Source organism: Populus nigra, chromosome 9 (genome assembly GCF_951802175.1).
Source record: "Populus nigra chromosome 9, ddPopNigr1.1, whole genome shotgun sequence".
NCBI classification, from domain to species: Eukaryota; Viridiplantae; Streptophyta; class Magnoliopsida; order Malpighiales; family Salicaceae; genus Populus; species Populus nigra.
The window spans coordinates 13,240,129-13,307,580 of NC_084860.1; the positions used below are offsets into that span (position 1 = coordinate 13,240,129).

General features: G+C 31.7%; 4 protein-coding genes across 11 annotated transcripts; 1 reads left to right on the forward strand and 3 right to left on the reverse strand.

Annotated features, from left to right (window-relative positions):
- Window positions 1–596: 596 nt before the first annotated feature.
- LOC133703146 (3'-5' exonuclease-like) lies at window positions 597–1,703 on the reverse strand. Its single transcript, XM_062127586.1, has one exon. The coding sequence runs from the start codon at window positions 1,322–1,324 to the stop codon at window positions 725–727; it is 600 nt and encodes a 199-aa protein (XP_061983570.1). The 5' UTR covers window positions 1,325–1,703; the 3' UTR covers window positions 597–724.
- Window positions 1,704–1,845: 142 nt separating this feature from the next.
- Window positions 1,846–6,630, reverse strand: LOC133703145 (uncharacterized). 2 transcript variants are annotated; one of them, XM_062127584.1, is made up of 7 exons: window positions 6,261–6,629; window positions 5,988–6,071; window positions 5,243–5,383; window positions 4,255–4,320; window positions 3,744–3,911; window positions 2,673–2,999; window positions 1,846–2,369 (listed from the first exon to the last, which is right to left on the reverse strand). In XM_062127584.1, the coding sequence occupies exons 1-7, from the start codon at window positions 6,534–6,536 to the stop codon at window positions 2,271–2,273; spliced, it is 1,161 nt and encodes a 386-aa protein (XP_061983568.1). In that variant the 5' UTR covers window positions 6,537–6,629; the 3' UTR covers window positions 1,846–2,270. The 2 variants fall into 2 exon arrangements, with proteins under 2 accessions (XP_061983568.1, XP_061983569.1); XM_062127585.1 differs by lacking the exon at window positions 5,988–6,071 and having other exon boundaries at window positions 6,261–6,630.
- A 1,567-nt stretch (window positions 6,631–8,197) lies between these two features.
- On the forward strand, window positions 8,198–10,687 carry LOC133703231 (PRA1 family protein H-like). Of its 2 annotated transcripts, XM_062127689.1 has the most exons (5): window positions 8,198–8,738; window positions 9,370–9,506; window positions 10,053–10,124; window positions 10,234–10,343; window positions 10,445–10,687. In XM_062127689.1, exons 1-4 carry the CDS (start codon window positions 8,320–8,322, stop codon window positions 10,296–10,298), a joined length of 693 nt encoding a protein of 230 aa, XP_061983673.1. In that variant the 5' UTR covers window positions 8,198–8,319; the 3' UTR covers window positions 10,299–10,343; window positions 10,445–10,687. The 2 variants fall into 2 exon arrangements, with proteins under 2 accessions (XP_061983673.1, XP_061983672.1); XM_062127688.1 differs by having other exon boundaries at window positions 10,234–10,687.
- A 5,145-nt stretch (window positions 10,688–15,832) lies between these two features.
- LOC133703723 (uncharacterized) lies at window positions 15,833–26,854 on the reverse strand. Of its 6 annotated transcripts, XM_062128341.1 has the most exons (22): window positions 26,567–26,852; window positions 26,003–26,186; window positions 24,950–25,006; window positions 24,217–24,244; window positions 24,017–24,139; window positions 23,716–23,827; window positions 23,561–23,598; window positions 23,353–23,406; window positions 22,539–22,607; window positions 22,293–22,409; window positions 22,113–22,181; window positions 19,736–19,815; window positions 19,287–19,412; window positions 19,115–19,211; window positions 18,935–19,012; window positions 18,440–18,532; window positions 18,171–18,338; window positions 17,563–17,693; window positions 17,336–17,468; window positions 16,536–16,660; window positions 16,240–16,422; window positions 15,833–16,155 (listed from the first exon to the last, which is right to left on the reverse strand). In XM_062128341.1, the coding sequence occupies exons 2-22, from the start codon at window positions 26,095–26,097 to the stop codon at window positions 16,134–16,136; spliced, it is 1,998 nt and encodes a 665-aa protein (XP_061984325.1). In that variant the 5' UTR covers window positions 26,098–26,186; window positions 26,567–26,852; the 3' UTR covers window positions 15,833–16,133. The 6 variants fall into 6 exon arrangements, with proteins under 6 accessions (XP_061984325.1, XP_061984324.1, XP_061984321.1 ...); XM_062128340.1 differs by having other exon boundaries at window positions 17,336–17,465; window positions 18,935–19,211; window positions 26,567–26,854; XM_062128337.1 differs by having other exon boundaries at window positions 18,935–19,211; window positions 26,567–26,853.
- Window positions 26,855–67,452: the final 40,598 nt, after the last annotated feature.

A 67,452-nucleotide genomic window follows, 5' to 3' on the forward strand; every position in this document is an offset into this window, starting at 1 on the left:
TTGAGAATCCAATTCATTATATTTGAAAACTTCTATTTCTATCCTTCTTATCCTATTTAAGAAGTCTTTTAAATCTAGGCTTGGCTCTAAGATTTTTTATTACTTGGTGCTTTTAAATATGGACCAATATGTTTTTTTTTTCATCTAAAGCATTGATTCTTGTAATTTCTAAAAAATTATCAGAAACCCAAATCTATTTTATAAAGAAGTAGTATGTTCATTAGGTTAGTGCTAAATCACCATGCACCCTTATTTTCACTTGATGGTGATTTTTTTTTTATTTCTTATCAAATAAAATTTAAATCAAGTTTGCTTTCAAGGAAACATTGTAGCAGTTAAAAAGTTAGAATTTTTACTGGGCGGTCACACGCTCAAACCTTTAGGGAAGTGGGCCGGGGTCATTGAACAGGCTAAAACTCATTAGACCTCCCCTGATGATAAAATAACCTTTTTCAATGATATTTAATTAATTCATGACACTTGGACTAAAAAATAATAAAATCTTCATTCGGGAAAAGAAAAGAAAAGAAAAGAAAAGAAAACTATTCTTTTAATTATTTGAGTACGTATCGATCGTTAATAACAACAGAATGGCATAAAATCAAGAACTCCTTCAAGTTTTATTATAATAGATTGTAATACTTCAGCTGTCAAAACAACAAAGTCCCATAATTTTTTTTACCGCATAACAGAGTACTTTAGGTTTCCTTCTGAAAGTCAAGACTTAGTCTTTGCTAAGAAGTTCTCCAAGTTTAAAGGAGACAAAAGCATCAAGACAAGCATACTTTATTTGTTGATAGTCCAGCTTCTTACTGTCCCATCGGCTTAATGTAATTTTAAGGGGTTTCTCCAGCTCTTTCTTCAAAAATCTAAGCACCAAACGCTTTAATCCAAACTTCCTGAAATCTTCCTCGCCGCCATGTTTTGATGCAGCCCAATACGCAACATCCCTGCAATGGCCTACATTCAGTCCATAATCATTCATGAGTTTATGCGCATCATTCCTCACCTCTTTGCCAACAAAAGTATATTTCTCGTTGCCAAGAAAATCAATCAGTGATTGAGGAAAATAGTCTGCATGACAAAGTTGGAAAATAAGACATCTTCGACCGACACAAAGCTGTAAGATGGCAATCTTTTGGTAATCGCCGGGATAAGCAGGCAGGAACCACTCGGTGTCAAGGCCAATAATAAGCTTACTCAATTTGCTTTGATACACATACATTATCTGGTCGATCCATCTATCCACAACAGAGGCTGATTTTGTGACAGTCGTGAAAATATGATCACCATAGTATTCAACATCACATCGAGAGCACGCCATAGCTAGAATAAGCTTATGATAAGTATTAAAAGACTCAAAAATCCAGAAGAGTTTTTACTATCATAAGAGAGCTGACAGCTGAGAGAGAAATAGAGCTTCAGAGACTTTGATTATTATTTGATAAGATGCATGCGTATATATAGAGAGGCCTACGCCATGTAAAGTCCAATACGTAAGGGTTCCTTTTCCTCCAAGGATTAGGATTTGTTTTGTTTTTTGTTTTGTATAGGAAAGTTCTTAAAATCCTAATCACGGGTGGAGTTTAATGGAAATAAAGGAGTAAAAAACCTGCTGCTCCAAGATTAATCAATTATCAATTCTTCAAGAAAGAGCTGGATACATGTTATGCGCTCCACCCAAACCATCGTTGCGCTATTGCCAGTACCATTCGTTAATTAAAATATTGTGATAAAAAAGATGCATCTTACAGCGCCTATGGAAAATACTTCCCCAGCAAATCTTTTAATTGATCCACGAAATTATATTTGAGCAATTCAACAAAATAAGGTGGCAGTGAGAAATTAGAAAAGGGGTCCGAAAGCCTTGATGATGAAATGGACAATTTAATCTCAGCTATCTGTACAGTTAACCTTCTTCAGAACTATGCTAGTTGAAAAGCTTTTGCAGGCAGATTTGCAATTCTTTGAGACCCACCCAGATCAATTAATGAGACAATAATGTTTTTCAAAGACTAAACGCAAGGTGAGAAATATCACCTCCGAAAAACTGCAACCCTTTCTCAGGTTTGATGCACCACAAGAGAGTTTCACAATATTCCACGCCCCAGGTTGGAATGATGTTAGCAACAAGGCTTTCAGAATTCCACCGGACCTACATGACTTGAGAGTGATCGCAGCTATCGACAAATGAATCTCAAATTCAGCCCGTGGTGTATATATGCTCATAGTTTTAGGAGTGTCTAGGATCTTCTTCAACTTCTATTAAACTAAATTTTCTTCCTTCCACTTACACAGGCCCAACCATCCATCTCTGACACTGATATGTCTTCCAAGAGCATTGAATACCGATCCACAATACATGAGCACTGCATAGAAGACACAATCAAACTAAATCAGGTCACACACATCTCTGACTAACATGCAATTAAATAGTCAACCACCTGAAGATCCCCTATACATGGGATACATCGATGTCAATTCCTGTTATCTCATCAAGGGATCTCACTTATCTGCAAATGGGAAGAATGGCTATGCCAGCTTCCACCAATATGATCTTTTACTTTGCGTTTATAGGAGAGGTGAAGACAAGTTTTAGTTACTGGTGTATTTTTAAGCTTAGGATTACCATGAGACTGAAATCGACTGTATCTAGCCACTCCGAATCATACCTGCTCGGATATAATACCAGAAATGCCAACAACTGCCTGAGATTTAGCATAAGAAACAATATGATCTGCCAAATCCAAGAGTGGATTCAAGAGAATATTAGCAATGACCACATCATATTTCTCTGTTCCAGAGATGACTCCAGTTCCGTAACAGCTCTGCTCTTTCACCATTTCATCTTCTCTTCCATCCAAGGAGGAGCAGGTTTTGCCAGGAACTAAGTGCAATTCCATTGTCTCAGGTCCTATACTGTTCAGAGTGGCATTATGACGTGCAGACATGATTGCTTGAGGATCTATATCAAATCCAACTGATAAAGCAGCACCAAACTGCATTCCCAGTCATAATGACAAATCAGAAATAAAGAATCAGTTGGTATCGGAAATGATTTGTAACTAGAAAGTCATGTTAGAATGTTTACAGTAAAAAAAAGAAGATAAAAATCATAATGTCAAATTTTCATATCCAACATAATAATTAAAAAAAAAAATTTCAAGAAACAGGGAATGCATGTTAAGAAATAGGAAAGTGTTCTCATACGTGTGGTGATGGCACCGCACCACTCATGACTGATCCATGCATTTGTATCAAACAAAAGAAATTTAAACAAATTATTCAGGATATAGTTTGAGAGATGACTGCTCCACATATAAGCATAAGAAACTTAAGGTCGAACAACCTTTTGCAATTAGAAGTTCGTTTGCTAGTTGTTATTTCAGTTGCATGGATACTTCCGCCAATTAGATGCATGGAAGGAACCTCACAAATTTAATTGAAAGAATTTTTTCCCCTTCAATCAGATATATGCTGATCCTTTGAGAACACCACTTTGGTGGGACCAAAGCTGGTTATGACCTTTTTCTCTTTTAACTTGCAAGAGAGACACTATATGAGGCTACCCTACTGAAAATCTGCCATAGCTTTGTGATCTAATTGGTTGCACTTATGCTTGATACAGCCTAATATTCTTAAGACCAGACCTGGTATCTCGAATCTCTCATTGGTGTCTTTAATAGACGAGGTTCCAATTTATTTCATAATCAAGGGTTAAAATATAAAATGAATTTTATTACCTTCAGTGCTGCAATTGCAAGAACTCCAGAACCTGTGCCATAATCCAAGAAAAGTTCTTCGCCCTTTATTAACTTCTTTAGTAGCAACAGACATAGCTTAGTAGTAGGGTGCTCCCCGGTTCCAAAAGCTAATCCAGGATTCAGGATTATATTTGTTGCTTCAACATCCTGTTGGGAGAAAGCAAACATTTTATATCCATTCCATTACTACCAATACAACTTTCTCTTTTTGCATAGTGAAAATCAGATTTGCAGGATGGGTAAACATGGAGGAAATTATTTGTGCAGTAACTTGAACTTTAATATGTAGCCATCTGACGAGTCTCCTAAAATGGCAGCACAAATTTCAAGTAGAACGCAACTAAATACTCAACACTTGAAGATTGAGTGCGTGGCACACACATGAATCTTATTTTAGGTTTCATAGAAGCTTGGGTAAATGAGATGCCTATATATGGCAAGTAATGACTCAAGTAAAACCCGCAAAGAAGATAATTTGGGATAATCATACAGGGGGAGATCTCCACTCGGGCACAATCCAAAGTCCTTCAGTTATTTCAACTGGATGAAATGATTCCTGTAACAGATAAAAAATGATTTATTTATTATATTGCCACTGAAATACAGCAAACAGTTCAGAGTTTATCAGCACGGCTCAATATCTTTGCTTCATTGGGAACAATAAAAGCAATACATGCAATATTTTAACATAAATCCTGAAAAGTTCCATGTGATTAACTGATTGTGAGAAGTTCAGCATAAATCATGTTTCGTCAGGGGGGCGTGAAGGTAAGGTATGCTCTAGCAAAATATAAAGCCATTGACAAAAGCTGCAGGCACACATGCAGAGAGAGTAAAAATATATTGCCAGAAACATTATAGGTCCTCGAATAGGAACAGGGACTTTCCTTTTAGTCACCCAAAAAAAAGGCATCTTTTATTCTGCACCATCCACAAAGATTGGGTTGGTGAAGATTAAATATAGAAAATTCTTTTCTAACCTAAGAAAGTAGGCGATGGAGAACTATATAGATACCAATCACTTGTTAAGTTTGTTTTTCTTTATTGCACTTGCAAGTTGAGGCAAATCAGGAAAGGTTGAATTCAATCGAGTTATTTTGCTTATGATCTCAAGGAAGCTAAAAAAGGCTGCTCTGTTCCATCAAGAGCCATTTGTGTCTTTTGGTCCTTGTAGCTACTGACTTGGGAGAAGAGATATAAATGTTGCTAACTCATTTCTTAGACAGAGTGCTTGCACGATAAGAATCTTCATTGATTCAGTGCAAGTGCAGGGCTGTCATCCTAAATTCAATCAGAAAACTTCTTAGTTGGAAAAAAACAATCAAGAAACAGATAAGCTTTCACATTAACCATTTACTTTAGAATTCCAAAAAAGAGAAAGAAGACAAAGAAGCAACATCAGAAATGCCAATTGAATGATCTAGAAAAACAAGAACTATATACAGCTGGGAGACAGAAGAGAAGAAAAGAAAATCAACCTGAGTTTTCCGAACCCATTCATATTGATCCCCAAGATTAACCTCATAAGGGGGTGTCTCTTTCAAGCCAATGGAATTGGCTGCTTGTGAAAGGCACATGTCCACATCTTCAAATTCAGGAAATATGGAATCAATGCAGACCTACATGATAAAAGAATAATTTATAAGGCAAGATTTTGAGTTTCTTTATGCCATTCTCGTCCTTCTCTAATAACATTTTGTAGACAGTGGACCAATAATCATTTGCACTTGAATTGAAGAATAAGGAATGGGAAAAAGTCAACCAAATACGCAATACATTATCATAAGGCTCAAGAACGTATCTCCAAGGAAGCATGTCTATACCAGGAAATTAAGATTAAGCTTTATCGTCACCAAAAGGTCAATCTACTTCCTTGAATATCGTGTTATTATCAGATTGGATTGGACATAAAATGGGGAGATATAAATCAAATCATTTCCCTTGATTTAACCCAGATCTTTTTACAAACTCTTATTCTTTTATCCTCTCTATATCACTGCAATCGCCCTTGCCCATGCAGCATTTAAAGGTTTAAATGGCACATATCCAAGCCATATTAAATAAATAACCCTTTCACAACTAGTGCTGTTCATTCTTATTTTATTGGTGTACAAGTAGAGCATAAAAGGGAAAAGGTGAAACTTTCAAGAAAAAAAAGATGATATATTCGCAGCAATAGCATCACATTAAGGAATAAATTTATCATAAACTTAAAAGGCTCGCCTCATTAGAACCATCAAAGTCATCATCTTCATCCATACTTGTAGAACTGGCACCAAAACATAAAAGAGCCTCTGAAAGGCTATCCTGATGGCATGGAAAATAACCATCTTAAATAAGTATTCAAATCTAAATCTTAAAACTAAAATGTCATTCGAAGTTTCTTAACGTGCACAGATAACAACATTTCGTAAATGTAAAGAAGTAGTAACTAAGTTATGAAACAAAAGAACCCATGATAGAAAATCAAAGAAATAATCGAGGGATCATGCTTACAGCGACATGTTTGGGGCATCGAATGAGAACAGAAAGGTAAGCATAGGATTCACTTGTTGTTGTTGTTGTTGAGGGCGAGGCAGTGACTGAAGAAGAAGAGAAGAGTGATGAAGAAGAAGAAGAAGAAATGGGAGATTTTGAGAAGAGTGAGGAAGAGCTGGGTTTCTTCCATCGATGTGGAAATTTGTAAACCGAGAGTGGAGGAGAAAGATATGATGGGCAGTGGTGGTGAACGAGAGTGTACGATAGGTGTTTGAAGAAATGACTCCTTGACATTTCTTGTCGTTGCTGTTAAACCAGGTTCGGTAAAGACTAGAAAGCGAAAGTTGTTGGATGGTTGGCGCGGAGAGTTTTAAATCCTTATTTAATATTTTTGCTCTCGAATAAATTCATCTTTTCCCCTTTTGTTTTATAACTTTTATCATTTTGACTATTTTTTTCTTCATTTCACATTTACTTGTCATTTTAATTAAAATATTACGAATATCATCAACTCTAAATATTCAAAAGTTGGATTTTTTTTTCATTTTTCTCAATAAATTCAATTAAAAAAATAAGCCAGGGATAAAATTTTAAAAATATTTAAAAATATAAAAAGATTATTTGTGCTTAATAAAATAAATTAAAATATGAATCATTAAATCAAAAAAGAGTTTTTAATACTGGTTGGGTTTCTATTCTTATTGCTTGGAAAATAAACAATAAAAAGGTGAAATAAAAGTATTCTTACGGATACTACATTTGAACAAAGTATTTTAATGAAAACACAAACTTTTTAATCAACAAACCTACTGCTTGGAATTTAATATATAATTTACATTACCACAACTAATTATATAATCACAGCACAAACCCCACGTAGAAAATATTTCCCGCCAGCACTATACGCAATTAAAGATTAATTAATGCTCAATTTATCCTACATGTTCGCACAAATTAAGCTTTTTAGGTATCATGAATTTTCTGGTTGAAAAAGATTGGTTCCGTGGAGAGCATGTAGCAACAAGGCCACCTTCACCGGTATAAATAAAGATTATTATTGCACTTGAGGTCTAGCTGGTGTAGTCAATTGTGTGACTTGTTCCGTTCTCGTTCCGGGTTCGACCCTCTATGTGCACGTCTGTCACCCCCGCGGTGCCTTACTTGCTCCTGGGCTTGCAGGATGTCCAGTGGGCCGTGGGAAATAGTCGTGGTGCGCGCAAGCTGACCCGGACACCCCACGTAAATAAAAAAAAAAGATTATTATTATTATTATTTATTTTTTTAATATTAAATGATGTAACTTAACTGATCAGTCTCTAGATTTGCTCTTTAGAAATTACTAATTCGAGTCTTACAAATCTCAAAATCACTAGAAGCTTACATTGTCATTAACTTCAACGCTCGTGAGATTAGTTGAAGTGCGCGTCCACGTTAATTAAAAAAATTATTTTTTTTAATTGGATAGTTTAATTAATCAAATTTTAGATTTACTTCTTAATTGTCATGAATTCAAGTCCTTTCAGACCACTGGAAGCTTACATGATCGTTAACTTCAAGGCTTGTAAGATTAGTTGAGATGCACACAAGCTGGCCCGAACACCTACATTAAAAAAATAATTATTGACTATATTGTTTTTACGGTTAATTTTTTAATTTTTTTAATATATTAATATTAAAAATAAATTTTAAAAAATAAAAAAATATATTTAAATATTTTTTCATGTACAAAAATATTTTAAAAAAACAACAACTACTATAATACCAAATACTATCTAAATTACAAGACAATTTATTATCAAAAGAAGTGCATAATGGATGTTTCTTTCTCTTTCTTTTTTTTTATCAAATTTGAATTGTAAGAAAAATTTGCTTTGCAACCTTAAAGAAAGAAAGAAAAATGAAAAATCTTCTGAAAAACACAAGAAAAGTATATATATTCCTTTCTGAGGTATAAAAATTCATTATTATTTTACCAAAAGTGGAGAAATGGTTGAATCCTTTTTAAACAAGAGAAGGGAAACAAAATCCCAAAACCCAACAAAACAACAGCAATCTTCTTCTTTGGCTTCACCAGATTATGGTTTTCTCTTCTAATCCTTTATCTCTAAGCGTTCCCGACCCCACCTTCGACACATGGCTACGCGACTCCGGCTACCTCGAAATTCTCGACCAACACTCCTCCTCCGCCGCCGCCGCTCCCTCCACCACCACCACCTCGACAACCACCACCACAACAACAGCCATTGGCCTTTTCATTTCATTCTTTTCCCATGCTCTAACACTCCTTTCTCTCTTCACTCTCAATCCCTTTTCTAAACTCACCACTGATGACTTCTCGGGTCCAACCCCTTCTTGGACCCGGTCGTTTTTCGCGGACCACGGATCCTACTCGTTTCCGTCCGGGTTTGGACAGGCTAGGCTCCGGGTTAATGAGAATGTTAAACGTTATGCAAGAAACTATGCCTCTCTTTTCGTTCTCTTCTTCGTTTGTACTTTGTAAGTGTTTCCTGTGTTTCTTTACATGTGTTGTATGTTTTCGTTTTGGGTTGTTTTCTCTGGTTTTGTTTCTGAAAAGATCAGAAAGATTGACTCTTTTTTTTGTGTGGGTGCGTTTGGTTGCTGGGAAATTTCGAGGGAAGTGAAAAGAAACGGGGAAATAGTGATTTTTTTGGTTGTGATTTTTATGTCAGTGTTTTGTGTTTCAAGTATGTAAATTGTGTTGCTTGTAGACTACTATAGCATTGCTTAAGGTTTAAATTATATGTTTTTTTGGCTTATATTAGGACTATAGGCAGATGATAATTATCTAAATTCGCCCTAATGATAGTTTGATATTTTAACAATGTTTTTGAGTTTAAGTTTTTGTTTGATGTTCCTATGGACGTCTAGTGATTTATTGAGTTGCTATAGAAATTCGAATGCTTTAGAAATCGTTCTTCAGTAGGTATGGAAGACAAACATTGAACCTGCATCATCCACGATCCGACCTTAATGTGGTTGTGTTTTCCAAAGGATAATGAGAGGGATTGTTATGACATAAGCAATATTCTTACTATTGTTATTTAGGGTTTCTTTTTTTAATTTTCTCATCTGGTAATTAACTCTTTATATGTCTTTGGGGTTGCAGGTATCAAATGCCACTTGCTCTGATTGGAATGATATCAAGTTTGGCACTTTGGGATATTTTCAAGTTCTGTAGTGATAGGTGGGGATGGGATCGATATCCGGTGATTCGGCAAGTTATGGTCCGTGCAGCTCAATGTGGTAAGTGATCGAGTCTTTTCCTTTAGTTATCATTTATCATTTTCTCTTGTGGAAAACAGGCCTTCCCTGTAGCTAAAAGACATGGTTGGTGCTTTCAAGAATATTAGGGATATAGCAGACTGTTCTGAGAAAATCATGGCCACTAGGATTCAGTTTCTTTTGCCTCTTTCTTAAGCATTTGGTTTCAACTAAGAATGAACAAGGTCCTGCATTTAAGGTAGAATTGGGGCCAATGCTGTCTTAACTGAATGATAGTGAAGCTAATTGGAAATAGAGTGCTTTTTCATTTCAATCCCTTGTTTGTACCTCAAAAACAACTGGTAGATTTGGACAGGTTCAAATCCTTTAAACATTATGTTTTCTTAGTACTTCACCTTTTTTTAACCTCTCATATGCCCATTATTCCTATTTGACCATTCATTTCTTTTGTTTTTTTAATTTTCTTCCGTAACAATTCTAAGCACACAAACGAGTATAGCTAGGAAAAATTGATGGATAATGAAAATTATTTTCTGCACCTGACCTCATCTTATCTTGTTGTTGCAGTTGCTGCAGTTATTCTGATATGTTTAAACGTTCAAATGGCTCTGTTTTGTGCACTTGGTGTTAGTTATACAGGTAAAAATTAGATGTTATTTTTCTCCTTTTTTCAGTCGTTTTTCTTCTTGTTGTTGTGTGATGAGGGAAATCCTACCTTCTCATTCAGTAATTTTCCTCATCCTATCAGTTATGATCATGCATGCTGCATTTCGAAAGCTGACTCCTGCAAGGCAACCTACGCGCAGTAGATGAAGTAGAAAAGAGGCATCAATTTTGATATCTTCTGATTGGTTTTTGGTATGAAAAACCTGCTCATCTACAAGATAGTCTGGGGCAAGACTTTTGTTCATTGAAACATGAAACATGAAGCATGATGTGATTATCCTGTTATTTTGCAGTCCCACTCGTCATGTGAAGCAAGAAATGCCCAATTGCTGATATTTTGGATTCAGTTTTGATCTTAGACACACAGCTCTGTAAATTACGTAGCTTAATAAGTTTTCAGGTGAAAAAATAGTCATCAAAGATCTCAAGCTCCATCATCATGAGAGCTCTAGTAAAAAAAAATTTGTAGCCCTCTTTTTTTTGTTTTTTTCAAATGAGATATTCAACTGTGGAGATTTAAGCACAAGAATTATGTTCCGGAAGATCTCATTTTTACTGAAGTTTTGCTTATTAGGTCATCGTGTCTCTATTGCCGAAATGAATTTTAATTTGCCAAACACAATAAAACTAGTTCACAAGGGCTTTCAAAGCTTTGCTTAGACACTCCTCGGAAAGGCCTGTAAGCTCATCTTTCATAGGTGCTCGTCAGTTTTTTAACGATTAAATGACTGCTATTTCATTCTTCTATACTTTATATACTGAGAAGAGAAACGATAAAAGTGCTAAAAAGAAAAATCAATTTTAAAAAGAAAGCTTATAACATGTGAAATTTTAGAATCGGTTTAATTTTTATTTAATTTAATATTGAATGATAAAATTCAAAATCAATATTAATTTAAAAAAATTCAAAATAAAAAAATAATAATTAAAAGAATGAATATAATGAATTAAAAAAAACTTAAAATAATATATCGGATCCAATCCAACCTCTTAGAAAACCTCTAGTTCCAGAAATGTACAGGAAACCATTTGCATCCATTGCATCGTCTAGTTGCTCAACTTACAAGTGCATTGCATGTAATGATAGATGCCATTACCACGCGAACAGCTCAAGAGTTATCATAATCAGAGATAGCATGGTCCAAACAACAAAAGGAAAGAAAAAGGCAGCCAAAGTTCTTTTAATCATCCATTTGAAATGCAAAGATCACTTTCAGAGTAGACGTTATCATCAATCTCTTAAGCCACAGAATCTTACGTGCATGGGAGGGCCATAGATAAGCCTTCATGAAAGACTGGACATCACCCACCCACTAATGGAGTGTGTACAGAGAGATCTATTCCAACTTGAGATTTGAGAATCCAAAGATCAGTGTCTATCAGGAAGACTGGACTTGGTTAAAGAAGATAGCATCTCCACGAAGATGGTGAAGATAGCTTGTGTTCATGCACAAACATGGAATTTTCCTTTACCATCAGAACATTGAAGTGTAGAAGAGGTTACTACATGCAAGGTACATACGATGCGAGAGAAACAATTTGACAGAACATAGATGGATGTGGAAATAAATTGCTCTGTTTTATCCCCAGACAGATGGAGCTATCCAAGTACAATATTGACAGGCGAATGGCATGATTTCTGCAATTTTTCATTTGCTAAAAAAGGAGATTTGACGATCTTCCACAGCTAGCCAGAATAGGTTCAAACAATGAAATTGAACATTAAACGTGTAAATTTGAGAGAGCCAATTCAGTTATTTAGGATTACCAAGCAGAAAGGGAGAAAATTATAGATGAACTGAGCTTGTTTGTCACATATCGTCTTCTTCCACTCTGTTGCCATCATGGAGATATCATATTGGATGCAACTTCTGTTACCTTAAAAAGGACCAATTATAAACACAAATAGTGATCTTGAGTTCGCAAATGGTGCAAGATTTTGCAACCAGTAACCTAGTGTGAGCCACGACAAAATAGTTTCTAACAATTGCATGTTACCGAACAATGAAGTAACAAATAATAAAAAGGACAGCCTGCTGCAAACTCAACGTCGATCAGTAAAATACATGAATGAATGAATGAATTTGGCATAAAACAAAAAAATTTATCAGGATGAAACTTCTGTATCATCTTTAAGGTAATGATCACACCAGTAGCGAGATTCTGTACGTTGATTTCTTAAAGTTACAAAACAACGAGTTCTCTTGCGGCTTAGAATAAAGTCGAACCTGGTTTATCGTTCCAACCAAGAATTTAGCACCTAAATTCTTAAATACAGGCACTTGATTCCTTAGCGAGCATGTTCTGTCCACGGGACTTCGTCTTGCAATAAATTCTCACCTGCCTGCAGGGAAAATTTAGTTACAGCTGAAATTGATTGCACGCACTATTGATATCAAATGATGCCTACATTCGTTCTTGACATAAGAAAGGTCAACTCATTGGCAAAGCATGTTCATCATGTTTTCCCACAGGAATGATAGAGCTTACCTTGATCATCTAATTTTATAAATGAGAAATTTCATTATCAAGAGAAAACTATGACAGGAGCTCACCCTGTCCACAAAACCTTTGTACTTTGAAGTAGGAAAAACATTAGAATCCAAGGGATCTGAATAACAGAGATTTTAGTAAAGAATATCAAAATCAAAGTTGCATAACTGGCATATCATGGAATATTGAGAATTCGAAATTGCTTCATGGATAAACCTCTAGTCATGAAGTCTATACTGGACTGATTGAACAATTGACTGACAACAGCACTTTCAGTGGATTTATTTGCCCCATGTATCCATCCTGCCTTTTCACTCCATCAATATAAAATACACATGGCAACACCAAGCCATCTTTAGCAACATAGAAGGAAAGGATCTTTATGTTGGAAACTGTTCAGCCCATTGAACTTCAAAGTTGCAGTCTCCTACTTGTCTGTTGATCTTGTACAGTTGCACAATGTTCAGCCAAATCGCTTTTGACAAGGAGCAAGTGGATAAAACACGGTGTCTATCTTCATCTACTTGACTGCACAATTCGCAATCAGGTTTGATATTTCTCTGCCTTCTGATCTGCTTGGATTTGGTGGAGTACAATCTATCTAGAATGGCTAGCAACACCACGAAGCCATGTGCTGGTGAGTGTACACAGATAGTTTGAACCAATCCCACTCTGTTACTTCAACTCAATAATTCCCACGTAGACTGAGCTTCCAAATTAGAGTTGCATTTACCAGACCGAACCATCCCATCATCTCCTAAATCCAACCCAACCCACTTCTAAAATGAAGCTTCTTTTCCTTTTCTACTCACACCCACATGCACTGCAACTGCATGCGGCGTGTGCTTCTAGTACGGCATCGTACCATGTTGACAACAACTTTGACTCCCTTGCCACGTCAGCAACATATTCATTAAAAGGAAGGAAGCCCCACCACCCAATCCAACCCGGGCACCCCCAGCCCACCAACTTCAGCTGAGCCTCCTCCTCGTATTTGTTGCTGTTTGTAGACTAGCGCTGACAGGAACCACCAGAGGTGTGTTCGACTCCCTGGCGATCAACCATATTCTGCCACGTCACCAAATGTAATAAATCAAAACAAAAGAAGAAGTATGTTCTGTTCGGGTAGGTTAGTTATAGCTTTCGAAATTTTCAGTGACCGTTGGAAGCGCGAATCCCTCTAGAAAACAGAAACAAACCCTAATATTTAGAGAGAAAGATGGGTATAGAATAAATATCACACGCTTTGTTTTTATTCAGCAAGCCTGTTTCTTTCGTCTTCTTCATTTTTTTGAAGGGTTTCCAAGCTGAGAGTCTCTTCTTCTCTCTTATAATAATACAAGGAAAGGAAGGAAGTCTCTCTCCCCATCTCTGTTTGTCCATTTACTGCAGTGCTTAAATTGATCTTCAAGAATAAGTCTTTCTTGTTTGTTGATTCTTGCTTTCCTCTCAATTATTCCTCTTTCTGGAGTGTTACAAGTCTGAATTTGATAGGCTTACTGCTAGTTATACACCTGTAATATTGACAAGAGTAATTTTATTTTCGTATTCCTAGTTACAATTTTGCATGTCGCATTTCAGAAGCTTAATCTTGCAAGGGCAACCTTCTCGCTGCAGACTGAAGTAGAGAACCTTGCTAAGTAGGCAGTAAAACAATAGGTATTGATACGGAGTGCAAGACTGCTAATATCATCTCCTATTTTGACAAAGCATCCAAGTGGGAACTGAGAAGACTTCTTTTTTGATATTTTTGTTTTCGGGAGGAGCCCCACTGGACTTTGAACTTGCTTTCGACAAGTAAGAAAACTGTTTATTGAAAGGAATGCGCCTTTCAACACTTTTTATCTGCATTGATGCTCAGATTCTACCCCGTGGATATATATATATATATATATATATATATATATATATATATATATATATATATATATATATATATATATATATATATATGCATGCATGCAATATAAGTTAATTATCCTTTGCTTTGCCGTAGGTTAAATTATTATTTTTTAACATTGTTATTAAATCTGGTAAAGTTAGTGAAACTTAAAATCTTCCAATTTAATTCTATGACTAACTTGAGTTTCAGTTAAACCGCATAAAACCTCAAATCAATTTTATGAGTTCAAATGCAATATTGATGACTAATAAAAATATAATTTAGCTTTTAAAAAAACTTTAAGATAATAATTTTTTAAAAAATATTGAGACAATAACAAATTGAATCTATCTCGGTTCCCTCATGATCTGAGTCATAAACTTTATTAGGTTTAATAATATTTTTTACAAAATATTTTTATTTAATTATATAATAAAAATAGATATTAACCAAAATTTAGCACTAACCTAAAATTGAACATTTATTTAAGACATTGATCAAGCCATTAAGAGCAACAACAAAAAAACATCATGCATTATATTTCTCAATCAATACAATATTAAAGAATAAAATCAAAAAATAATAAATTAAAAACAATTAAATAACAAAAATAAAACATGTTTTTTTTTATGAGTAAACTTGTCAAACTTGTCCACCCTCCAAGCTCTTCCTTTTCAAATTTTCAAGAACTTTGTCCTTGCCATCTCTGCATATGAGTCCTTGCCATCTCTGCATATGAAAAAAGGTTCATCCACCACTTGTGAATCGGATAATCAATGCTAGCACACCAAACCTACAAATCAGATTATAAACACCAAACTTGCAAATCAGATTATAAATTTCAATGAAATTATAATGTTTTTTTTTTCAAAACTATGTTTTTTTTACCTGTCTAATAATAAAATTAAACAATCACAAAATCACACACTAATCTAATATCATAAAAAACAAAATAAAACCAATTACAAAACTAATCAGATATCAAGGGGATGTAATAAAAAATAAATAAAACTTGCTAGACCTGCGAACTTCAAAGACTATAGCATATTAACTATTAGCTATAAAGCTATAAAGTTCAAGCGAGTGAAATTTTCATTGTAGCAATCCATGGTGGGTGACAATTCTATTTTCATTGTAGAATCTGTAGATCGCTCTGGTCTTTTGCTGAAGTAAAAGTGATTTCTGCAGTTCGAAAGAATATTTAAGTTTGAACAATCCCTTGAAAGAATGATTTGAAGGAAAGACAGATGTGCAAGCTCTAAGCATCCAAAGCAAGCAAGAGAGAAATGGATAGAAAACTAAACCGTTGACTCAAGATTTGGGACAATTTATACCAGAATGTAATAATAAATACAATAAATGTTCTTAAATTACACTGCTAATTAATATAACAAAAGCAAACCCCACCCCTAATTAGACAGCAATTATGCTGCTACAACTGATAGACTATGAAAAGGGCAAGTAATCATAATAAAAAATTATTATAAACGCACAATTTCTTACAATGATATGTACATCAAATCTGAAAGAATGCGTAAACAGGGAACACACTACAAAAAGAAAGATGATGCACTCAGCCACCCTCCAAGCTCTTCCTTTTCAAATTTTCAAGAACTTTGTCCTTGCCATCTGCATATGAAAAAAGGTTCATCCACCACTCTGCATGTCCATAAAAACCATTAAACATGTACCGGAAAAATAAAATAAACCAACCTTGAGAGCAGAAACCTCGCAAGCGGGCTTAAATTGGCATTTGAATTAAATTCCTTGGTCGGTTGCTTTTTCCTGTTGTCAGCTTCTGTATTTGCATTTTGGGTTTCTTCTGAGGCTGTCTTCCCCTTGCTTAAGAGGCGAGCTGCAAGCTCCTGCAGATCTTTCAGTGAAGATTCTTTCGAACTGCAGAAATCACTTTTACTTCAGCAAATTTGAACTAAGAATTGCCACTATGTAAACTAATACTAACACATTAAGAGTGGTATTCTCTGGGGGTTCAGGAGAGAATTTTGAACCTTGCCAATCGCTGAAGCAAACTTCTGACCAAGACATCACAAGATCCAGGCTTTAAGCGCTCCATATTTACAAGTGAATTTGTTACTGCATGCACAACTGATCCTTCTGAATCATCAGCAACAGCCTATATCATGCAGTTCACACTGTTAGGAATTAAACAGATGAAGCTGAAATCAGCAATGAAACTTAAAAATGAACATGTGGATTGTTCGTGGAGCTTGAATCTAAGATTTCTGAACTGTAGCAGGCACCTAGCACACTCAAAACTTTTATCACTAGAAAATACAAGAATTATATGCAATAGCATGCCAATACACCAAAAAGATAAGAAAAACCTAACATATTCCCACAATTTCTAAAAGGCACATGAATGAACAAGAGAGAAAGGAAAGGGAAAATGATAGCACAAGTCTAGTAAGCATGGGAAATCACAACATAAATATTTTTTTACCAAATGCAAAAGACCAGAGCGATCTACAGATTCTCGTAGCACAAAATCATTTTATGAACTAGAAAAGCAAGCTGATCAATTTTGTTGTACGGAATTAATTGAGGAAAAGCAAACCAGATTCTTCCATGTTTCATACAATAATTGGTGGATGAAAGAAATGATCTGAAGACCCATATTGACCACATAGCCAGTGCCACATACTTTGCAGTTCATTTTGTTGTGAGAAAGGAACTTTGTAATCAACTTATACACCTTGGGAACTAAATTGTAATTCACGAAATGACTACATTACATCACCTATGTCATGCAAATCTGTAAACTGATACATAGAATCAATTGGTTGCTCACCTCTTTTAAGGATGGGATAAGCAAAACTGACAACGGTGCTGACGATGATGCTATTCTAGCACTTTCTTCATCATCGCTTGCTTGGTGTGATCTTGAAAAAGCTTTTGGCACAGCAGAGTATTCACGAGAACTTCTGAGGTAGAAGTGTTGACCTTCAGAAATTTACAAAAAACGTTTTTTCTTTTTATGCAGGCAGAATGATTACCACATGTTAAAGTATAATGTACCTGGACGAATCAGAGCTGTTAGTCAATGTCTCTCTTCTTCTGCTCTCCAGCCCATCGCTGTTATTCTTGTTTGGAACAAACCTTTCTCTAGCATTTCCTTTCCTCAACCCTCCTTGAAATGCAGCCCTTGCCTGCATAGACATGTCAATCAAAGAAGCTTCTCAACACAAGCAAACTCAGATTCCAGATCAGAATCTCCACATGAACATGATTATGGTCAAATCAATTTTTTTTTCCAATTCTTGACCTTTCCTTCTTTTGACAGTTTCATGTTCATGTGGAGATTCTGACGGTCAAAAATAGGAAAGGTCAAGAGTCTGTCAAAAATGAAAAGCAAAAACATGATTTGAGCAAAAGCTTGAGGAAAGATCCAGCAACAAAATCTTCAAGACAGGTTGGGGCAGACAATCCAATTTTATATGAGAAATTAAAACAAAACAAAAACAAGCAACATGGGAAGTTCTAAGATTAATTCAGGCATGACAGTGAGTACAGTAGAAAAACACTAAACAATTCAAGACCAGTTCAGAAGGATCTGATGATTAATGGGTGATAATTAAAAGCTGCCTAATGAAATTAGCAATTCAAAATAAAACAACAGCGATAACCTCAGCAAGATTTAGAGCGCTGTCTTCTAGTGAGGCACGTGAAGTTCTCTCTTGCATCCCTAATCTGGATTTAGGAGTCCGAGGAGAATCAGATTCATCATGTTGACCATAGAAAACAACTGTTCCACTGGTAGAAGCATCTTCAAAAGAAGCAAATGAGCTACTAGACTGCACAAAATATAAAAATCTGATAAAATAAAAGGGTTGCACAGGGAAAGCAAATACACATCATACAACTCAATTTCCAAACACGTTGACAGAAATCATACCGCATTGCTTTGATCTCGAAATATGGCAGAAGACTGAGATCCTTTAGGAGTATGGATGACAACAGTTCCTGATCCACTCATGGACAAATCATCCTGGAAATTGAGCACTTCAGCCAACATTAGAAGTTTGATTTAGAGAATTCCAGGTAGTTGAATTTCTGTGGCTATAATTGCAAAGCAATTAAGCACCCTGTTAAATTCCTACCCAGTCAGCAGTAGATTGGAACAAAAACATGTAGGCATTACTTCTATTAAATTATAGCGTGAGTGGCTTGTGGAAACATTCCAGAAGAATGCCATGCCTTGTGCTTAGGCATATCAATTTTCCCAATTATGTTGATGTTGGCCGCTAGTATTTGAATATTACTGATTTCTTCACTGATTTTTTTTTTTAAAAAAAAAAGATATAGAAAACCATATCTTCATTCTCAGCCCACAAAACACAGGTGAAAATTTCACTCTTGATATAATTTATGATAAGAGAGATAAACTTACATCATCAAGTGAGTTATTTTGATGATCATCGTGATATGGATCCCTAGCATCTTTACCAAAGGATAAATCTAGTGATTCCTGAAGTGCATTTCCAGATGCAGATAACAAATGGTTACCACTCTCTGAAGCTCTTCTTTGGGTATCCTTATTGTATGAAATATCTGTTTTCTTTTCTCTAACCTGAGGTGGTCTTGCAGCACTTCTAACAGTTCCTGTAGCCTGTGATCCACCAATGCTGAAGTCCCATCCAGCATTTTTGAAGGGTTTTCCCTGACCACTGCAAATTAAACCAGTCCATTAGAATAAAAACACGCACTATGAAGACAACAAATAGTAAAGAAATGAAATCAACCTTATTCGAACAGTTCCATCAGCCTTTATGTCTCTTGCCACCTTCACGGTATCAGAACCCTCCCCTATTCCTTTACGGCCATTGCTGGGGGTTTCTGCATCCTTTATTTGGTACTTCGGGCGCTCTCTATCAGGATGAAAACAAGAATGTAATTATTATGCTAACTTATGTAACAAAGTTGTATCCCGTTTAGCATTTTTCAATATTAAAAAAAAAAACACATCTGGAACTGTTACAAGAAACAATGACCGAGACAGATTAAGCACGTTTCAAGATCCCTCGTGAAACCTCATATAACCATTGGGGCACCATCTCAATATCTATAATAGCGATGTAAAGGGAAGGGGAAAAAAAAAAGAAGAAGGGAGAGAGAAGAAGGAAAAAGGAAAAACTTTGGAAACCAAATTAGTTTTAGTGGGAGTGTAATGGACAAAAGCAAAATATCACACCTTATTCTTTCCAGAAGCCTTGGGCTCTTTCTAGCATTTCTAATAAACCGGTGCTTAAGAAGATCCTTAGCATTTGGCCTCTGAGATTTAATAAAAGGAAATTCAAAATACAAGAAAGCAAATAAAGGTTCAGCCAACAGCAGAAATATTAAATTCACATTACCATATCAACTAAAGTGTATCAGAACATTCAGAAACATGGATTAAAAAAGGAAAAAAGAAACAGTGAGACAAGATAAAATCCATACTACCTCAAGAAAGCCAAGCATCAGCTTCAAAGGAAAAATGAAAGACAAGAATCTTAATCACAAAATAGCATCAAATTGCTTCCAGAACTCTCAAATTTATTAGAGTATTGAGTAAGGCTTTTTATGCTAATAAAATTAAGAAACAAAAGCAAAACTCATCTCATTGGATTGGGTTGGGGTACAAAGCAAGCAAACCAATCCTTATATATCTCAAGGTAATTGAGTGCACAGAAACCAAACAAAAAGCATCTACTAGTGCTAATAGATACTTCACCAATGTGTCAAAATAAAAAAAGGTCTCAGAACAGAAGAGCAGCATGTAGGTGGCATAAATTTGTACTTTCTAGTCAGTTAACATTCCTTTGGAAAATCTGACATCATGGAAGGATTCTTATTTGCAGATCCTCATACCCATCCAGGTGGATTATGATTCTAAGAAAATCTTGTCATAGGACAGAATGGACTATGATTCATCCAAAAACATACCATGCACATCAACCACCAAAATTTAGCTAAATTCTAAATGGTATGACTGCACAAACCCATAATTTTTCATCCAAAAATCCTGTATGGCATGATAAAGAAAAACTTCCCAGACAACCAGAGTTTTGATCGGAGCGCTTATGTTGGGTATTTAATCAAATTGGCCAAAAGAATTCTTATAACCATTTCAGTCAAATAGTTCCTGGCATCCCAGGTAGTCCACACTAACAAACCTGTCTACAGCAGGTTGAATATTATATCAGAGAAAATTGTGTTGAATAAAGCCACATGGAAATTAAACTGTCCCAATCACTTTTGAAATGATTCATATTCAGCATAATTCAGCTGACTATCTGATTGATGGATGAAATTCTACCCCTACAAGGCTTTGCTTGCATAAAGCTGTGAAAACAGGATCCTTTCAACAACATTTACAATGGTCAAAATTCTTCTCCTAATCATATGGAATGAAACAGATAGGAGAACAGTTGAATGGTACATTGTAATCACCAAAAAAACAAGGAGCTGCTAAACAGGCAGCAAGAGACATGAAAACAAAGAAAAAAATAAATTGTGAACCCCCTAATTAAGCATAATTTTGAAAGGAACGCTGCAATTAGAGATGATAGAGATGCAATGATAAGTCAATTTGGTTCAGTGTTCTCACAAACTCGCTTTTTCAGTCCTCAAGGAGCATAAATTCTGATGGCAGGTGAGAAAATCTTCACTCAAACAAATCACTGAGTGGAACAAAGGATCTCCACTCAAAATATGAGCACAAACCCAACAAAGCAATTTACAGGATCACATCAACGAATTAGATTCAAAAACTCAATAAACAACTGAACTACAAGCACTATATCTGTAATATTCATTTTTTTCTGATAAATGAATTTGAGGAAACATGCTGCATTCACAAAAGCGCCCCACTGTCTCCTCCCCTTGTTTTAACTTCCCTGTCTCTCATGAAATAAGTGGACCATAAGCTATGAAATTTAGTTGTAAATTTTGCAGCTCTTATTAGTTAATTTAGAACACAGCCAAATTTTTTCTTTCTCGTTCATTCAACATCCAAAAATAGAATAAAATTGACCTCATTCTTAAGAACAATGCTAAATGAATTTAGTACAAAAATCCAAATCAAGTATAAAATCCAAACTCCAAATTTTCATCTTTCCAAGGTTACGGTTATGGGGACTAGTATCAGGGGTTCTACAAGGCTACATGGATACATTTATTTAAAATTCTGAATGGTAACTAGATTTGTTTATACCATCTAGCATGCTACATTGATAGAGCTTCTTCATTTAATAAATGGACCCCACTTTCAAAGAAATGCATAAACAGGGAAAAACTAAATGGCTTTCATTTTCATATTTGTGCCTCACGGGTCACCACACAACTCAAAGAGAACAAGATTCACTCTCTAAATGTATGTTTGCTTGCTCATGCAAAGCATTGATTGCATGTGTGTCAAAATAAGGGAACTTGAAGCAACAAGCATGTCATGAAATTTCATTGACAAGTTGGACTAGAGCTCAGCCCAGCCCTAAATAGCTAAGTACACTGATCATAGAAAAACCATCATATCTCCAATACTCACAAAAAAAAACATGGAAAAAAATGCAGAGGGAATAAATACTTGCCTCGTCAGGAACTTTCTTTAAACAAGACGAGACAAAATCTTTCATAGGACGGGAAAAGTGCTCATCAAGCTGCACAGGAAACACAAAATGTTGAGAATAATACTTCCATCAGTTAAATATACATTTGATCGTTATAGGATCTCAAAATGACCACTTTGACATTAAAAAATGCAGCAAAACCTGTGGTGGATTATCTCGAGGTATGATAAAGAGAACCCTCATAGGGTGAAGATCAGCAAGTGGAGGTTCCCCTTTTGCCATCTCAATAGCAGTTATCCCCAGAGACCAAATATCTGCCTGCATCAAGCAAGGGCTTCAGCATGGCCAAACTCAAATGTTGAGAGATAGACACTGAGAAACAGGAGTCATGTACAACACCAGCAAAACAAATCACAAAAAAAGGGCTAAAAACTGCTTTAAAAACACCTTCGCATCATATCCTTCTGAATTCTGAATCACCTCCGGAGCCATCCAGAATGGTGTTCCTACAAAAGTCTGTATTTGTTAACCAAATTAGCACACTGCTTAACAAATTTTTCACTCATAATTGAATGCCAACACAAAGCAAAAAATTATTAAATGAGAAAGAAGATAGTCAGTTCCAGTCATCCAGAGAGTGCTGCCAACTTGAATTGAATAATGGGAAAAGAAATGGTTAATGATAAAATATCTGCAGAAGACGAATTCCTGTCATCCAAAAACTGATAGCATCTTGAATTACAAAATTTGAAATAAAAAAGACAGTCAACGGGTCTGTGGCCCAAAATGCCCATTGCAGATAAAACTTGGAATAACAACCAGAAGGGAAACCACACCACTCATTCAAACAGGAAACAATGATGATGTCTCCATCTTCTAAATTGTTACTACCTCGTTCTAAAATAGAAGGCCACCAAAGAAAGCAATAGAAACAACACTTTATTTTTTTTAACAAAAAAAGGATTTCATTCAATTATTTCTTCTTCTTTTTTCATTTTCTACGAGTTGAACATAGATTCCAATTGTTTTAATTTGACAAATGAATTATTATCTATTATCATTTTCTATGAAAGCCAAAAATAGTTTCCTCTGTATCACTATTTTGCAGTGGCAATTATGTGCATACTACTTTAGCAAGGAATGGGTCCTAAAATGGAGACCTGGCAATAAATGGTAAACAGAAAATCCACAAGGCATATTCCAGTAAGCAACACACTCTTTGCTAGTTGAAAAACAAAGCTTAGCGAATAAGGTGTAGTACCTTTCTCCTAGATATAGTACTTGTTAATTGTGCAGAAACACCAAAATCTGCAACCTGTCACAAGGTCACCATGGTAACTTGGAATACTAAAAGGTAAAAAGCAAATTCTGTAAATCTACCAATATTTACGCATATCTTCTTCTAATTCACCGCACTTCACGGATAATCAAGGGGACTTTGTAAGCCTATTCAAGCAAAAAGAGCATACCTTAACATCACCATTCTCGCTCAACAAAATGTTTGCAGCTGCCAAAATTTAGTGCAAAGGATGTCAGTGGACAAGCAATTTCAAGCAAGCATTGAAGTAAATGAAATTAACACAAAGGAAACAACTTAAAGGCAAGAATAAATATTTTGCAAAACCTTTAATATCTCTGTGAATTTTTTGTTCATTGTGTAAATATTCAATAGCATGCAGCAAGTCTCGTAAAATGCAAGCAATTGACATTTCATCCAGTGGAGGACCTGATTGCAGCTGCAAGAATAAAAAATTGTATTAGCATTTCAAGAATAATCATTATCTAGGAAATTATGTGGTTCAGTTATAAATGAATAATATTGGACTATTACTGCTTCAACATTGCAAACAAGCATTATTGGGAATCTTTTAAAGAAAAAATTACTAGTTTCATGCAGCACGGAAATAAACAATGAAGTAACCTACTAGGTCAGCAACAGATCCACCAGCCATGTACTCCATAATTATCCATAGTTTTGTCTGGTGAAGATAGGATCCATAGTACTCAGTGATATATGGAGATCGGCACTGTTGCAAAACAGAAATTTCCTGGCAAGAAAAGTTGATACATGAGGAAGAAAATCATTACATATAAGAAATGGATTACCCTGAATAAAAGGTAATACCTTTTGAATGTCTTCAATTTCATCCTCGCTGCAGAAGACAAAATAAAGCAAGATTTAGAAAATAGAGAGCTGTGTCATACTGTTTACAAAGCTTGCATGCTAAAATTATTTTTGGAGGAAAAATATATATAAAATAACAGTCTGTTTGCAATACAAGAAGCTTCTAACTCAAGGCATGTCATAGATGTAGTAACAAAACTGCAGATAGCCAGATACCAGAGCATGTTTCATTGTTGATTCACAAATATCTTCTTCTTTTTTTCTGTAAATATTATTGCTAATACTAGTCTCCTTTCATGGTACATGGGAAATTGAAAAAACCCTTCAATTTCAATTGATATCATAGATGTGTTAGTTTCCCCAACCATTGATATCAGCACATGGTTAACAACCACCTTGGATCTACTTGCAAAAACAAACCCATAGTCTATGGTTGCTTATAACACAGTGAATCGAGGTTCAAATGCTTTAAAACCCAGATCTTACTTGGGAGGAATTGGTCAAGTTCATTGAAGTACATCTCTTCAGTATAGTTACAGAACAATCATGAATTAGGGAATAATGGGAAACTGAGGCGTCCTTCAGTTTCTCTCAGGCCAGGAAAATAATTTTTTTACATGCACACAGAGAGAAACCTCTGGGGCAAAGACTGGAAATCAAATATGATTAATTTTTTATTTTGATAGCAGAGAGCAGAATGAAAAAGGAAAAATAATCATCACTGTGTACTTACGATTCTTCCAAATCAATAACTTTGATGGCAACTTCTTTGTTAAGCTCCTTATCAAACCTGCAAATTAGAAAGGCATCAGCAGCCATGATTACATCATGTACACTCTTTAGATGGTTATTCAATTGGCAAAGCTTCATTTTTGGATATAAAAATAGGATGCAATAATGGCCACTAAAGGATAAAGATTCATACAACTCTGACATAACACAAGTATGGATGTATTTCAGGAACAACAATGTGTTTTAGTTTATGATAGCGCAATACTTTGATCATGTAAAGGAATTTCTATGCCATAACTAAGCATACTTAAGAAGATGTAATATATTCAAAATGACCCAAACAGAGAACAGATTTAGTGCCAAATTCTTCAATAATTCAGCTAAATCTGAATAACAGGATCAAACGAAATGGAATTTTATTTCTTCTACAGATCATGTTCCATAACACCTTGATGTAAGAATCCATTGTTCCTGTTGTCAGCAAGGACTTGAGAATTTAATTTATCATCGTAATTTCTGTAGTTTCCATTATACCTGATGATAACTTCGTATGTCTTGTTGTGAGAAACCAATTATGAAAATAACTTAATCATTTAGAGAGTTTTGTGTTCGATACACTTTTTTTGTTTCATTTTCATAGGTGATTTTGACAATGCCAGCGTATGAGCTAGAATTTCCCTGGTGTAATAGGTTCCCACCACCTTAATGCTCCAATGTGGTTACACAACTGCAGAATTGACAACTTGTGTTCCCACACAATCTACAGTTGCATTGTACAAATTTCTAACAAGTCATGCCCTTCGAAATGCATTGAGTTTCAAACTATTATAAGCAAGATAATTGCTATCTAGTTGCTGCAAGCATAAAAAATGATCCACTTTCTAAAGCCACTATGTAATTATCGAAAACCTTTTGTCATATTGAAACACGCTATTTCCAGAAGTACAGAACAAAAGATAATCTTACTTGCAAGTATTCCCCCAATACAGAGGTAACCGACACTAGATACAATTTTTTTAAACCACGTGACACTAAAAAAGAAATGAACACTTACGCTTTATAAACATCACCGAATGATCCTCTACCGATCAACTCCAGTGAACTAAATCTAGCCCCAGCAGCCTCCATTAACCCAGCTGCATCAGCCATTTCTATGCAAAAACAAAAAAGCTCTTTCTCTACACCCACTTTAAGCACACGGAGTCAAGCCAGATGCCTCCACATTATCCACATTCTCCCTAACAACAAAAAGCCCACTTTCAGTTCTCCACGGAAAAATCAAATCCCCTCAAAAGGGTCTCTATAAATGCATATCTCAACCTCAAAAACCAACGCTGCAACACAATTCACTATAAACCCGTCACAATTTAAGATCTAAAAAAAAACCCAAATGGCAAATCTCTTTCAACAAGGCAATAAAGATAAATTTACACTCAAAGTAAAACATGATTTTCTTCTCTTCCTTTCTTTTCCGTTAGGTATAAGAGAGTGGACAACTGAGTGGGATATTTTTCTAAAGTGACAGCCCAACATAAATTCTAGCAGTGATAGAGAAATAACAACAACAAACAGGTAGCCTCCAAATTGGGTTTTAATAAAAAAATAAGAAATTTGTTACCTTTTTGTTAATCAATCGACACAAGAACTGGACTTGGTGGCAATTATAGATCTTTCTCTCTCTAACGTGACTCTCTTCGAGATTTCAAGCAAAAAAACTCAATTTCTTGGGGCAGGCCTCTGTCTTATGAGTGCTAAAGTGTCTCTCAATGTCTCTCCTATGGGCCTCGTTGAAGGGAGGCTTTTGAGAAGAGATGCAGAGAGATGGAGGGATCGAGAAAAATGACAGACCAGTCTTTAATTTGTTTCAATGGAGGTTTCTGTTTTGTAGTGCCTATTTCACAATTTCATCGTGTTTGTTTTTCAAAGCGTATAGAGTTTATTAAAATAATATTTTTTATTTTATAAAATTTATTTTTAATATAAATATATTAAAATAATTAAAAATATATAAAAAAAAGAAACAAAATTTTAATAAATATGCAGTTATAAGTTGCTGGGAATCGCTTTTTTTCTTAAAAATATATTAAAATAATATTTTTTAATTTTTTAAAATTTATTTATGATATCATTATATCAAAAATATGAAAAAATTAATTTTAAACAAAAAAACATTTTAACCATTTTTATTTGAGCCACAATCTCATACTTATATTGCTAATTTGTGTTTTAATTTTTTTTATTTGTCAATAATTATTTTTTTTACATAAAAAATTAAGAATAAATTAAAAATATATGCATACATATAATAAAAAAAATTAAAGACTAAAATTAAAAAACTATAACAACTATAGTAAGATGTGAAATGGTGAAAAATACTAATATACAACAAAATAACTACACCTTATAGTGTTTTCAATAACTATAATAATAATAATAAAAAAAAAAGAAGGTTTCCATCTCTCTTTTTCTAATAGTCTTTCCTGGTTTATCACTTGAGAATTTCAGTTAATTTTGAATATAATAGAAAATGTATTAATAATGTTAATATATTTAAAAATTAAAGATAAATTATAATAATTTTTTGAAACATTATAAAAAAACAATTAAAAACAAACTAATATTTAAAAAATGAGATAAAAATATAAAATATCATAGAAAAGGTATTAATTTAATTTAAATAAAATAAATAATGAACTGATAAGCTAGAAAAGAGTTGTTAATTTTATTTAAAAGCTAAAATAGAAAACCAATCTTTTTCCTAAAAGCAAAACGCATGTGATAATGCAAATATTTAACCATGACTTTTCTTTCTAATTTATATGTTTTTATTTTTTTTATTTTAGAGATTATTTTTTCTTATCACTAATGAATGATTTTTATTTTTTAAGTATATCATGCAATTATAATTTATTTATATCAAATATAAAAAATAAAGGATAAATTAGAATAATCTCTTTAAAATATTATAAAAACATAAAATAACTATATAAAAAAGGTGAAAAAATAAAAAGATCACAAAGGGTGCTAATTGAACTTTAAATAAAAAAATTAACGCAAAGTAAAAATATAGATTTTTATTTTTTTATGTATATCATGCAATTATAATTTATTTATATCAAATATAAAAAATAAAGGATAAATTAGAATAATCTCTTTAAAATATTATAAAAACATAAAATAACTATATAAAAAAGTAAAAAAATAAAAAGATCACAAACTAATTGAAATTTAAATAAAAAATTAATGCAAAGTAATATATATAGAGTAAGGAGGGCATTATTTAAAATTCTGTAAAAAAAAAGAAGAAAATGAAGATTTGATGTCGATGACCAGCCTCACACGTCTAGTCTGAATGAAAAAGACTAGGTACATCTATTTTTGTTTTCCTTAAGAGAGGATAATGTATCATCTACTCTTGTATTTGTTTTTAAGACAGGCAATAAAGTCGCTTGTAGTGGTCATATGTCCTTGGAATTAGAATCTATAATTTTAGACCTTAAAAAACTAATTTTTAGCTCTTTTTAACTCGAAAACGTCTTTAAAATACTATATAAACCTTTGAAAGTCATTTAACAACCCTAAAATCTCTCTAAAAAAATGAAAATAAAAGAAGTGGAACCTGATATACTTTTCTCATCATGTTTAGAGAGAACACATTTAGAAACTCATGAACATAAATATCCTTTTTTTATGGTCAGAATGCGGTCACCCGATAACTTTATCTCTCCTTCATTATTTTTCAATAAATTCCTCTCTTCTCTCTTAAACGTAGTGGCTAAAAATATACAAAATAAACTTTTGGATCAAAATGACAATTTTAAAAACTTTGACATTTTGGCCATGCATTTTCTTTGTGTTTTACATTGTAATCTTCTGTCTTTTAATTTTTTTTCTTTTTACTACAATTTAAAACTCTTATGGAATTAGGGTCATAAAGGGATACACACACACACACACACACACACACACACAACTAACTAGTTATGTAAAGTATTAAAGAATTGGGATTTTTTTTCCTCCTTTACTATTCATATGAATAATGAATATACTTCTCCTTTTTTTTCTTTTTTAAAAAATTTGCTCCTCATACTTTATATATATAAAGTAATAGCTCATTTTCAAGATAATCATATAAACTTGAATATATGTAAGAAGTTGATCCATATGTGGCCTAACATTACTTTTGTAGATTGTATTAAATGGTTAGACAAGATGCAACAAAGATTTAATAAAAAATAAAAATATTAAAAGATACTCAACATCATTCAATTATCTAGAGTCATTATCTATAGGCCTTTTATAATGTATGGTAATATATATGGAATGTTATGATGGGTTCAAGCATAAGTGAAATCCTACTAAAATTAAATATTACCCCAAACTCCTTCTATATAGGAGAAATTCTACTAAAATCCTACCCAATTTCAAAGAACAATTATTATTTTTACGTGTCATACAACCCTTATTTCGTATCTACATAATATGATTTTATTTAGTGTATTCGATTCTTAATATGTTATGTTGTGAAAAAAGCTTATTTAGATAAGATGACTTTTAATAATTTGAAACAAGTTGAAGAAATGATTGAAATAACAAAGAATCACTTCAGATTCTTTTAAGTAAGGGATTTTCTCTTAACTATAGGGCAAACAGTAAGGGTTTTTTTCTTTTATATAAGAAGACCTTGGATATCATTTTCAAAGCTTTTTCTAGAAGAAATGGTAGAAAAATTATTCTCTAATGAAAAGTCACTCAATCAAGGAAATAAAAGAAAAATATCTAGAAGCCTAGCTAAAAGATCAAGTAAAAGGCCTATACATAACGATACAAGTATGAACACCTTTGTTTCATTTTACTCGATAATCTTTCTTTTATTCTATTTTGTGTTTTTCTTGTGTAATTTCTCATCCTTTCAATACTTCTCAACCATCGATGGCAGTCAATTCTAATTCACCTAACATCTTTCTAAAATTAAAGAATATGAAGAAGATGAAACCTCAATCATTAGGCTAAGAAGTAGGCCAAAGGTAAGCATCTTATTCAATGAAAATTATATTTTGAATTAATTTTTAATCTCTACTTTACTCTATTTTTCGTATAATTCTTAGTTACTATCTTTAAAGACCACTCATTCTCTATCAGTCCCTATCATATAGAAAATATTGCAGCCATATATTTCTTAACTTGTACTACCCCTAGATGTTGCTTAAACACCCTTACTACTACTTTTGTTATGAATATCACTTTAATTGTCGAAGCTCTAAAGATTATTGTTGTCTTTTCTAAAGATATTTGACCTATAATTAATGTTACTATTAATGATTCACCCCTATTGCTGTTAAAATAAGTAAACCCTCGTGAGACTAAAGTTACAACTTTTATGTCCTCAAGAATAGAGTCTCTCATAATACATCTCTTATAAGTTAAAGATAATTATAATAGTATACAATTCATCTCTACAATGATAGATGTAATCATAAAAGATAGTTTTTCCTTAGAGAAAGACAATATAAATGAGAGTATAAGAGATGAAGAAACTAGAACAAATTTCTATGATGTTGAAACAATCTTTTTAATGCATATAGACATGATTTGACCTCTCTTACTACTATTGTAACATTAAATAAACATGGAAGACAACCCTATAATAAGTGTTATAAAAGAAGGCTTTATATCAATCAATTGTTTATCTACCTCTTAATGATTAATATATGATAATAACACCAATTGTTATTCTTGAGAAATTTGAAAAAGGTGAACCCTCCTTTCTTTTTATAATAGTATTAAGATAAATGGACTAAGAATTATACCTCTTTTATAGCCATGGATGATGAATAAGTTATGCCTCTAGATCGACCAATTATTATCATTCCATCTTCAAGCCAAAAGATATGCTTTGTCATCAATTTGGTTTCAGGTTTTCTTTAATATGATTCCTAACAAAAACTTTTCCTCTATCCTTATTTTAACTAGGGAAATTTAGACAAGTTATATACCAAATTCTCTATATCATTTGTAATTTCTTGTCTTAAAATGAAACTTGGTAGAGATAATTAGTTAAAAGAAATGTTGTCAAGTAATATTAGATAGATCTTAACCATTTTGCCTAACAAGATAATGTTTTGGGAAATCAAGTTATAATTGGTCACCTTCAAAATTCTTATAATATGGTAGATCAAAATAATAAGAGGCCTTGGTATAATTTTCTAAAAATATTGAGCCTCTCACATGCACTAAGAAATCTATAATTGATGTTAAAAAGGTTTGAATACCTCTTAATAGAGGATCTCTTCTCTTTAAATTGTCAATTACTAATATATTTACATCGTATAATCACTCTTGGATCATAATTATAATCTCTCTAAAAAGGCAGTTATGCATAACTAATTGTCTATCAATCAATCTCCATAGATCAAGCTTTCTAAATCAAGTAATTGCATATCAGTCAATCTTTTTAAATCACGCTCCTTAAACCAAGTAATTGTATATCAGTCAATCTTTTTAGATGAAGCTCCTTAAATCAAGTAATTGCATATCAATAAGTCTTTCTAAAACAAGATATTACAACTAATATCCCTTTTCAATTTGATGCTGGTGGATCACGGAGTATCAATTTATCAACCATAAATTAATATTAATGACAAGATAGAGCTTTAATTAACATATCAATCGTCTATATCATATATTAGTCAAATACTTTATAAATAAAAGGATAATCTAATTCAATGTTCTTGATGCGCTTATAAAAGACCATATTAGCAATAATTCGAATAACATTGGTGTTATTAATATAAAGAGGAGTAAGAGTAAATTGAAAAATATCAAGTTCACCCAATAGACCTAGAAGCCAAACAAGGATGGCATATTATAGTATTCAAAATCGATTGAGAATTTAGAAACTCAATCTTACTTTTTATTCTTTGAAGAAATAAAAGCATCACCAAGAAATATAAACCAACTAGTAAATAATTGACGAGTATCATGATAACCTGCCGAATCCACATCACTAAAACTCATCAACTATAAAGAAGTCCTTATAGAAAAGAATAACCCACAACTATAAGTATCTTTGAGATAATAAAGGATAAGTCATACAACAATCAAACGAGAATAATAAGGCACTTGTATAAACTAACTAAATTGTTGTACAACAAAAGAAATATCAAACTGAGTAATCATTAAATAATTCAAACTTTTTACTAGTTGTCGATACAATAAAGGATTAGATAATAGCTTACCATCATCTTGTTGTAGCTTCAAGTTGATCTTCATTGCTATATGGACTAAGTTACTAGATTGAAGACCAACTAAGGTGAATAACTCTTAAGTATACTTGTATTGATACAAAAGTGTGTTAGTAGAACAATGGTAAAATATAACAGATAAGAGAGAATCACATAATACATGTACACACACACACACACACACACACATACACACACACTTAGTGGTACATAATCGTAGTTTCTTGTAATTCATACTTAATCATCATTTACTACGTCTAGAATTTATTATTCTTGAAATCGTTTATCATTTCGTTTTCATAAATATTATCAATTATTTTTCATCAAGAACACCAATTATGCTATTTCATCCTAATTTTGGGGAGGCCACTACCGACACTAATGATTCCCATCAGTGTTATTAGTCGTCCTTACCGGGACCGACTAATCAAATCTTTGGTAATGCCGATATAAACTTAACCGGTTGATGCCATTAACTATTTCCAACCCGAAGTAGTCAATCAGTTTTCCATAATACCTTGGAAATATTTTTTGTAATGCCGATGTCAAGGATTTTTGACATCATTAGCTTTCTCCTTATGAAAGCCAATCAAGTTTTCATAGGTTTGCCGATACCGATGTCATCCATCGATATCATTAACTATTCTTAACCTAAATAGTTAATCAAGTTCAATATTCCTCAACTTTCCATCATAGTTATGTCGATGTTATAAATTCTTTTTTTTTTTTATCAAATGTAATTAATATATAGATCAAATCAAATAGAGCTGGAGAACCAGCAAATTAAAATATATACAACTATGAACAGGAAGAAGGGAACAAGCTCCCTTAGACCTAAAGAAGGCTAGGGGAACAAACTTTCACATAGGCCAAAACTGATCTAAACATAAGGACTAGAAACTAAACTAAGATCAAATACCTATCTAAACTAAACAGCAAATACAACTGAAGCAAAAGAATATAACCCAAAAAAGCAAAGGACGCAAGCAAACAATGTACCAGCACAAACAGCAACCAGCAACACTACGGCAAACTAGCTTCAACTTCAAAACCCAGAAGCAGGCACAAACACAGCCAACATGCACAACCAACCAACAACACCTATATGTGAAGCAAGCAGGCAAAGCAACAAGATATCCAGCAGTATAACTAAACCAACCTATAACATCATCTGATGGGGAAGCAGGCAATGCACCAACAACAAGTTAACCTCGACTACAAAAGCCAGGAAAGAACACAACAAGATTGAACAACAGATAACAATGCATCAGCATAACCACCTAGCAAATGAGGAGGCAAATGCACCAACACAGCCAGCAACAATAATCAAATCTCGACTTCAAAAGCCAAAAGAAAACAAGTAAGAACCCTGCATAAATGGCAAACCCAACAACACAGCAATAGGTTAAACCCAACACAAGGTCTAAGGGAAAGCAAACAAGAAGAACAAGAGAGCAAACAGGTAGAGAACTTGCACAAAAAGCAAAACCAACAACATAATAACAGGCTAACCCTAGCACAAGGCAAAAGGGAATGCAAGCAAGAAGAACCAACATAGAGAACAGGGCCATATAAAGACAGCAAAAGGCAGAACAAGCCTAACAAGCAATAAAAGAAAAACCAGAACCATGACAAAAGGCAGTAGGGACTTGATCAGCTTAGGATAAAAAAAACAACACAACAAATCCATTACAAGATACACAATAAGATAGCAGAGCGAACAATTGAACATGCTCCCTTATAAATAAAGATCTACAAATATAATGAAACCAAGAGAGAAAATCAGAGAGAAGATGAGGTAGCAGAATCATCAGAGCTGCTCCAATGCCTTAAAGCAGCCATAACAGAGGTCTTGGATACTCTATTATGTCTCCCCTACTGACTAAAGCTAGTGCTTGCAGTGACTCTACTCCGAGTTAGATATTGCCTCTTAGAGGCCCCATATCTGCAATAACATTACGATTATCATAGATATGTACAACATTTGGGGAAGCAGAGTGTTTAGCACCAGAATGTCCTACTTTAGCTAGTTTGGTCCTTTTGCACCCAGGAGTTACAGGCCTCTCTTCCACGGTTGTGGCAACTTCAGCAGACATTGAATCGATGGATGGTTCATCATAAAGGCTTTCACTGTATGGTTGTTGTTTTTCAACAGCAACAGTTTCTATAAAAGGGCTAGAAGAGCGAACATGAGCTTCATGATATTGTTATTTACGCTTGTGACCAGTCCCTTTATTGCAAGTGGAAACTGTATGCCTAAGAACTCTATATAGTTTGCAGAAGCGAGGTAAGGATTCATACATTTACCTGCTGAGCTAAGGATGAACCATTGGGCAGGACTGGATTGATAGAGGTAGACAGATCAGTAAGTAGGTCAACCTTTATGAGAACTCTAGCGTACGAAAGTCGGGTTATGGAAACAATAGGAGCATCATATTGAATGGGCTTCCTAAGCATACTGGCAAGTTTTCAAAGGCAGATAGAAGACCAGCATTTGAGAGGCAAGTTGGGAAATCTTACCCAGATTGGTATATGCACCATATCGAAGGTTGTAAAATCAAAAAACTCTGGCATGACCTTTAGAATAAGTGGCCGGCCATAGATATAGTAAAGGCCTCCACCAAGAACATCAAGCATTTCTAGTTCCAAAGAGAAAGCAAAAATTAGCCAGCAAGAGTCATGCATAGTAAAATTTGCTTTGTGTTTCCAAGAACTGTTAATGAATTTAATCAAGGTTGAAAACCCTGGGAATTTCCAAACAATATAACTGATCCAACATAATGGTCATCTAGAGGATGTTGAAGCCTAGCATTGCCAGAAGAGCCATCATTTCGTCCATGAGAGGCAAGAGAGGAGGGTGATGGTGCAGTGGATGGTTTATTCCGCATGTCCTCTTCTTACCCTTCGAGCAAACCCTAACCCCGTGAGAGGAACCAACAACATCTACGAAGACCACCTTAGTTCTAGAAAAGGTGGAGGCTCTAGAAGGAGCCAGTGGATCCTGCAGGACAGGTGACTACTACGAGATAGAGACCTTGGTGCACACGAAGTGGACGAAGGGCGGGAAAAGTGGAGTCTGTAATCTTGCTGAGCAAACCATAAAAGAAAAGACTTTTTCTTTGATTTAGCCATAGATATGTAACTCAGATAGAGGAAGAAAAGACTACCAAAACACAGAGAGCAAGAAAAGACAACGTTGCACAATGAGAAGGAATAGACTCGCGCAAACAGGAGCTTCTCCCACCACAGCTGGGACCAATGTTATAAATTCTTGCTAACATCATTAGCCTCCCATATTCGAGATCAGCTAATCAAATCTAGAAGTGGTTATCTTTGAATTATTATTATAGTTCATTATTCATAATCGAAATCCATAAGCAAAATCAGATTCATTCCTTATTCATTTCATCATATTTTCCCCTTTGGATTCATCCGTAAGTGCGGAATCCGAACTAGAATAGATTACTAAAATCATTGTTATTTAAGAAAGGTATAGGTGTGGAGTACCTACCTGTCACAAAAGCTTAGCTTACGCTCCCTTGTTACTATTGTACTCCTTTTACGATTCCTCCTAAATCCACAAGTATACCACATTATTCCATACTCAACTTACATTTCACAAAATAATAATAGTAATGACGCAACATTCATTCCTCTTTTATAATTTTCTTTCCCTTACATTTATATTCCTATTATCTCCTTAGGATTACAGTTTATTATCAAGTCATCACGAATATCACAAATTCAAATTCAATTATGGTTTATTTCCCTTCGCAAATCAGGACATTACACTACACATTTTACAAAATAAGGAAAACCTAATTCCACCTTTAACATGGTTAAGTTTTCTCGTTTTGTCAATTTGGTTGAATCTGTCCATAGAGGTGATAACTCGACCTCTCCTCATATATTTGTCTATATTTGGAGTTTTAGAGATTCAAATTAAACGAGGTTGGACTTGTTAGAAAGCTAACATACCAAACAATTTATATAAGGAACCCTCCCCAAATTTGATCTTCTTTAAGCTCGAATCCTCTCAGGAATCAAGGCAACGAATCTACCTAGTTTTACGCCAATGAATTAATTGCATCTCCAACTATCTTTTTTCCCTTCTCTCTCTCAAGATAGCTAATCCCACACTATATGTATGACAACCTTCATAAATGTCACCTTCCAAGGCCATTTGCACTAATTTTGCCCCTTTTTTTTGTACGGTGGTCTAGAACCACCTTAAGAAATATGCACATCTTTTACGTCTACAATTTCCTACCTTTCACAACGAACCCCAAAACACGTCATAGGCCATACATGTGGCCTTTAAACTCATTTTCACCCCTCGTAGCCTATGAAACTGATTTATGCAATTCTCGTATCATCAAGTTATCTTGTTTCTATTGTTAGTAAACTTTTTGCTACACCTAATTCACTCATAATTTTCATATGAAATCTCAAAACCCCCCTCCCCCTACTAATTTTCATCTTAGTCGACCTTGGCCCCAAAGAAACTAAAAGTTCCTTCTCCTTCATAGATGAAAATTTTATTTTCTAATCATCATTCACATTACAACAATACATTAAGAACAATCTAACAAAGAAAATCACTAGTTTTGCTCCTCTCATTCAACCTTCTAATTGCCAGCCACCTTGGACCTTTTTTTCATGGATTTTTTTTCTTTATTGTCCTTAAATAATTTCACATCCAAGGTAATTTAAATCACTCTAATTGATCTAATTTTAGGTAATTTTGCATTTTCCCTAATTTATTTTCAAGAACCCTAATTCCAAATTCAAGAAAATTATGCAATTTCAACCAAATTGAAGCTTAATTCGTAAAATTGCGTTTAGAACTCCTTAATTGAGGGAAATTTGAGCTTTACTTCTCAATTGATTGAAAAATCTTAGCTCTTTTCTTCTTGCATGTAGTCGGCCACTCACCTCTCTTCTCCTCACAATTCCAACACTTGTTTCTTGCAATTTCTCTTATTAAATGATGTTTCCCTCTAACAAAACTTGTCTAAGACTTGTAAAATTTGCTAAATCTTGGTGTTTTTTCTCCCAAATTTGATAGAAAAATATGAAAATCTCCTCTCTTTTTGTATGTGTGCTGCCGGTTTTCAAAGGAGAAAAAATAGGATATTTATAGTCTCATTTTTTCTTAATTATACTTTGACCTCATTTCTATTCTTTTTCACAATTTGAGCCACCCCTTTTTGTCTTCATAATTATTATTATTTTGTATTTTTATTATTACTATATTTATTATTAAAGTTTTAAATTTTAAAAAAAAAATTTATATAAGTTTATTCTCGAGGTTTTACATTATGACTCATGTTTAGTCAAATAATTGTCTTCTGTATTATTTTCTTTTATTGGAACAAAATCAAATAACTTTTTAATAAGGTTTTGGCCACATGATGGTATATAGATAGTGTGGGATGTTCACATTTATATTCATTACCTAATTGGTGTATAATAAGGAATCTCTTGTTACTTTTAAAAAATTATGCACGTAACTCCAAGAGTATTTCTAGACTTATATTAAGACCTTATATTCAATTTGAATATTAGTATAATAGAAATAAAGACAAAATATTAAGATCACCATATGACCTACTAGTGAGATTATTACCATCTTTGCTCATTTCTTGTGCTTAGTTTTTTATCCATTAAACCACAATTATCATTGAACAAATATGTCACATCATACTAAATATGGGACTCTCCGAAACTAAAAGATAAAATTGAAAAAATAAAATTGCCACCTTGTAATTAAAAAAACTATGAATTCTAAAATAAGTGTTGGTCTTAGAGATTCAGATGAAAGGTTAGTTATATTTAAGGTAAGATAAATATCACTTTTATTGTATCCTTCTGAATAAAATATTATCTTTACTATGTGTTTTCTCCTAAACTTATTATATGCATGCTATTATTTGCTTAATTTATTTCCAAGCTTATTCATGATTTTTTTAAAAATCATTAAAAAATAACACTGGTCGGTAAGAATGGGAGACCCATCAATATTTTTCTTCTTTAGAAAAACTTTAATGTTAATCCTAAACATAAGAGATTTTGTTGATTTTGACTTTTTAATGAAAAACAATTTAACATTAATCCTCAAACATAAGAGATTTCATTAATTTATTTTCAAAATACATGAATTGATAATACATCCATGTTTACTAAGCACATAATTATTATCAAGTAAATAAAATAAAAGTGAAGCGATCATCCTAGACTACTTGCTCATTATAGGTTTCATGAGTAAAAAGGAACAACAAGCCAAAGCCTTCATGCCTCAATTGCAGTTATGCCTTGTTTTTTTTACCAACAATTCTAATTCCCAAGAGCTTGAGAATTTAGATGTGACCACACCTTATAAGCATGTATAGCAGAGAATATTAAAAAAAAAAAATTCTTAACCAAAATTGTTTTGGAACACAAAAGCAAAGAAAGACAAGTCATAAATTAGAAAACATCTTTGTTTATTTTGTTTTTGATGTTATATAACTTAAGCTTTCATAAAAGAGTCATACATATTTCAACACACAAAAAAGGAACACACGTACTTTTTAGGCTTTTATTATATATGCTAGAATTAAACTCACGGATGTAGACTTAATTTTACTAGAATCTTCAACCTAAATGAAAATATTACTAGGTTTACAAGGAATAAAAGAATCAAACATGAAGATAAGGGTAACTATATCAAATGTAAGGGAAAAGAAAACAAAGCGTGGGATAAGAATATAAAGACCCTAGAGAAGCAAGCCCTGAACCTCTAACACCTATCATTTACCATGTTTCACATTTTTTTAATGCGTATTTATTTTTAATAACAAAGTATATTCTCAAAATCCTTCAAGTCTCGTTAGATTGTGCATCTAAATCAAAACATCCTAAATATGGCCAAATAGAATTAATGCAATTTTAGGGCCAATAACTAAGATTTTCAAGTTGTCTTTCTGCTAAACTTCTCACACTAAAAAACACACTAAGAGATGGGTTTTGTTGTGTTTGCTTATATTAATGGATGCTTTACTAAAGAGGTTTCATATTAATAACACAAAGAGCTAAAGATAAATTGGCAAGACTTTATTTTCTTTATTAGACAAAAATCATGCACTCATAAGTGTGATGGAAGTCCATTGCCATATTCCAATCATGATATTCCTATAAAAAAAGAGCAATTTAAGCATGCTAGCAACAAGGACTCAAAAGCCTAAAGGGTCTATTTCCACAACATAGGTTAGTTTTCCATGGTAATAAAGGGTAATTTTCATGTTATAGAGGATAAAAATAAAGATAGAAATTGAAAAATATTTGCCTAAGCTAATGCTAAGGCATTTTATTTTAACTAAAACTTTACACAAGAGTTTGGAAATAAGAATATGATGCAATATTAGTAACACCTGATCTTTTTTATACAATTTCTACTTTTAAAAGTAATAATGTATAAACGAAATTGGTAATTGATTTTTAAAAGGACAAAGTCTCCCTTAAACAGAAACCCTCACAACAAATACCTCAAACATAAGACTTATTTTACATATACACTTCAAATATGGAAAGGTTTTTTTTACTAAAATTGAAAGGATTCATACAATTTTAACAAGATTTATGCAAAATCTTCTTTACATGAGACCCTACCCAAAAATCATTAATCAAATTATTTCACTATATTTATGTACTAATACAATTTTTATATGTGTGCACGCGCGTGTCTATAAATAAACCGTATTTGGTTTATACAACCAATACTCATGACAGCCTCAGGCATACCCCCTCAACATATAGTTGATTATATCATTAAACAACTAGCTTTTTTTCGCTAATCATATTTAGCTATTCATATAGTACCTTGTTCCACCATAAATTTTCTAATTCCACCTTCAACAAAACCTTAGGGAAGGAATGTCCACTTTTAGAGGCATCACTGCCTCCATTTTATAAACTAAGAAATATGTTGTGACTCATGTAAATTTCTCACTGTATTTTGATATGTATGAAGAGCATAAAAAAAACATTTCATGCCAATCATTATAGGAGATAACAATCTTTTAAACAATATTCTTGATATTTTTGTTGGCAACTTCAACAATACCATTTATATTTGGCTTATATGGGGATGAGTTCAAGTATTTAATATTCTATTTTCCATATGACTTCACCATCATCTTTCCATTAAAATCATAGGCATTGTTTATTATTATTGTCTTTAGCGAACCATATCGAGAAATCAAATCCTTTTCATTGAACCGTTGGATTCCTTTTTAGCAAAGTTGTCAAAATCGCGATTTTGACACGGCACGGAACATGCAAACCAAACTCGGATCGTAAAAACGGATCGTAAAATCGTAAGGAATTTTAAAATATATTAAAAAAATTTATGTTTCAAATAAAAATTCATAGCACCTTAAAATATATGCTTCAAAAAAAATCCATACATAGTTCAAGCACCTTAAAATACATGGTTAATACATGCTTCAAATAAAAATCCATACATAATTCAAGCACCTTAAAATACATGGTTCAAATAAAAATCCATACATAATTTAAATAACTATTCATTAGCTAATAATTAACAAACTTAAAACAAATAATCTGCTGGTGTGTCATGTAAACTAAAACCAACTTCATTGCCTTCATCTTCCTCATTATTCCTCCGACATTCATCAATATCATTAGCATCAAGAGGATTATTAGTGTCATTACTAGTACCAACACCAATATTATGAGCATTAGTGCTACTACTAGTACCAACACCAATATTATGAGCATTAGTGCTACTACTAGTACCAACACCAATATCATCAATTTGAATCTTCAAATCATCTTCAGTACCATGACTCTCTATTTCAGCATCATTAGGAATTTCTTCTTCATCACTTTCATCTTCATTACCATTTTTTCTTCGTGTTGCATTGTCAATAGCACCAAGTAAATCAATGTTTGAATGTTTTTCCCCCTCGGTTATCCAATCATCACCAGATGAAAGATCATCTTCTACACCAAAATCATCTACTTGCTTTTTGACTTGATTATTATTCAATTTCAGATTGCACATTACAAATACCAAGTCATTCATTTTTCTCTGGTGCAAACGATTTCTTCGTTTTGTATAAACCTAAATAAATAATTCAAATCAAATTTATAAGATTTTTATCAAATATTTCAACATTTAAAATAAAAAAATAAAAAAACTCACCATTTCAAATGCACTCCAATTACGCTCACATCCAGATGAAGTACAAGTCAAGCTTAGAACTCGGATTGCAAACCTTTGTAATTCTGGACATTCATCTCTATAAGAATCCCACCATTGAGCTGGAGTTTTTTTTATCTCTTGCTGTCTTTGCAGCCTCAATGCCAAACAACCATTTTCCATCCTTGAATGATTCAAGTTGCAAGTCAATTTTGCACCTTTCACTTGCATTAGACACCATGCTTTCTAAGCATTGATATAATCCAATTTTAATATTGGCATTAACCTTAAAATTAGGATTATAATGATAATAAGGATTTAAATAATAAGTTGCTGCATGTAAGGGTCTGTGGAGTTGAAGTTCCTATCTTGCATCAACAATATTCCATATAGGTATATAACTATATAAAAAAAACTATAAAAATATCATTACACTCAAGGAATATCTCAATTGAAAGTATCTCTAAAGACATTCATATTAATAGATGACAACATTTAAAATAGAAATTAGCAAGATATATACCTTTTTTTCACAGAACCAAAATTCACTTATATCTTATCTTTTGCTTCATCCATTGCTTTATATATAAAACTCATAGCTGGTTTCTCATCAGAATCAACTAATCGAAGAACTTTAATTAGAGGATACACTGCCTTAATACATATAGTAACATCATGCCAAAACTTGTTGTCCAAAACACAATTTTGAATTCGTTTCCCTTCTTCTATTCTTGCAAACCTACATGAACTCCACTGATTGGAAGTCAACATAGTCATCAACTGCATTTTATGATCATTCAAACATCCCAAAGTCAAATATGCAGTAGCAAACCGTGTGGCAGTAGGCCTAATCAAATCCCTTCCTTTCGTAAAGTGCCTTAGCATGGAAATAAGAATAGTTCTTGAATAAATATATGAGGTGATTCTCCTCCCCTTAGTAATAGTTACTTGATGAATCTCTAACTTCTTCTCAAAATCCTTTAATATCAAGTCAATACAATGGGCAGCACATGGTGTCCAAAACAAACTTTTTCTTTTTTCCATCAATAATTGTCCCACTGCCTTATAATTTGCAACATTATCGGTGACTACTTGGACAACATTTTCCTCCCCAATCCTCTCCACAATGGCATCTAACATCTCAAATACCTTATCAGCAGTTTTGGACATATTAGAAGTATCCACCGATGACAAAAAAACTGTCCTTTTAGGACAATTAACCAAAAAATTACAAATACAACGTCTTTTTTTATCTGTCCATCCATCAGACATTATTGAACAACCAGTTTTTTTCCATTCTAGCTTGTAATCCTCAAGCAAATTCATTGTTTGATCCACTTCTTGCTTCAAATACTTCTCTCTAATATCATGGTAGGATGGAGACTTGAAACCTGGCTCATGCTTTGCAAACAATTCAAGTGCCTTAAGAAACTCAGGGTTTTTTACACAATTAAATGGAATTGCACTAGTGTAAAAAACCTTGCAATTTGTCGACATGCTTCTTCTCTAATATCTTTTTTTAGTAATTGATTTAGAGTTGTTTGTGTACTTCCACTTCCACTCCCACTAGCTACTCTCTTTCCTTTGTCCTTGGAGCTAATTTCTTTTATTTCATCATCATCATCATCATTTACACTATATTGATGAGCCTTTCTTTTCTTTTCAGTTGCTTCTAGATTTTTCACCAAAACACCTAAAATCATAATCATCTGCTTAACATTTTCTGGTACTTGTTGACATGGTTCAACATCCTTACGAGTGCAAGCCAAATGCTGTTTAAAATAAAAAATACCTCCACTGATAATTTTTTAACAATACTTGCACCGAACTTTTCTAGAATTCTTATCAATGTCTATACCATGTTGCCATCCCACATCAAGCCTATTACCAGAAGAATTTTTCCTAGATGCCATAAGTTTAACAATTCAAGAATCAATTCAAATCAATCATGTAATCAATCCAAACATTTTATGCATATAAGGTAACCGTTACAGCTTCCAAAAAAAATAGAAATAAAAGCCAGAAGGAAAGGACAAGAAACAGAAACATCAAACACCCAATACATGATAGTAAATGCATGTTGGGTGCCGGTGCATAGGCACACAAAAGAAATATGCATTTTCAACATAATCACAGGCTTCACAACCCAATTCACTAGCCATTCACAGGCATTGCAACATTGCAGATGAGGTAACAACTAACAACTAACAAGGACTCAACAGATTGCTTGGTAACTGAACCAAAACTACTAAACTAAGGTTTCTAACGAAATCAGCACATGGATTACACCCAGAATCAGCACAGGGATTACACCCAACTAACAAGGACTAACGAAATTGCACATGGATTACTAACCTGACTCCAACTTGTTCAGATCAAGAAACAAAGACAATTGATTTATGTGAAAAAATAGAGTCATAGACTCACACACACGCACCGCATGGTTAAAATTGAATCTAAAATTCACAGGCAATATCTCAATAATAGACAGCCACAGAAACTTTAAATCAAAATCTCAATCTTTAACATCATTAAACTGTAAAGATTAAAGCACGCAATGGTCCTAAACAACAGTCACGACAAATTACAAACAAGGTAAGAAATGGACATGGTAAGAAACTCTTATCTCTGTTCTAAGTAGTGAGTACCGAGGAGATCAATATTGCAATCAAACTTGGAGCCTGTGAATCCAATCAAAAAAATATTAGCATTACTACATTAGAGTAAGAAACGGACAGGGGAAAAAAGCACCCCCAGCCGCTGGTAGTTACCAACAGAGAAGAGAGAACCAGAGAAACAAGATAAACAAAGTAACTTACCTGGTGGAGATTGGAGAGACGCCGTTGTTGTTGGGTGGACTATGGTTCTCACGGTGGCTGGTGAAAAGAACGTCGTCGATGAGGGGCGAGGGCTGTTGTGAAGTACCAGTGGACGGTGATTGTGGAATACTGGAATCGTGGACGACTAAGAGAAAGAGATAGAGACTGAGTCACTGAGGAATCCTCAGTTTAGGGACAGTTGGAATTTTGGGATTTCAATTCTGGGATTTTTTTGGTTCTGAACGTGAATGATGAATTGAAATGCGAAGAAGACTGAAGAGAAACATTGCATTTGTAATTTTGCATTTGCTTTGTTAAAGCCAATAGGCAGTCGACACCTGGCAAATACATGGCCTTTTTTTTTCCTGCGGGCTAAATCGTTAAATCGGTGGTGAAATCGTGATTTTATGCGATTTCACCCGATTTTAACGATTTTACCCGATTTTACCCATTTTCGAGTTTTACAAGCGATTTAGCACGTAAAGCTTATATCAACTCGTAAAAACATACAATTTTACGAGTTGAATCGTGATTTTGACAACTTTGCTTTTTAGGTTACATGTGTGTAAGAACAATCCTCAAACTACTTTGTAAAGTAGTCTATTGTTAGTAGAATAAAATGATGTCCATTAGTTGCCTTCAGGCTGATTTCTCCAATGACATTCAATCCTACATAGAGAAAGGCCAAAGTGACACCATTTTGTACAAAGGCACCAGAGATGAGTTCATCTTATGACTTATAGCACTTCTTGACATATTCGATATAATTACTTTCCATAGTCATTCAATAATACCCAATACCACAATCATTGTATTTGTCTAACCATCATATGTCTATTTACATGAATAACACAAATCTTTTTTATTGTTTTTCTTTTTGTCTTTATTAGTGTCTAAACATTACAATAAGGTGTCATTAAATAACCTTTTATACAAGATCTCCCATCCAGATAGTATTCCATCACATCCTTATTAATGTTTTTTTTTTATCTACATTGGATTCCTCTTATGGGTATTCTTGGTTTTTGATAAGTTATTTAATGTCTTAACACCACAACTGTATATCTATTTCTCTTTTAATTGAGCATCAATAACCTGTGGAATTCTTGACCTTAATACAAATGGTATGCATCCTGACCTATAATTAATCATGGCCAAGTATGTTGATATCATCAAAACATCCTATAAAATGATTTTTTTTAAAATCTCTACTTATGTATGTGAATTCAATTTCTTTAAACTCAATTGTGAGATTGGTACAAAACTCCTAGTATGGTTTTAACTTTTTTATCTTTGTTCTGCCACTTTCTTTTTATTTGACAAATTATTAACATTAAATCCCCATATATGTCTAGCTTTTTAAGTTATATTTCTAAAGTAGCTTCCAAGCCATGAATACAAGCCTTATATTCAGCCACATTATTGGTACATTCACACTACAACTAGATATAGTTAGGGTATTGACAACCATTCAGGGAGATCATAACCATCACTACACCATTTCCTAACATATTTACTACATCATCAAAATACAAGGTTTACCATTCATTTCCTTAATGTTTGCTCTAGTCTCAACTATCATAACATCCTCATCCAAAAACTTAAAAAGTAGTGGCTCATAATTGTCTATTATGTTGTCTTCTAGGTGTGATATGTAATTGCACTTCCTTTTACTATATTTCTTGTTACTTATATAACAGCATACTTAACCAACAAGACCTGTCACCTTGCTAGTCGACTTGACAAGTATAGTTTATCAAGGATATACTTGAGTAGATCCATCTTTGAGATCAACCATGATATGTAATAAAGCATATATTTATGGAGTCGACTAACACTCCACACCAAACTACAACATAACTTTTCCAATATACTATAGCGGGACTCATAATCCATGAACTTTTTACTGAGATAATAAATTGCATACTCCTTTCTACTTGAGTCATCTTGTTATAAAACAAGTGTTTAAATTGTATATGATAGTATTTTAAGATAAAAAGTAAATATAAATTACATAAATATATTTTGTTAAAGAGGTAAAATAATGATGCAAACTATGTCTATTTTTATAATAATTTTATATTTTTTTCTAACTAGAAAGTATATATAAAAAGTTTTCTCTATTGTCTGTTTTATCTTAAAACAATAATAAAAACTAATTATTATTAAAGGGAGGAATTTCTGATTTTGTTAGTAACAAGTACTGATTTTCTTTTTCTTTACTAGTTATTTGACCCACGTTCACCACTAGTCAAATATTATTTTTCTTCAAAAGAAATTATATATGCAATCTTTTACGACGTGTTTTTGTACATAAAAACATCTCAAGAAAAATTCAAAAAGTTTATGTATACATCTAGTTAAGTAAATCGAGAACTATTTATGCAAAAAATAATTATAAAACCCGATCGTTATCCAACCAAATTTAGTCAGTCAAACTCGTGTCCTTGATTATGGACTTAATTGGGTTCAGCAATTTATTTATTTTTATCTAAAATAGACACCTATAAAATTAAAAACCAACCAACTATCAAGGCAATTGAAAAAAAATCAAATAAAAAAAATATATTTCCCAATTAATAATCAATTAAATATTAAGTGGTGAGATTTAAAACAAATAAGTAAGAAAGATTTTTTAAAAAATCCAATTGCAATAGATAAAAATGAAAAGAAAAAAGGCATAGTCTCTTAAACATGGATGGCCTAGAGCTCTTGGGCCCCATAAAAGGCCCAAGTGAGTGAGATTGGAGCAACCCATACACCTTTTTCACATGTCGTTCGCTCCTTACTTCTTTGAAAAAAAGTAGTAAGTAAGGCGTCGTTTGTCTTGTCTAGATTCCAATGACCTCTAATCATTAAAATATCGAGCAAGTCTATTTTAGACCAAGAAAAACTTATTTTCAACCATATTTTGACCCAAAAAACTAAAAAAAACACCATAAACACCTTAAAATATATATTTATAGCGTTTTACGACAAAAAACTAGCTCCAAAACCCACAATCAACCCAAAAATAAAATTCTTTTCAAGTTCAAATCAATCATTTTAGGCAAGTTTTAGGGGGGGAACATCTTAGATAAACTCTCCCCATCAAAAGGAACCTATTGACACCGAAATCATCTATTTTTATGGCCGGAATCGATCTCAACCGAGACTTTCTCTCTCAACCATCAGAATCTAACCACTTTCTCTCTTCTCTCTCAAACCATGGACCTAAAAATTAAAAAAATAAAGTTTGGGATCAAATTTGGATTTTACAAATTATTAGGGACTGAAAATTTATAATATGAAAAGTTGGAAGGCCAAACTGTTTGTTTAGCCTTAAATTTAGAAATATCATCTCTTTTTGCCATGTTTTTCGGTGTGGTTCCCATCTTTTAATATTTTCCTTCCTTAATAAATTTGATTTAATTGGCCATCAATTTGGGCCAATAAAGATGTAATACAAGCAAAAGAAAAAAAGGAACTAAAAAAATTAAATCATGAAACAGTATTTTCCCATAACTTTAAGTGTTCTTTACTAGATGATTGACCTGCTCTATGTTGCGGGTCAAGTTAATTTTTTCTTAAACATAAAAAAATTATTTAAATCTTGCTAATGTTTTTTTTTCTAATGGAAAAAAAATAAATTGTGTGATGGTTTACTTCGATGTAACCTGATTGATTATACAAGTCAAAAAACAACACATACAACCCGTAAAAACAATATTTGACTAAATAAAATTTTAAGATGATATCCTTTCTTAATATTAAAATAACAACATATTGGATTGACCTGGGTCACCCAAGTTAATGTGTCAAATTCATGACATGGATTATGAAACTATGATAACCATATAGAAAGCAAATCAAAATAAATTATGAAGTCTAATTCTTAGTTAACCCAATGTTAAATGATGGAATTGAAAAAAAATCAATTAAAAATGACATAAAAAATAACTTGAGTTAACATGTCAAACTTGTAACTTGGGTTATATGACCAAGATAACTCAATGAAAAGCAAATTGAAACAGATTATGAATGTCAATCCCTAACTAGCCCAATATTAAAGGATGTGATTAAGAAAGAAAGAAATCAATTAAGAAAAACATAAAAAAACAACCTAAGTCTATCCGCCAAATCTATAACCCGGGTCATCAGACCTAGATAAATTTTTAGAAAAAATAAAAAAATGATATAATTTAACCCATTAATTTGTAAAATTCGTGACTTTAGTCTTGAGACTAAGATAACCTCATAAAGAGAAAGTCAAAATAAATTATAAACCTCATAAAATCTAATGTTGAACGATAAAATTTGTAAAAATCTTAATTAAAAAAATGACATAAAAATAAGTCAAGTCAATCATTAAGTACTATTCTCGGGTCACGAGACCGAGATAACCTAATAAAAATAAATCATAAAGTCTAATTCTCAATTAATCACAATATTAATTGATGAAATTGAAAAAAACATCAGTTACAAAAAAGAGAAAAAAACATAAAAAAACAACCTAAGTCTATCCGCCAAATCTATAACCCGGGTCATCAGACCTAGATAATTTTTTAGAAAAAATAAAAAAATGATATAATTTAACCCATTAATTTGTAACATTCGTGACTTTAGTCTTGAGACTAAGATAACCTCATAGAGAGAAAGTCAAAATAAATTATAAACCTCATAAAATCTAATGTTGAACGATAAAATTTGTAAAAATCTTAATTAAAAAAATGACATAAAAATAAGTCAAGTCAATCATTAAGTACTATTCTCGGGTCACGAGACCGAGATAACCTAATAAAAATAAATCATAAAGTCTAATTCTTAATTAATCACAATATTAATTGATGAAATTGAAAAAAACATTAGTTACAAAAAAGAGAAAAAAATGAGTCAATTGAGTTAACCGTTTAAACCTGCGATCCAGGTCATAGGACGAGGACAACCCAATAAAAAAATAAGTACAATTTTGAATGACCCGTTACTTAGGTCATGAGACCGATATAACCTCTTAGAAAAAAAATAAAAATAAAAAACCTAATTTAACCAGGGTTAAAATGCTAAAACTCGTGACCTTGATCGTAAGACAAAGATATTCTCATAAAAATTAAATCAAAATAGATTATGAAACTCAATTCCCAACCAACGTAATGTTGATTGATAAAATTAAAAACAAAATCAATTAAAAAAACACAAAACACAACCTAAGTCAACTTGGATTAACTAGTTAAGCACTATTCACGGGTCATGAGACCAAGATAACCTAATGAAAAGTAAACAAAACAAATCATGAAGTTTAATTCTCAATCAAATCAATATTGAATGATGAAATTGAAAAATAAATCTAAGTCAGCCAAATTAACCCGTCAAACCTAGGATCCGTATCATGAGAGTGTGTTAACTAAATTGAAAAAAAATCTAATATTAAAAGATGAAATCAAACAAACAAAAAATTGGTTGAAAAAAATCAAAGAAAAAAAAGCAAAGCAAAGCATTATTCCAATGAATAGTACTATGTGAAGAGGGGTATAGTAAAACTCCCTCGTCTTTTAGTTTATAGTTAACTAGACCTTCTTCTTTTTTTTTTGAAATGGTCAGCACAGTTTTCTAGAAGAAGAGAAGGGAAAGGAGTGAGGGAAAACTCCCCAACCAAAGCTCATCCACTTGCCGCCTCGGCACAAGCGCCTCGCCACTGTGCTTGGGGTGGCAAGGTGCATTGAATGCCGCCCAAAAGTTAGCGTTCAGTGTTGTTTTAGTGCCACACACGCCACCTGATTGGTGCTGGTGGATTTGTATACATAAAAATACCTAATTACCCCTGACTCCACCTGATATCTACAACAAAACCATATTAAAATGATGAAAACACCCCTCCATGCAGCCTTATCTTTTTTTGAAATCCAAGGGTAATCTTGTATTTTCACTATTTTTAAAAAAAATAAAAGGATTAAGAAGCCCCTCAATACATGTATATTTTTTCCCTTCTAATGACATAATTGTTACTTCACTGTTTAATTTTTAAAAAAAAAAACAAATGAATACTCCACTTAAAGGTTCAAACTTTGTGCTCTAAAGGGAAAATCAATATTTATATTGTAGTAATAAAAACGAACGACATCATTTTGTCTCCGATTATTTTTTCAATGAAAAATGTATCTCATGGAAAAAACAATCTTATCTTATATGTTAAACTAGTTTCTTTTTTGCAAGGATAATTTTATTTTTATACTATTTTAATTCACAATAATCTATATCTTGATAAACAATAAAAAATTGATTCCTTTTAGGTTTTTTATTTTTATTTTTGTAATGTGGCATTCAATTCACTATTTTTACTTTCGATTAACAATGGTAAATTATTTGTACATTTTAGGATATAGAAACCTCAAGGGACCAGCCTGCGTTGAGCTTGGGCCAACAGTGTGGAAGTAATCATGTGATCTCTATCATTTGGTTATTATGCGTTTTCGGCACTCCTAGCTCGCTGGTATTCGTCTCCCTGCGTAGCGTCCCGGGTTGGAAAAAAATAATTTTCAATGTAAAAGATATATTTAGAATATTTAAAGTAAATTAAAATAACATGAAAATTAATTAGATGTTGGAGGATAAAATTAAAAAAATAAATAAAAAATAAAAAATTAACTTATGTGAAAGTTGTTTTAACATGACCTATTCAATTTGACAAGTCTAAAAATAATTCAAAGTAAAAAACCATAATTTAATAAAATCAAGATGAAATATTTTTTTAATATTGAGACGATTACATATTAAATTGACCTAAACTCAATATTTAACCCATCAAATCCATAATCTTAAGTCATAGACTCATTAGGTTTAACAACTTTGTTTTTATAACTATATTTTTTTTTAATTAATGATATGATAACAAAAATACATGCTTGTAAATTTAAGCATTAATTAATTATTGAGATTTTTATTTGAGACTATGATAATCTTATAAAAATTAAATTAAAATAAATTATAAAAATCAATTTAAAATTAAAAAATATAAAAGAATGAAGTTGAAGAAAAAAAAAGCTATAAAAGGTTCAATCAAAAGAAAAAAAAATGAAAGACATAATTAAATTAAAAAGAAAAAAATAGGGTAGCTTTTTCATTGTTATATAAAAAATGAAGTAACTGGGGTTTGGTTCTTTTAGTAGAGTTAATAAAATATGGAGTAAAAATAATAGTTTATTATTTATTATTGTTTCACATTTCTAAATGTTTATAATAATTAAATGATATTTGATTAAATTATGTTATTTTTCTTTTAACTATTATCAATAGAGATCATAACATATTATAAATATTCTAATAAATATATTCATTTATATTAAATAATTATTAACTTTTTAATCTTATGTTACTTGCATACATGTGTGCATATTATTTGCTAGAGTGATCTATATTATAGTGTCATAAAGTACAAAAAATACTCTCCATATATAATACTACGATACCTACTACATACAACGCAAAGGAAGATCTCAAGTTCAAACTTTCTCTACTAACTTAAACAACTAAGAAATGCTAACATCTAATTTGTTAAATATAAATTATTTATTGAGAAATGTTAGATTTTCAATCTCTTTTTCCCCCCCGCTCAATTAAGGCCAGCTAGTTGATATTGGGAGAGAGAATTCATCTGTTACCAAATCTCCATCTATTTCCATCTTGTGATATCTTGTTTAGCAAATTCTGTAATGAATTGCGATTTTGTTTTTTTAAAATATTTTTTATTAAAAAAGTAAAATTAATAATTTTTTAAAAATATTTTCAAGGTTTTTGACATGAGTAAAAGCAAAATGTGTAGTTGGATTGACATCAAGATCCCATTAAAATAGAATTTATGGAGAAAAAACATTTGTCGTTTGTTAGTTATAGAAGCATCTTAAAAACTTCTAAGTTAAAATATGGTTTTTAAATTAAATTTTGAATAAATGGATGCTAAAGAAAAGAATGATGATATATGTAAAGATAAAAAATCTCATAGAATGGTAGAGGGAAATAAAGCTTTTGAATATTTTCTTTAATCCAATCTATCAATTAAAGTTTTATATCTCGATTATAACAGAGTCAATAAGGTATCGATACTATAAAAACACATTTTAAAAACCAATAAATTCCTTAATGAATAAAAAAAAGGAAATATTCTATTTTTTCCCGCTATTTTTCTCTCAATTCCTTCTACTTCTACTTCTTCTTCAAAGCGAGTTTGATAAACATGGTATATTCTCTAAGGTGGGCATCAAATCCACACTTCAAACCATCTATGTACAAAACACTACTTAACGAGTTGATTATTTTAGGCCTGTTAAAAAGAATTATGGGCTCTTCTTTGATAGGTTATTGGGCTCGAAGATTAAACTATTGAATATGGCTACTAAACTTTGCCTTCTCAGTACCTATAAAACATGTCTTTTAATAAATTGAGGAAAACTTCGAATGTTTAAATTAATATTAGTTTAAAAGGAGGGGAGCCTTTTTGAATTGTATTATGTATGCATGAAACGAAGTGAGAATATAGGATGGAAGAAGAGAGAGTGAGCTCTCTCTCTCTCTCTCTCTCTCTCTCTCTATATGTATATATATATATATGTATGTATATATATATATATATGTATGTATATATATATATATGTATGTATGTATATCTCAATGAGTTCTTCCTCTTATTTGATGGTTCAAGAATTTATATATCCTCAAGTGACATACCATGTGAAGATAATCTTTTATAGGATAATGAACTACAGTGGTGGGCTATATAGTATTTTATAAGATAATCCAAGGGCCACCTTATCAAAGACTAGAGTTGTGTTCTGCTACCTTGTCAAAAATCACTCCTTGAATGAGAGTTCAAGGGCTTCTTTTAATTTGCATTGTTAATACTATTTATCTATGGTTTTCATCTAATGAACATGATGCCCCGAGTAGTGTCATAGGTAATGAGCCTTAGAGCCCTAGTTGGGGAACTTGCAGTTCTTGTACAAGGAAAGTATTCTCGGTTCATGCAAGAGCCTTAGAGCCCCAGTGTGTTTTGTTAAGTAAAACCCTTTATTTAGGAGAGAGATCCTCCCTCAATGTGAGCGGAGGCCAGTTGATTTATAAATACATGGATACTTGAATTGTCATGTACGTATACCTGCAAGAGAGCCTTCATACATGTCGTTTGAATCGGGATCAAGTGTAGGAGTGGCATAAGTGTCCTCTCTAGGAGGTGAGCCCAATTATTTGGGGCAATATTTTTTAAAAAATGTTAGTTGTGCCTTTTTTCAACATGATTATGCTCGTGTATGAGCCATTATTAGGATTTGCAAAATTAGGTATTTAATGCATGCATGAGGGGCATATCATGAATGTGGCTGTGGCTTGAAGAAATTACTTGATTTTGTTGGAAGGTAGACAACTTTTAGATAGAAGTCAATCGTTAGATTTTTACTTAATACGAAACTTTAGTTGCTTCGATTTAGAGAACCACAAAACATATCTGCAGCCTGCAGTTGGGCTTTTACTTAAAGTGTGTTCGATAATATAGTGTATTGTTTTTTAATTGAAAATATAATAGATTATTATTTTTTAATTTTTGATATTAAAATCTCAAAGAAACACTTAAAAACATTAGATTAATGGTTTTTTAAATAATAAATAATTAAAAAGCATTTTATAAAACATATTGAATCACAAAACAAGCATTGTCGTAGTCATTTTGTGCTGTGCTGGTCTTCCAATGTGGCTTAAAGTAATTAATTACAGCGTGTGGCTAGTTCAAGCTGCCTTTCCATGTTTGGTGACGAGATTTTACTCGACTGCCCTAATTTGCTCGTAATTCCAAGGTTGACGTGAGGAAAGATCAACTTCCTCATCTGCTTACAAATTGTCCAGTGAAATGGCAAGAAATGAAAATCCTTTCATCATAATTCACAGAAGGAATTCTAAAGTACTGAATACATATATATATATATATATATATATTCAGAAATTCGATCGATGAGGTAACTCGCTGCGGATGCTTGCTGTGAAGGCATGGTTGGTTTTGCATACTATCCTATTAATAAAATATCTATGAGCTTTAACTTAAAAAAAAATAAAAGAAAGTAAAAGAAAAACACAGTGTGCAAATACATAATTTTATTTATATATTCAGCATAACATGCTGTTGGGTATACAACCAAAGTCCCACATTGGCTAGAAATGGGGAGGATCATGGGTATATAAGGATGGACAAATATCTCCATTGGTATGAGGCCTTTTGGGTATAACCCAAGAGTAAATCCATGAGGGCTTAGGCCCAAAGTGGACAATATCATACCAATGTGGAGATAAGTGGTGTCCATAGTACTTACAAGTGGTATCAGAGCCAGGCCCCCGGAGTTAGCCATGATGGATGAATCCTCGGAATGCCGAACAGAAGGTGGTGGGCCCCCAATCTCGATGTAATCCATGGATCAGCTCTATTGGATAGGCGGTGTGCTCCCTTCATGGACGTGTCCTGATCCCAACACGGTGAAGAGGAGTTGACCTAGAAAGAGCAAACTCTCAAGTCAGGTAGTGCTCTCCAGATGCTTCATGGACGTGTCCTGACCCCAACACGGTGAAGTAGAGAATGAAGAATCCTGGTTGGTTGAGAGTGGATGGATGAATGATCGGTTTGAGGGGAGGCTGGGTGGTCCTTTGTTTGAGGGGAGGATTGTTGGGTATACAACCAAAGTCCCACATTGGCTAGAAATGGGGAGGATCATGGGTATATAAGGATGGACAAATATCTCCATTGGTATGAGGCCTTTTGGGTATAACCCAAGAGTAAATCCATGAGGGCTTAGGCCCAAAGTGGACAATATCATACCAATGTGGAGATAAGTGGTGTCCATAGTCCTTACACATGCTATCTATCAAATAAAAAGTAAGGACTGAAAGCGATGGCCACCCATGCAATTCAAACGTTCAATCGAGTTGGTAGGCATTCTAGGCTTCTTCGTTCTATCCCATTGTACATCAATTCTACAAGCTAGCATTATTTTAAAAACATCACGCAAGGGTTGGCGAGAGAGGCAAAAACTTCCAGCTCATAATTGTGACGTGTTTAACATGTAATGAGTAATTTCGTCAAAAAAAAATATAGCACAAAAGTTTGTTGACTAATAATGCTAGACATGACTTCTTGGCAAACTAACAATAAAAATGTAAAATAAAAGTATTGATCTAGTTTTATAGTTATTAAAAAGTATAATCTCGGTTTTTAGAATTGAAATTGATATTAATACTCTTGAACGAGATCATGAGATACGAATTCTATTATAGCAACATCCTATTAATCAACAAGATGAAATTAGAAGAGCTTATATCAAAATGGATCCATATCAATCTAAATTAACAGAATATCTAAGGACTGAATCAGAGAGATGGTATCATCGATTTCAATACACTTATTTTGATTATTTTTTTTGTTAAAGTACTCTCCATTAAAGGATGCAATATTTTGTTTTCCATGCTTTCTCTTTGAAAACAAAGTGTTTTGTCATCCCATATTCACTGTCAAAGGCTTTAGAAGTTGGAAGAGGGTTAGTGATGGGGTTAGATGTGCACTTTTGATGCATGTGGAAAGTCTCACTTCACCACATAATAATGCTATTAAATCTGCTGAAGATTTAATGAAAGTAAGTAGACACATTGATAAAGTGTTGAATGCAAAAACTGTTGAAGAAGTTCAAAAAAATTAGTTGTGACTAAACGACAACATTGTGGGAAGATTTTTGTTGGGTTGATCCCATTAAAGTCTATTAAGTATAAATGGTGGTTTTTGAATTTATTTTAGACATAATAAAGGAAAATAGGTTTAAAGTTCAATTTACTATTTACCATCCATTTGAGTCTAACACTTATATTTTGAAAATGATGACTGGTTCTTATTGTGAGGTTCATATCTCAAATCATTGTGTTAGGTTAGCCTTTTACCATAAACATACACATATATCTTTAAGCAAGTTTTTACCAAGAGCACTATATACTTGTATCGTAAAAGAACAATGCAGTTTTTAACAAGAGTACTAGAGTTTCAATCTAGTTTTTTGGTGATTATGAACCCTAATAGCAAGGCCAAAAAGGTCATTACTATAGTGGTGAACAGAGAAATTTGATGGAGGCTACGGTGAATTCTCCTTTTATTTTAGTTGTTTGTTAATATTTAGTCTAACTTAATAAGTTGATTCAAGATTTAATCAGGTTCGTTTAGAATTAGATTAGTAGAAATACTAATATGGTCAGATTTAGTATTTTTAATTAAAATCTAATTAATTTGATTAACATGATCTAGTTGATCTAATTAACCTAATTAAAATTAATTCATGTAAAAAACTTTCAATGTATTTAACCCGCGTTTCATCGCAGGTCATAATGTTTTTTTTATATATTGACTATAGAGGCTGCTTCAATGTATTTTTTATGTAAAAAATTCAAAGTATAAATTGAAAAGCCTATCTAAAAATCTCGTTAAATAAATTAATAATCATTTATGTAAATAAACGGGGAAAATAGTTAACAATAACCAAAAGAAAAATTGATAAAATTAAGAAATGAATGTAAATCAAGAGATTCAACACACAATATGAGACTTTCACCTGATTATGTTTACTAAACTTGTTTATTAAAATCAATAAAAAATAAATCAACAACCTAAAAAAACTCATTACTTAAAAGATAAATATAAATGAAACTAACTAAATAAACTCTTGGCTAAAAAAATATTATGCAGGGCCAAATTAACACATCAGCAATATTATTTAAAAATAAATATTTTTTATTTTTAAAAATAAATTTCATTTGTATAAAACCCAAAAAAATCAAAATGAATTAGAATAACATCTTGAAAAATCAAACACAAACAAAACAACTCTAAAAAAACTTATTTTAAAAAATGGCATGCAAAATCTAGGACCTGTATTATGAGATCGGGATAAATTCATGGAAAAGAAATTGTAAATAATTACAAAATCAATATTTAAAAAAATAAATGTATAGCGACACGATTGTATGAAGCTAAATCTCTAACAAATCAAATGTCGAAAGATGAAATCAAGAAAAAAATATCAATTACACAAAAGGATCTAAAAAATAAGGGTGAAAAAAAACATTAATTTGATTTGATATGCACTCCGTAACGGGTTGTAAGTTTTTTTTCTAAAAAAAACTTGAGTACACAGACTATTTTGATATGTTTTTTTTTTTACATAATATAAATTATAAGTGTAAATCGAAAAGTTTATCCAAACATTTAATAATCATCTATGTAAATAAATAAAATCTTTATTAATAATAACTAAATACAAACTAAAAAAATTAAGAGATTGATGTGGATCAAAATATTTGATCTTGCAAAATAAAACATTTACTCGTTTGTGTCCACCAAAATTGTTTATTAAAATCAATAAAAATAATAAAAATAAAAACATATATGAAATAAAGTGAATAAAATAAAAAGAAAAAAATAAGCATGGCCAAATGTATATGAAATATTATTTCAAAATAACTATTTTTTGTACAAAACAAAACCTACTTGTATAAAGTAAAATAAAAAAAATCAACAAAAAATAAACACAAAACAAAATATTTTTTTAAAAAAAACATTTTTATCCAAAAATAGCTTGCAAAACCCATGGTTTAGGTGATGAGACAGAGACAAACTGATAAAAAAAATATGAAGGTAACCACAAAATAATTTTTTTAAAACAATGTAAAATGATAAAATCACAAAATATAATGAGAAAAAAAAAAGAGAATTTATAACCGTATTAACACTTAAAACTTATGACCTGAATTATTAAATTTGAAGAAATCTGTGAAGTACAATCCTAAATAAATCAAACACAGAAGGATGTATCCAGAAAAAAATCAACCACATGAAAAAAATTTAATTAAAAAATAAGGGTGGAAACCAAAATAAAAAATAAATTTGAGGGCATTTAAGAATTAAATTGTAGTGTTAAATTGAAGAAAAATAATAATTAACAAAAAAAAACATAATCAAGAAAATGGCGGCTAAATTAAAAAAAAACATAAACTTTGATTGAAGGATGAAATGAATACTAATAAAACTTTAATAAAAAATCCAGGGGTAAAAATAACAAATCAAAAGAATAAAAACTGAACTGGCGAAAACAATATATGACATAAAAAACAAAATTGAAAAAATGGCAAACAAGTACTTTAACTTGGAAGAAAGAGAAAAGTAGGAAGAAGAAAGAAGAAATGACTATCAGTGATAAACTGCCAAACCACCACCAACATGCTCCACACCAGGAGGAAGAGTACATGATGGCGCTTCCAGTAACACGGTGGAAAGCTATTTTCAGACAAACGATGATGTCGCACATGCCGTTGAAAGAGCACAGACGCCATTAACACGTTGGCACGTGAAAAACACGCTCCAGCAGCTTTTTCAAAATTTAATATTAAAAAAGATGCTAAATGACTAAACCCCCCCATAACCCTAGAAATAACAAATAAACCAATGTGAAAGTATCAAAACACCCTTGAATACATATAAGCTATTTTGTCTTATCTAAGGGCAAAAAAGTATTTTACTTATTTTAAAGTTTGTACAAAGTAAAAAAAAAAAATTGGTCAGCAGGTTTAAATTTCGTTGATCTTGGGGGTAAAAAAATATTTTTACTGTACAAAATAATCTGAAAAGACAATAATACTCATGTTCAATCTTTTAATGACAATAATACTGATATTCTAGCCTTTCAACTTTCCTACTAAGGAGCACAAAGGTAAACTCATTATAATAATCTACAGTAAATTGTGTCTATTGCTACAGTAAATTCACCATACATTTTAGAAATTTGTTTAATATATAGTTTTAACTAGTAGAAAAATGAATTTATTATTGTAATTAATTATTATGTCAATCTGCTGACCTAATAGGGCATGCTAATCAAACTTCATATTAGAATTAATAATTACAATACATGATCTTACTTAATTTATGATTTAAAACTATGGTTATTCATAATAACTACATAGAAAGAAATAAGTTAAGAGATATCAAGATTAATTTGAAGGTCGAATGGAAGAGTTTCTTTTATCATATTCAATTATCACAATGATTAGTGGATGATTAAGTTAAAAAAATGAATGATGGCTTAATGACATATTTTCTATGTGGTCTCTAATTCAACCTTTTTTGTCAACTAATATTGATGGTCACGGACCGTATAGTATAAATCTTGTTTTGTAAGTCTTGTTCAAGATATAAAGATCTAATTTAGTGCGTACAAGCTAACCCATGATACCATATATAGCAAAAAAAATCAAATGCATGTAAGATTTTTCAATTGAACCGGCGGGTATTTAATTGGATCAAAGAAATTCTTAACATAATCTTTGAACACAAAATTAGTTGACAATATATATATCAACACACACGAGCGAAATGATGGCTTGGACGTGGCCACAAAAATAGAAAGCAATGAGACGAGAATCAAATATTTCGTATCTATTTTAATTATTGACATAAAAAAGTGTGGCGTTTAAATGAGAGAGAGAAAATAGCGCGTGGCATTGTTGAAGATGATGTGATGTCGCAGGTAAATACTCCGCAAATCGTGCGCATCGTTTTCTTAAGGCAAGCCATGCACACCGACTCACTGCCATGTCACGTGCGCACTTGACCCCTCAATCGCACTCCTCTTGTTGTTTTTCCCTTCTCTGACTCTCTCATCCTTTAAGCGTTACTGATTAAAATTAAATAAAAACTGATATAGTACCCCACTCTCTCTCTCTCTCTCTCTCTCTCCATATATATATATATATATATATGGAGAGAGAGAGAGAGAGAGAGAGGAATTTAATAATCATAATGTTTCACTTATATTTTAAAATGATAGTTCCAATCATATAAAAAGGTTATAAATAAATAAAATTTAAATTATTTAAAATAAAAAGGTTATATTTTAAAATGATAGTTCCAATAAATAAAAAGGTTATAGGTGCCTTTTTTATTTTTTACTTTAAAAAAATAGTTAAAAAAAGAGAAAAAGTTATCATAATTGTCTATCTATATTTATTTGTTTTTCTAAGTTGTCTTTAAAAAAATTTTAAATTTATTTTCTATGAAGTTATTATAATTTCAAATAAATATCATGACATTTGGTTTGTACTCAATTTTATAAATATTTATTTTTATTACTGTATAATTAAGAAAAATTAAAAAAAGCAAAATTGTTAAACTTTCAATAGAGTTCATCACTCAAATCGTGAATTTGAGTAGTTAAGCCAGGAAACTTTCAATTCAATATATATATATATATATATATATATATATATATATATATATCTTAATTTAAAAAAAAAATTTACCGGTTTTTCATATTATATTTTAACTGGCCAAGTCGATTGAATCATGTCAAGAAAATCCCAACATAAATTAATTTTAAATCTAAGTTAGATAAGGAATTAGATTGAAAAAATTTTAGATTAACTTGGTAAACTCAATTTAGTAATAATATAAAATAGTTTTTTATAGTATAAAATTATCATTCCAGACACAATTTAAAAATGTTTGAGAGTGTGATTGTAGTTATTTTTTAAATTGTGTTTTGTTTAGAAATATATTAAAATAATATATTTTTTAATTTTTTAAAATTATTTTTTAATACAAACATCCAAAATAATTCAAAAATATATAAAAAATAATTATATATATATATATATAAAAAAAAAAAACTATGGGCGACGTTCTAAATGGGGAGCTCAGTATGATCGTATTGTTGAGAGCAACATGGGCAGTTGCTCACAGGCCAAAAAGCAATTAACAAAAAGAAAGGCAACGAAGTGCCCACAATCAATTTGGTAGTGCGGTTACTGTTATGATTGTGGTTTGAAAAAAGTTGTTTTATGAAAAGTACTTTTAGTTAAGGTTGGTTTGAAAAAATAGGTGTTTGGTTAAAACTGTGGTTGAAATTGAGGTTGAAGAAAAAATAGTTTAAAGTGTTTGGTTAAAAAAATGCTTTTTAAATTGAGGTTATAAAATAATTAAAAATATTTTTAATTTAAATATTGTAGATTTAACTACTATTATTACTTCATGAAATAAATAATATTGATATCAAAATTTATTTATTATTCCATTAAACTACATGCAATGTCATCACATACGAAATCTATCCAACAATGACTATATTTTTCATGGTTTCTTAAGCACGCAACAACAAAAACTGAATTTTTTATTACGTCATCAAGCGATATCCTTCTAATTTAATGAATAAAACACAATTAAAATAAAAATAAAAACTGAATTTTTTTAACTGCGTCGGACCCGGCAAGAACATAATTGGAATTGCGATCAAATTTCACAAATGCTACGTCATCATGCGATATCCTTCTAATTTATATAATATTATTAAATAATATTAAATACTAGTTTTTCAAGTAAAACTCAATTTTTTAAAAAAAAATTTACAATTTCATTATGTCCAAAATTTATTCGACAAGAACTACAGTTTTCATGATTTTTTGAGCGTGCAATAAAATTAGGTAACATATTATCATGAATAAAATTGAGATTACAGTACGAGTAAATTTAATTCACCTTAAACTATTTTTAAAAAAAAAACAAAAAAAAATTAGAAGTTCATGTTCACGTGAACAGTGCGAGTGAAATAAATTAACTGCACTGGTTTTTTTTTAAAAAAACAACTGTTCACGTGAATAGTGCAACAATGGAGCATGGCTCCACTGTTCAGTGAACAGTGCAACAGTAGTGGAGTCATGCTTCACTGTTAAGAGGAAATCACAACGAGAAGCAGTAAAAATACTGCTTCTCCAAACCTGTGGTGCAACAGTTAAAATTGGTGGGTCCCAGCAATAAAAATTACTTTTTTCTCTGTTACTAAACACTCAAATATATGGTATATATGGTTGTGGGTGAACCTCACCTGCAACCACAATTCCAATTCCAAACAGCATCTAAGTCTTTTAACACTCCCGAGTTCGTCCTTTACAAAACTGACATTACAACATTATCATAATCCATTAAAATATTAACCCAAATCTAATCTTCAGGGTGCTTCCTACCACTTTTGACCATTGAAGATACCGTTCAATGCCAACCGTCATAGTTAAAAAAGGGTGAAACATTGGGTGGTGTTTGGCATGGTTAACTTAGGATGCTGGAGGATATGGTAATAATTGTTTTTTAAAATATTTTTTATTTAAAAATATATTAAAATAATATTTTTTATTTTTATCTAAAAACATAAAAAAATATTAATTTAAAATAAAAAAATTAATTTTTTTAAATTATTTTTAAAATACAAAAACAAAAACAAGTTTCTTTTCGACTACCACCATCTCATCCCAAGTAATAGGAGTTGAATATGATATAATCACCCAATTCTATGTGTGTGCAAACATACATATAAGAGATATTCATGTATTCCAATATTTTTTAGTTTCTTCTCACCACCATAGCAATCCTTCCATCTCCTTCACTCGTACAGTTTTTATATAAAATTTAGCATAATTAGTAATATCTCCTTGTAAAAAAAATTATAACCAAAACACTCATCAAAATCCTGTATCCATGAAGCCCTGAAGTAAATTTTTCACACCAAAAAATCAAAATATTTAACTTTCATTTAACATTAACAAAACAAAACACTAAAGAAAATGACTAAATTACTATATTCATACCCACAAAACAATATTCACTCAAATAGTGTCTTGTGTTTTTTTTTACTTTATTTGTTTAGTTTTTTTTTTGTATTTTCACCTTTCAACAACCCAATTTTTTCTATTTAATTTTCTTTTCAATTTTATTTTTTAATATTAGATTGGTTATGCTTTGTAATTTTATTTTTTTTATTGGGTTATATATTGGTCTCATGAATTTAGTTTTTTTCCTCAATTTCAACTTTTGACATTAAGATTTGTTGGAAGTGGGGCTTCATTTTATATTTTTTTCAATTTATTTTCTATAAATTTATCATGATTCCATAACTAAAGTCATGAGTTCACTAAGTTAACCCGAGTTAACTAAAGTATCTTTTTTTACTATTTTTCAATTTTTTTTTATTTTATCCTTCAATATTGGACTGGTTGAAAATTGAGCTTCATAATTTTTTTCAATTTGCTTTTTATGAGTTATCCTGATATCATAACCAGGGTTAACCCTGTTCGTTTTTTTAGTCTGTTTTGAATTGAATATTTCTTAATTGGGCTTTATTTTTTATGTATTTTTTATGATATTATCTCAATCTCATGACCCGAGTTATAAATATGGAAGGTTGATCCAGTTTAACTCAGTTTCATTTTTTAATTTATTTTTTTTAGTTTCATAATTCAATATTAGATTGTTTGAGAATTGGATTTTATTAATTTTTTCTATTTTTTTTATGGAGTTATTCCGGTCTCATGAATTTAGTTCTTTTTTCTCAATTTCAACCTTCAATATCGGATTTATTGGAAATAAAGATTCATAATATTTGTATTTTTTTTATGAAGTTTTCTCGGTCATACATGTAACGTCACGAGTTTAATAGGTTAGCTTGAGTTGACTTTGGTTTTTTTTTTATCTATTTTTTAATTGATTTTTTTTTTTCTGATTTCATACCTCAACATTAGGTTGGTTGAAAATTGGACTTCATATTTGTTTTTTATACTTTTTATAGAATTATCGCAATCTCATGACTTGATTTGCGGGTTTGGTGGGTTAACCTAAGTTAACTCGAGTAGTTTTTTTGTTTTTTAATTTAATATTTGTTTTTCAATTTTATCCTTCAATATTAGATTGATTAGGAATTGATCTTCATAATTTATTTTGATTTGCTTTCTATAGAATCATCACGATTTTATGATCCATGTCGTAAATTTGATAAGTTAACTCAAGCCGATTCAATATGTTATCGTCTTAGTATTTAAAGAAAATATCTTTTAATAAATCATCATATTAATATTAAAAAAAATATCATCAAATATGTATCGGATTTTAAATTTATAATTGATTTTTTTATTAATAAACATGTTAATAATATTTGAATATATTTTTACATTAAAAAAAACTGATAGGATTCACAGCACAAGAACCAATGATCTAATTGTTAACTAACTTGGATTGGTGCAAAAATTATAATATTTTTTATCAGGTATTTGATTAACCTATTTATGCCTTTAATTTTTTGTACCAAAAAAAGAAAAGCTCTGTCACACATCTACACAATGGTCCTTATCCATGTTCAGATTGTGAAGATCAAATCTTCGTTACAAGTGGTCACGATTTTCATTAATGATCTTTTAAAGAATACAACGTTTGAATGTGCATAATAATAATAATAATAATAATAATCACTATATTAATAATAATAATAATAATAATAATAATAATAATAATAATAATAAATGCCGATGGTCTTTCCTAAACACCTTGTTTAAGTGTACTATTAGACGAATCAAGATGGACATAAAATTACTTCTGTGCCCCAAATGCAGTCTGTAGCAGCAAGAAATCCAACGATAAATGAGAAGCACATTACTGGAAAAACTAATCAGTCATGATTCATGAAACAAGTGAGGAGTCAATTTATGCAAACTCAGCATCTTTTAAGCAATATGTACTACATTATTATTATTATTATTATTGAAAAGTTCAAGTATTATTAATGTATTTTCTAATAAAAATTTTTTAATTATAAACTCAAAATATAATATATCTTTCTTACTAATGTATTTTCAATGAATAATATTTTCAAGATGTAACCATCATAGTTTTAAAACTCGGTCCGGTCCAACGGGTCGGTCCGGAATCCGGCCGATCCAGGGCTGGAACCAGGCTGGGTTGAAGAAAAAACAGGGAAAGGAAAACCCGGTGTGACCCGGCAGGCTAATCAAAAATCTGGTTGTAACTCGTTGATTTTTTTTTACTAAAACAATGTTGTTTTGAATTTTTTTAAAAAAAAATTGATCCAAACAACCAAATCAAAACTTGAAATTCAGACCTTAAACCGAACCGGTTCTAAAAACCACATGATTACATTAATTTAACCGAACTCTTTAATGCTTTGTTAATAATTATGTAGCTGTGGTTGACGGCGAGGAGTTGTTGAAGGGTACTAAAAATTAAATCGCAATTGAGGTACAAAATTAACTTCAAGTCCAACAAAAGAGTACCAATTCAACTCTTTAAGACGCGCATAAAAGATCTGAAAGACTAAAAATTCACACACCAAAAGAAAGATTAAAGAGTTTCACAGCAATTGTTTTTTATATATATAATTTATTTTTAATATAGTACATAAAAACAATTTAAAATTATAAAAAAATTAATTTTAAATAAAAAAAATTATTTTATTAAATTTAAAACTTTTTAGAGTTATTAAAAATTAATATGATTATTAATTTTAAAATTTATAAAATTAATTAAAATATACTCAAATTATGGCTAAAATAGCCAAACTAATCTTAAAAATCTATGTCAGATTAGATTTATAGAGGTAGTGTGCACAGTCCAAGCTACATTCATCACATTGTAAATGTTGTAAACTATGCCTGTGTTGACCTTTTCACCTAAACAAGGCCTTTATGAAAAGCGACACCGACAAGAGCATATAATACCTGAAAAACCAAGTCAAGAACAACCCACACGTATCCTGGGTACCAAACAGAAAGGATAAAATAGCAATTTCTCCTGTAAAAGAGAAATCAAAACATCTCAGTTCCTTCTCGGTGCTTGGCGAGATACAGAGGAAGAGAAGATAACAGTTGTCCTCCCCGCCCCTTTTTCTCGTATTCTTAACATGTTAAAAAACGTGGTACAAATTATATTCCTAATAAATTTTATTTTTTTTAATTAAAATTTAATATAATTTATATATTTTGAATTGTTTTTATATACTAGTATTAAAATTAATTTTTTTAAAATAAAAAAATATCGTTGATAAATATTTCAACACAAAAATTTATTTAAAAAATAATAATTACTATACTACCAAACACCCTAGTCTTAGTATCAGAGTACAATAAATTTTGACAATATCAAAACAAAATAAACCCTTATTATTACAAGTAAATCTTAAAGATGTGATGAATTCACTGTTTTATAGGTCTTCTCACAAATACTATATATGTATTGTTTATAATATTTTATTGATTTTTTTTATTTAGCTCTTACATTATAGGCTAATTTTTACTAATTTTTTAGAGGAGGGTGAGATGAAAGTGAAAAAAGTTGAAGGAATGGGAGGCTTGTTCAATTTTTTTTATTATGAAATATCTATTTTATCCTAAAAAACAAAACTAAAACCATGCTATTGGAGTAATTCAATAATTTTATAACGGTCCATTTATCACTTTAAAATTTAAAGGTGGCAATTATATCTTTTTGTTTTTATAATACATAGTTAAATGCCCCTTATACCCCTGTAATAAAAAATTTTAAAGTCCGTTTTTATTTTTTTATAAACAATTAAATGATTGGCAAGCCCTTGAATTGGATTTTAGCTTTTGCTTAGGAGCATTTTTATATTTGCATTTGGGTTTTTTTAATAATTATCTAGCTGATTTAAAAACAATTGTGTAATTTAATTTATAAAAAAAATATTAAAAATATATTGTTGCATGCGTCAGCACATGGAGAACCCTCACATCATTAGGGTGACACGTTTACAACTATTCGGTGGTCAAACACTATCTTTTTACGGCAGGGTTTGAATTGTCATGGAGGCGACGTGTATGACCAAAGGTTGTCAAATTTGGCAATGACAAGCCTCTCTCTCTCAATCTTTCTCTTTTTCTTCTTCTTCCTTCTCTTTTTCTTTCAAATTCATGCTTGTTATTTAAAATTTTATGATAGTCCCTTTAGCCGAGGACATTTGAGTATCAGTCTTTATTTTTTTTATTTGTAATTTACGTTATTGACTCTTTTGTAAGTTTTTGATTTGTTTTTAATTTCATATTTCAATCTAAATTTTTTATTGTTTTGTTTTTTTAAAAAAATTTTCCTTATTTTTTTTCTTCAATTTTTTCTTTTATTTTTTGTAAACTTTCAATTGTTTTCAATTTCATCATTTAATCAAAATTTTTAATTTGTTTTTTTTTTAAATTTGGTCCTTAATTCTTTATTTCTTTTGTGGAATTGACTTTTCCTTTTAATTTAGCCTTCCAATCCAAAAGTATTCATCCTCTCTTTTTTTTTTTTAAATTTCATCCTTATTATTTTAATTACTATATTTTCTTTTGAATATTTTTTATTTCATCATTTAAC

Coding starts and splice junctions, on each gene's coding strand:
- LOC133703231 (XM_062127688.1), top strand. CDS start 8,320: ATGGTTTTCTCTTCTAATCCTTTATCTCTAAGCGTTCCCGACCCCACC. Junction 8,739..9,369: donor CTCTTCTTCGTTTGTACTTT/GTAAGTGTTTCC, acceptor TTGGGGTTGCAG/GTATCAAATGCCACTTGCTC. Junction 9,507..10,052: donor GGTCCGTGCAGCTCAATGTG/GTAAGTGATCGA, acceptor TTGTTGTTGCAG/TTGCTGCAGTTATTCTGATA.
- LOC133703723 (XM_062128337.1), bottom strand. CDS start 26,097: ATGGCTGATGCAGCTGGGTTAATGGAGGCTGCTGGGGCTAGATTTAGT. Junction 16,423..16,535: donor TTGCTTCAGCGATTGGCAAG/GTTCAAAATTCT, acceptor TGATTTCTGCAG/TTCGAAAGAATCTTCACTGA. Junction 16,156..16,239: donor GCGAGGTTTCTGCTCTCAAG/GTTGGTTTATTT, acceptor TTTCATATGCAG/ATGGCAAGGACAAAGTTCTT.
- LOC133703146 (XM_062127586.1), bottom strand. CDS start 1,324: ATGGCGTGCTCTCGATGTGATGTTGAATACTATGGTGATCATATTTTC.
- LOC133703145 (XM_062127584.1), bottom strand. CDS start 6,536: ATGTCAAGGAGTCATTTCTTCAAACACCTATCGTACACTCTCGTTCAC. Junction 4,321..5,242: donor AATGGGTTCGGAAAACTCAG/GTTGATTTTCTT, acceptor TATCTGTTACAG/GAATCATTTCATCCAGTTGA. Junction 3,000..3,743: donor TTGCAATTGCAGCACTGAAG/GTAATAAAATTC, acceptor CTGGGAATGCAG/TTTGGTGCTGCTTTATCAGT.